Raw genomic sequence first — 72,089 nt, 5'->3', positions numbered from 1 at the left:
CTAATCCAATTTCAAATGAACATAAAGAGAGGAACAGCAAATAATCACATATACATTAAATATACGTAACCCTGATCTCATTCCAATTTTTTTGGTTATATTTGCTGCCGAGTGTGGACGAGAAACCATCAAAAAGCAAATGATCCCTTGACCGTCATCCAATGTCGGAAAAATTGGTCATGTCTCGAGACTTTTTTTCATGAACGGAAAAAGGAAATTTGTCCATTTTAAAAAAAGTTAATTTGGTTTTCCGCTGTCCATAATTTCGTTTTAATTTTTTACCCTTGAATTTTTTTTTGGACTTCTTCTTTTTTGGCAATTCAACTCTTGAGTTATCAAATAAAATTGTCAAAGATAAAGGCACTCTCTTACTGCTTAATTTTCCTTTTCCTTCTCAATTTTTTATTTGATCTCAAAAGTGCCTTTTTCTCGTTTAGCCTCCTATGATCAGTTTCGTTATGATTCTATGATGCGTGTATTATAGATTGATGATGTTAATAATGTACAATATAAATTTATATATTTTTTCTGTAGAAGTTTCCTTTGATTTGTTGGAGATGTTGGGTGGGCGTTTTGGTGGTGGACGAAGTGCACCTGTGATAATTTTGAGCAGGTTTAAGTCGGAAGGCACACGGAGTAGAAAATGCTGAAATATTTTATTTCAGAACAGCTTGACTCTGGTTCGATAGAATCTATCGCCTCGCTTGTGGTTTCCGGAAAAATGTTATTAATGATTGAGAATCGAACCCACTGATAATAGCTGATATGACTGCAGATTTTAAATTAATATTCAGTAAAATGTTCGTTTTGTTTGATGACAAATTAGACTTCCTATGTACATGGATGCATACATTCATGGGTGGAGCCTGGACTCCAAAAATCCTCCATTATGGAGTAGCCTCTAAAAAAAATCAAGTCGCCTCTAATCGAATCCGGAATCCAATGTGAGGGAGTTTGGAGGTCAATCCCTTAACCACCTTTCACACCTTTTTGGACAAAATTCTAGGATGAAATCTACACAAAACCCAAACCATCGTCTCTACCCCATAAAAATGTCTAGTTCCGATTTCTCCGGTGGTTGAACGAGATTGCTTAGAACAAGTACACTACTGGTATGGCATAATGGTCCACCAGTAAGGTATTTGTTCACATGTACAATACGAATGGTTCACCAATACCGTACTATTGCATTATTGTAACGTACCACCGGTTTACCATTGGCTTGCCAGACCTGATGTACCATTGTATCGTACCAGTTGTGTTATATCGTACCGTATCGTTCCCTCACGTAATTGACTCCTTGCTAGAGGGAGAGTGGAGTAGAGCTCTTAAACAATTTCTGATGATTTCAACTAAGTACCTAGACATCAAATTATTCAAATTCTGTATCTATCCATTCAGCACATAAAGATTAAATTTACAAATATCACCTTTTAATAAGCTTTAAAAATGCGTCCCTGGTCAATTTTTCGAGCATTATTTTCACGCATTTCATTTTTTATTTTTCATCCCATCTACTGACTTTTATACTTACATTGAAATTGTACAAGATTCACTGATGTATTAAATGGCATCAAATCAAAATGCCTTGTCAAGTGGAAATTCTTCATTGAACGGCGAACGATGGAACAGAAAGAAAGAAAAATTTCGGATGGATGGATGAATAGATGAAAGATATTTCTATACATTTATATCATTTTTTTTTGCTTCTTTTGGTACTCATTGCGTCAATGGAGAGTTTGTTGTGAAATAGGAATTGAAAATTAATTAATTGATTCAAGGAGAAATAAAAAATTCAATGAGTATCAATGAGCTTTTTGCCTTGAATTTGATTACAATTTCTATTTTTTTTACGTCGCGAACCTCCACCGATTCAGTTCAATTGTCATAAATGTTTCTTACGATGGTTAAATTTTTGATAAAATTATAATGAATTCAATGAGAGTAAAATGAAATTGTTACTGAATATTTTTCCACACAAGTGACAAATACTTGACAGAGTGAAGTTGACTATAATGGTATCGAAGTGATTTTTGGGGTGGTAGAATGAAAATACCGGTGGATGTTGTGTAACGATAGAAGGTAGAGGTAGACTTGGGTATTTACTTATTGCAATCATGTTCCTATGTCAGTAGTGGCCAACTTCTATTTTGTGTGGCATACCTTGGTATTTGACACACGGTTCATGGCATTTCCAAACAAACATTTTTGTATGCACTAATGATTAACGAGGCGCGGCACGATGGTTACCCACCACTGTCTTATGTACATAGAGCTTAGGTAACAAAAACCGACTTTCCATCTGACCCTGTTGCCACTTCAATCAACTAGATTGTACAAATTATCTGTCAGCACATTAACATTCTAACTAAGAGTGAACTAACATATCTCAAAATATGAGCCAAGTTGCTTTCAGAGCTTCTGGTTACCGTTTTCCTTGTGAATTCCAGCCAAGGGCTGTGTAGCAAACTTGTGTTTCTGTCCCAGCTTGGTCCCATCAATGATATTTTCTCTGGCATATTTCTTCCAAAGTTTATGTACTGGGGATCAATCACTTATTATGTAACGAGAAAAATTGACTTTTTGACCCCGATCACCTCTCTGTAACAAAATGTCCATCGAAAATCCATCTTCATACTCTATGAATTGTTTAAAGTCTAACTTAAACTCGAACATCCCTAAGAGCATTGCAAAGAAAGACAACAATCCCCTTTCCAGTCGTATTTCCTTATCTGTATACTCTTATTGATGTCTTGCTGACCAGTAGCTTCTCATTTGAATACCAATCATCTGGATTCCCATTTAACCAAAACTTAAGAAATTCGAACCATTTCTAGAGCAGCAGAAAATCAAAAATTCAATGTAACATTTTGTCTACAAAATACCTCTGTGACTGAAATCATCAGAACAAGAATCCTTCAAGCATATACTCTCAATATTTCAATGCAACTTTCAAATTGTCCTTGAATTTTCTTCTTATCACACTCTCGTTAGTATTATACAAAATACCATCAATCCTTAGTAATTCAATTCAATATCTTAAACAGCATAAACAACTTCTTGCTTCACAGTCTACAATTCAAGGTCGGGGTTCGTTGCACTTTTGCTATTTGAAAATACGATGAACTTTGCAACAACCACAACATGAAGTTTTTTTAGCAACAGAAACTCATTATAGTCTTCTATTTCTACATCTACTTCTATTTTTTATACACACATATTATTCTTTACTCTCTCATGACTGTGAGCTTCATAACAACATTTCATTCTTATTTAATGATCTCTTCTCGGTTCTTTTTTTTTTGTTATTTTTTACATTACATTAATTTTCTAGTCGTATTTGTGCTTCGTTTTGCAATTTATTAAATTTAGAAATGAATAGATAGAGAATTGAGTATACACTTAGCGGATTTATTCAAATTTAGGATGCATCTATGTGAACAGTTTGGGTATCTTGGTTATGTATTGACAAAAGTGGAGTTTTGGGATCTTTTAAATGTGAGTCAAGGTTGCCTGGTGGCAGAATGGTTTTGGATATTAAGACCTAATTATTGTGATGCCGGCCAAGCGGCGATGAGTTCGAAACTCAGCAGGGAAAACTTTCTCATCTGTCCTTTTTTGAATGACATGCAATAGAAACGTGGCTCACAGTCTCCCTTTGTAGGTTGAAGTCAATAAGCTGACAATTGCGTCTTTAAAGTTGGTGGTTATGATTCCATTATATACTGTAAGTCTACTATGTGCAGTGGTCTGACGCGCGCTCATGATTCTTGCCTTTAACTTTGCAAGCGTATCGTCAATTCGATTTTTGGGCCAATATTAAAATAGTAGGATTAGTCTAATGTTCCATCCACGACTGCAGCTCTTAGATCAAAAAACCAAGATATGAAGCATCTAAATTGCATGGAATGCAGGCCTTCGGTTCCTATCCAAACCCTAAATTTGCCTAAACTATTAACTTAGGTCTGAATCATTTTTACAGCTAGATTCTGATTAATCCATAAAAAATGCGCTTCATCCTACCAATGTTAACCTTCAAACTATACTAGTTCATTCCTCTTCTTCTTTTTCTAATTCAAAAGAGAATGAACAGATTGCAGCAAGAAGATATCGTTCTTCTCTACTGAGTTGATGATGAAGGTATAGAGGAGATTCTTATTATTTCTCTAAAGCAAAAAAAAAAAACAATTTTCATTACAATAGACACACAAGAATGAAAAATTGTGAATTCGCATTTAAGAGCATTAAAGCCGTGGACTTAAAATTTAATGGCAAGTAATAAATCTTTGTGGTGAAATTTATCACCTTATGCTGATGCTTTTTAAAAAAATGCTATTGATATGGTGGATGAAAATTGGAGATACTTAAGAAGCAAATTCCAATCAATGCGAGAATTTAAATGATTTTGCAATCAGCATCAGAATAAAAATTTTGCAAATAATTTTTAAGAATTTCAAATCAATCAAATTGAATCAGAGAAATTTGCAGATTTTTTTCATTTCTCACGTTTTTTGAATCAAGTTAGATATTTGATTGCTTTTACACAAATTTATTTTAAATGCTTGCAGATTTTTGAGCAATCTTTGGAACAGTAGGACATTAAATAGTGAAGATTGTAGAAATGAATTCTAGAAAAATGCTTCAATTTCAATAATGGAACGATTTTAAATGGCATTTATGGCTAGAAGGGGGTGCATTTGAAGTAATGGAGTTCATGTTTTAGATGATGACTTTCTTCATATGTTCAATGAATTATTTAGTTACATATTTTGATCCCATGAGCATTCAATCATCTCATGCACTCACTGTAATATAATAAGTCAAGCAATCGATCCAAAATCCGGAATGAGACCGTCGTGACTTTGATTTGGTGATTTGGTTTAAATCCGGCCCCATACTAGTCACATCGACATGGATCGGAATTATGGATCGATTAACCGAATTGTGATTTTCAAGTCAGCTTATAAATCAAGCATATTGACTAGATTGGTCAACAACAACAACTGATGATGATGATGATGATGATATGTTCTCATAGATCTAGTGTGAGCAGAAAGGATTGAATAAAATGATTAAATAGGTTTCTGTTCCTTGCTAAAATAACTAATTCTGTTATTTTCTTACATAAATTTTACAATTTCTACAGTTTTCTGATGAGTACCTGAGCTTAGCTGTCATATTACAATTTTTCAGAACAGAATATGTCGATCGGAACAGAAAGGAGATTTTGGGGTCGATTTGGAGATGAAGGGACCATCGAAAAGACAAAAGCTTCAATTTTCTTGGATTTTTTTAAAATTCGAAAAATAGTTTTATTTCATGAACATACCCGAAAAGTACAAATCAGTCAATCGATTAAAAATCCTAGTATGAGCAAACTTGACTCTTACACTCATAGAAAAAAGTTAATAACTTTTACTAAAAATGGATGAAAATTTTTAATAAAAGTTAATAAATATACATCTTACTAACTTTTATTAAAATTTAATAAAAATTATAAAAAATTTTTGTCATAAAATTTTAATAACTTTTTTACTAAATTTTAATAATAAGTTAGTAAGATGTATTTTTATTATTTTTTATTAAATGTGTTCGAAAGTTTTAGTAAGAAATTAGTAAAATTTTGTAAGAAAGTTTTTCAAAAAAAAAAATGCTTTTTACTGTGGTTTGCAAACAGCAGTGAGCTTTTGGGGTCATAACTGAGATCATTTCTCAAGGTTCATGAAAGAAGGGAACATTTGACACCATTTGTGTCGCATAAGGGAATTAACATTTTATATGACTTTATATGGGAATTATCATCATACTTGTAACAGTCATTTCTGCATAAGTTTATGAAGTATATAAAGGTATTGAAACCTTATGAATTTTGTATTTTTTGATAAGAAACCTATAACAGCACAAAATGCTGAAAAACTTTAGTAACTTTTATTAAATTTTAATAAATGGTTTTTAAAATTTAATAAATTTCTTTAAAATTTAATAATTTTTTTTAAAATTTTAATAAAAATTTTCAAAATTTAGTATTTTTTTACTAAAACTTTTATCAATAACGTTTTAATAACAAATTATTAAAATTTTTTCTAAGAGTGTACTTAGCCAAATTTAAGTCGTATCCGACACCAAGTCAGAATCACGTTAGCCTAATGGCTTACTTTGGATCGATTAATCGATTGGTACTATTTAGGGATCCCACATTGGGATAGCAACACAAGATGAAGCATCTAAATTTTCTCAAATAAATCAAATCCTCTAATAATTCGCTGTATTTACTACAATATTCAACAAACACAAAAAAATGCAATTATTAAGCCAAAAACTGTTCTAATTCCTTGAAGATAAATCAACAAATTACATATATGTCCATAATCCCCCAGCATCATAATCCTCAACAACAATAATTTCTCAAAAGAAAAGCAAACATATGAGAAATAAAAATATATATGCGAAGGTAAGTCCTATCCAACAAATCTCCCCAGCTTTATGCAATTGAGCTCATATTTTTATTTACAAATAAACAGCACAAAAAAGAAGAAAATCTTTTATTGTATACAATATCTCTAAAATATGTTTATATCTACACAATTTTTCGTACAATGAAAATGGAAGAATCCTGTAGACCGTCAATGAATATGAAAAGGTGAAGGTCAAGATTCTCATCATTTCAGCAACAAAAAAAAAAAGAAGGAAATAAAAAGAAAACAAGGAAGTTTTTTGGGTTTCTCTTAACATGGATATTAATTTCATTTCCTCATCATAAACAAGAACAAGAATAAGGAAGAAGGGAAATAGAAACTAGGGGAACTTCTTCATTGTATTTCACAAAGTGATTAGAACATTTTTTTGCTGCTGCCACCACACGATGTTCTGTTTTGGTTGAGTCAATATGCAATAGCTTCATATTTCACATTTTCCCATGGGTTTGATGGCTGCTTTTCGGAACATTATCCTCAACAAAGTTTTCATTTATTGAGGTCGAGAATGATGATAAGTTTTCCATTTCCTTATCGAAAGCTTTATTCATACATGAATGCATTTTTATGTTCGTGTACGGATGGAAGTGAGAAAGGAGCATGATATGAATAAGTTTTTGGGAGGCTAAAAGTATTGACTTTTTGGGTGTTAGATTCAGTGTACTATATTATAAATTTAAATCTTCTATCCCATTCTGAGCGACACATTGGTATTAATAAACAGAGCCTTCTTCACCTGTGTCGCTCGGGCATGCTGCATAATATGGCAACAGTAGTGATAGATCAGTGAAGTGTCAGAGCGGACTGGGATATGGAATATTTAGTCATGTATAGACTAATCAGGCAGTATGAGTCTGGCTACGACACCATATTAACATTAAGAAGCGTAGCTGGTATGACGAAATTGTGACGACTGATTTCTACCCATTTTTAATTAAAAATTTGGATCGCTATATTATACCACTCGAGATAATAAACGTACTCATCTGATAACGTGATTCGACCATTGAGGGTTCTCGAGATCGAGACCCAAAATTCTCAATCGAGATTTGTCGAGACCAAACTTAAAGAAATCCTAGTGATCATATGATCGCATATAACAGTGGTGAGAAACATTTTAATTTTCGCGGCAAATTTTAATAGTAAGCCTCGATCGGAACACTAGTATGAAGCGGCACATATGTTGCCCATCTATGCCATTGAGTATATTCGTTGTCTGTTAGAGAGTATCATATAGTTGCAACATAAATGACGTGTCTCTTGACAAATTGAATCAGTCACTTAAGAGAAAACAAAGTCAGATTTTATAATATACTGCACTATTTTTAACAGCTTAAGTGCTTCAAAATGCCCCATACATAATTCTCAGTTGCAAAGTCATCAAACACAAACTTTAAGTCTACATGGGTCTACCTCATAAAACACACAACTGTACATCTCCAAAAAAAAAGCAATTCATCATAGTTCATACCAAAATAAAAGTGAAAATAAACGATCGGTCGGATATGATGCACATTTTGGATGAATGGATCACCATTGACTAAAACACACGTGCACATAATCATAACAATCATCATATGTATTGCGCATTTAACGCTAATAATTATGACAAATATGAGCACATATGTCGTTGTTCTGCTGACACAATTTCAACATAATGAAGTCATCGAGTTTGGAGTTTCAATTTATATATTTTTTACTGTACATGCATACTTAATGGCCAAGCAACAAAACGATGTTTGAATATGCAATGAGCATAATGTAAATATTTATGCTTTAACGCCACAAAATTATCTTCCTCTTCATTTTTTTCTTATGATGAATATTTGGCTGTTAAGTGATTGTTTTACACTTTCGTATGTACATGCTGAGCATGCACTTCGATTTCATCATCGTTCAATCATTATCGTTTATTTTACTACTCAACAGCATATAATACGCAACTTCCTGATTTCACTCTCGATTTTTTGTCATGACTCGATTGGCAGACATTGAAATGTTATTATGTAGACGACGAGGTGGCATCATACTTAGAACCAAGTGGCAGTCACTTACCAAAAATAACCAAATTTGTCATTTGACAGTCATTTGGATTTATGTTGGAGCCTCTACGATGTGATGACTAACTGTTAGCACCTCCAAAATGTTTGACGATGTTCCTCCTCCGCTATTTAAAATGATACTGAAGAAAAATTGTTGCTTTGATTTTTTCAATGGTTGCTTTGATCAAAATTTTCCAAATTTTTAAAATTCAATGAAATTTAGTAGAAAATCTTTTTGATTCTCAATTTTGATAGCGTAGATGATTTCACATGATATTATATCAGCAAGAGTTGCAAAACAAGTGCAGGTGACAGGCGAAAACCGTAAAAATTCCTGATAATTTGTATGGTTTTGTAAGAAAAACTATATAAATTACCATGAATTTGTACGGTTTTTGTCTGTCACAGGCACCTGTTTTGCAACTCTGATTTCAGCTGTCTGTAGCTTGATGATTTTACTAAAATTTGATCATTGTTGTCAATTTTTATTTTTCTGTACAGTTTTCTGATCTAAATATGGTGTGAATATTCTCATAAAGCGTGATCCGCTTTGTTTCTAGTTTCTAATTTTAATTGCACAGAAGTGATGAAAAATTTCTCTCATCTAGCTGCAGATTCATGTTATTCCTGTCAAACTAGTTTTCAAATTGTGTATGCGTTAAGATGCTTATTTTCCTCGCAAATGCTTCTATTGCAAAAGAATCAGGTCTTTAATATGCTAATCATCAAATAAATTAAATCGACAAAAATATGCGTCTTGTTAGGAATATTGGAGAGGAAAATGAATGGATAGGAAATTATGCATTAATCTTATAAGAATATGAGGACAATAGTATTTAAAATGTTTTGTTGTGCATGATACCCTTTTAAAAATATGTTTTATTTTTCTAAATAAATAAAGTCATTTTTTTGAGAATTTTTGAGGAGTTTTAAAAAGTTACAATTCAAGATATTCACAATTTAACCCTTCTTTTTAGTTTTAAAATATTGAATTGAATTTGATCATGCTGAAACATGTCTAAGAAATTAGAGAGAAATTGTTGAATTTCTGAAATAACTGTATACTAAAGTGTTACGCATTCGGCTTAGAAAGACAATACAGTCAGAAATATCTTTATTAATTTTATACGAAACAACTTTTTCATAATAAATCTTATTAAAAATGTCAAATAACAAGCATTTAAAGATTGTTAAGCAGGACTTTTCACGGAAAACTGAAAAAAATTGAAAATTACAACAACAACAATGTTCGATTTAGCCGAGCCTCAAATTTTGTTAAATTTTGATGAAATTGCATAATTTAACTAACGTTTTATATTCTTAAACACTAACTATGAATACAACAATGCTTAATCATACTTAATACTATAGCAAAACTACATAGTTATGTTAAAAATTTAAATTTCAAAATAGCGGCAAGAACCTCATGATTTTTCAAGATTTTGGCACGATAACTATATATTTTCTTGAGTTTCTTCAATAAATCTTACTGCATTTTCATTAATCTTTCAGGTCATATATAACTTGTTACTATTTATGTAGATTAAAGGCGAAAATTTAGCAAAAACTTTTAGTTACTTGAAGTTTTTGTTCCAAAATTTTACTTTATCTTAAATTTTTTGTTATTTATCAGCATTATGCAATTAAAACTAGCTTTTTCATATAGTATTTTAACTAATAAATCAACTCCAATAAGTTAATCAATGATGTAATGAGGGATTTTTCAAAAAAAAAGTAAAATTCCATCATGGAAGAAAAAATGAATTTTTATATGAAATTTAATGAGTTTCCTATGAAAAACTTTTTTTTTCTTCCATGATACTAGAATTTTATCTTTTTTTGAAAAATCCCTCAAGATCATTGATTAACTTATTGGAGTTGAATTCATTAGTTAAAATACTATATGAAAAAGCTAGTTTTAATTGCATAATGCTGATAAATAACAAAAAATTTAAGATAAAGTAAAAATTTTGGAACAAAAACTTCATTAACTAAAAGTTTTTGCTAAATTTTCGCCTTTAATCTACATAAATAGTAACAAGTTATATATTATCTGAAAGATTAATGAAAATGCAGTAAGATTTATTGAAGAAACTCAAGAAAATATATAGTTATCGTGCCAAAATCTTGAAAAATCATGAGTTCTTGCCGCCATTTTGAAATTTAAATTTTTAACATAACTATGTAGTTATAGAAAGTATTTCCTTAAGAATTGTTGTATTCATAGTTAGTGTTTAAGATCTATAAAACGTTAGTTAGATTATAATTTTCAAAATTTAACAAAATTTGAGGCTCGGCTAAACGAATGGTTGTTGTTGTAATTTTCAATTTTTTTCAGTTTTCCGTGAAAATCCTAACTTAACAATATAACTTATGCATTATTTGAATTTTTAAAAGATTTAATATAGTAAAAAAGTTGTTTCTTAAAATTAATAGAAAAGAAGAAATTCTAAAAAAACTTGTCTCGGCTAAACGAATGCGTAACACTTTATATATTTCTACACCATATCTAAAAGTGTTACGTAATAAGTAAACGACCCCATACAAGTCCAATAAAATGCAAGTACCACAATGAATTCAACCCTGAACGTCTGGATGTGTATCCACCAATAACTTCCATCAAATCACTTTTTTGCCATTTTAAGAACTAAATTCATCAAAACATATTTCAAGATCAGCCATAAAATTCATTAGAAAGAGCTAAGGTTATTCATGCATTCAAAAAGTCTTTGAATTGTGAGAAATTCTCAAATGTCTCTTTTCTTTTCTGGTTGCTTTGTCTCCACATTTAATGAAATTTCCTTGAAGATTTTCATCATTATATCTTAAAGAATATTATATTTTATAACAAAAGATGGAAAATTTCCAAGAAATATACGCATTATTTAATATGAACAAACGATACAGATTCCTTAAGGAGATGATGACAGGAAGTCGGAGATTAATTTTAATAAGTTAGGAATGGGGAGTTGTTTTGACAGGTTAAAATGTTTATTTAAATGGACTTTGGTCAGCAATTTAATTTTTTCATTGGAGATTTTCAAGCTTTTAAAGGTAAATGAAGTTGAAAAAAGTTTGGAAATTACATTTATTCTTGACATTTATTCTTGAAGTGGCTTAAGAACAGAATTTGTAACCTGATCAATTCAGGGGCTTATTAGAGCTCTGCCAACTCTGTTCAAGAGTGTGATTTGGATGTCGAATTTCATCTTTTTGGAAAAAATTCTTCAATTTGCTAGGGTTTTTCGTGGAAAACATTAAAAAATTTCCTTATAAAAATTGTCGATCCATAAAAAGAACGTGCTACAGTAAGATACACATAACTACAAATTCAAAGGTTGTCTCTAGTTGTGATCCTGATCATCTTCTTCTCCCTTCTCTTGTTGTGCTGTTGATTCCATTTATTATCTCAGCTTTGACTCTAACTGCACCGATTGTATCAAGTAAGCGTTCTTGCAGAAAGACGTTTCGGCTCCATCTCGAGATGGAGACTAAGATTTCGATAAATTTCGTTATAGTTTTGGTCCCGGTCCCGGACTTGAAACCGAAATTGGTCTCGACTCAGGTCTCAGTATCGATCTCATTCTCTGTCTCGTTCTAGATTTAGGTCTCAGTCTCTGTCAAAGTTTAATGTTTGGTCTCAATCTCGGTCTAGATCTCAGTCTCAAAAATTCGTCAAAACCGAGAATTCTTAAACTCAAATATTCAGTACTATCCACAATCAATTTTTCTTCTCACAAAGAAAGCAAAATGAAATAAAATAAAAAAAAATTAAAGGTATTAAAGAAGAAAGAAATATAGAAAAACATAAAATAAAGGAAGTATTTGTGGTAACTTGAGAGAACTTTTTGTCTCATTAAATAACCGCAAAATGCTTCCCTTTTTACAGTTTAAATTTAACTTTCAATGCCTTCATCTTCATTTTTTAAGAATAGAATTCAAAAATAAATTCCATAAACGCAATGCCACATGCTCATTAAAAGATGTAGAGAAAGGGTTAAAAAACATAAATTTCTATACTTTTTTGTCATGTCCATCACTGGACCCATTTATGCATTATAAACCCTTACTGAATTGAGTCCATTGTTCTTATGAATGCGAAAATATGTAAATGAGCCAATTCATTTCAATTGTATTGTGCACACGTGGAGAATTGATTTCTTTTTGAACATTATACAGCATTTTTGGACGCAATTCTTATCCATCTTACCTGTTCTGAATGAAATCATTCACAAATGAGACGTAATTTTATATTAATTTGGTTCTTGTACATAGATATAAAAAGAAAGAAGAAAAACAAGTTCTCGTGTGGTAATTATTAATGCATTATAAATTTTTATGGTTTTGATCTTATCGGTCTCCTTGTTTAGACATTGTATGAGCTAGATTTAAGCATAAATTAATAGAGTTAATTTTAATTTTATTGCAAAAAATTCTTTTTATGATGAATTTTTAATTTTTATTGAAGTGCTTTCTCATTTCTATGTTCATAGGACAGGGGTGTTAGACGGATTTTATTGCAGATAATTATTTAGGCACGTAACCCCCTTCCGATTTAATTTTGATAAAAATCCATATATTTTTTAACGCATTTTTAAATTTCAAACGTTTTGTTTGGTTTTTAAACAAAAATTTAAAATAAAAACTGGTCAGGCTCCTTTAGGTTGAGGTGTTGTTTTAAATACCTCATTAAAAATCTGCTGAACATGTTTGTGACGGAATGTGGAGCTTTTAAAACTATTCCTAACAAATTGAGGAATTAATTTTGATAAAAATGGCCATAAAATTCTTAATATCTTCATACTCACACCAAATTGTTTTAAGTTTTTATGGTTTTTGTAAATATTGTAGTTGTTGATTCATGCTTACAAATTAGGTTGAGGTGTTGCTTTAAAATACCTCGTTAAAAAATATTTTTCTGCTTTAAATGTTCGTTGTGGAATTTAGAGCTATTAAAATTAATCCTAGCAAATTGAGGTATTTTTCCAAAAAGGGGGAGGGTTTGACCGTCAAAACGTCTTTAGAATAAGTCTACACATCAGAGTTGCAAATTAGGCACCTGTGACAGGCAAAAACCGTACAAATTTTTGATGATTCTTGATGTCTAGTGGACTCCGACACTCTTGATGTCCGACGCTCTAAAAACTTGAACTTTGCCGCTTTTTCGCTGTCAAAACTCTAAACCAGCATTTTTGAACTGTTGCCCACATGGGGTTTGCACTAGCATCTCTTATTTCAGGTCGACAGTTTTTGAGCAAATTCCAGAAATCAGAGCAAAACATCCAAATTTTATAAAAATCTGTTAAATAACTCTGATCATAAAATTCACCAAAATTGTCTCAATTGAAAGCTTTCTTTACTTTCATCAAGCATGCATAAAATGTTGAAAAACACACAAACACAGATGAACAGCATAAACAGTAAGCAAAAATAGTCTGAGTATCATGACAATAGATAAATTCAATCATATTTTCACAATTTATATATTTCTGTGTATATCATTACACTAAAAGTTTCCCCAAAACTCTAGGGGTGGGAGAGAGAGTCAGAGATATATGCTGCAAAGTATGGGACTGGATGATAATAACACCCACCTTAGTGCCATTCAATATCTTCATGCCTTGTTACATACTTACATATTACACATTTTAGACACATTTCATGGTGTCGACAACAACAGAAAAAAGATACGACGATGATGTGAGGTTTCTTATGATGGAGGGTATGAGGTATGGTATGGTTTGGTATGAGATTTGAATAAAAGTCAGTAAGTGAGTTGAAGAATATAAACATGAATCGTACAATATTCGTAAGTCGGAGACAAACACATTCTCTCATTCATTGTGAATTTATGCAAAAAAAGCTAGGAAGAATCGACAACAAAACAGCAAACAGCAACAACAATGAGATACATCATCAAATGTGTTTTGTGGGAAAAAAATGAAGTGTGAAAATATTTTAAAGATGATATTGATGATGATTTGGGTTTGGGAACATGGTTACATACTTTATACGTATATATCTTGTTGTTGAATATAGTTTCGGTATTTTTGTATTCATTTGAGTGATGAAATCGGATGGTTATGATAAATTTTGGAATGTTTTTGAAGAGATTTTCTTCCATAAAAAGGGTGGTTAATGTGAGTTGAGTTTGGCATAATGTTGTGGAACTTTGTTGACTGGTTGAAGTTATATTTGATGGACTAAATGATATAAGTGGGTGGACACTTTGTGTGGAACTTATGGGATTTATTATAAATTACGCAGAGTTGGATGGATTTCATTGTAGAGGTAAGTTTTCTCAAGTTAGGGCTCCAGTCCGGACTCTGGTTGAGACTGGAGTTTGTGCTTTTATGGTCTGTACTCAAAAAGACATGTAAACTCTGATAATAATAATCCTATATTTAATTCATGATATAAATCGGAACAAGAATGAGTCGAGCTTGATATTATAACCTCGTAGGTTTTAAATCGTCAACTCTGAAATGGCGTTCATTTTAAGTGTAATTTGGTCATTTCAATGAAATAATAAAATTGAGCAAACTGCATTTTGATATTTCATGAGCATTAAGTCAATTCTTATCATATCAACGACACTCTGTCTAGTGATAACTAGTTCGGTATCTGACTGGGAGTCAAGCTCACGTCTTTGCAAGAGAGGATGTTACTCAAACTAATAATTACATTGTCTAATCACTTTACTCTAAATGTTAGGAAACCTAACACTATTTCTAAGGTTCCAGGGAGCAAAGTACGCTTCTCTAGAATAACCACGATTGGGACTCAAACCCACTTCCTCTAAATTACATATCAAGTGTTCTTACCTGTTGAGCTACCGGGATTGCTAGAGAATGTGGCAAAATGCTCATTTAATCATTATTTCTCAATGCAGATCTCATTGCACAGCTATTTTCCGTGTATTGGACAAATTCGAGTTGATGTAGTCAAATGCTTCAGATTCTACACTCTGCTTCAACATCATACATTCTCGTACAAACAGATAATTTTGGTATAAAAAATTACCGAAAATTTTACAGCCAAAATTCTACCTTAAATCACTCAAACACCTCAAAATTCACAAAATTTCTTTGTTGACTCCATAAATTTCCACTGAAATGCCTTCAAGAAAAATAAAAATTCATCTCAAAAAGAATAAGAACAAAAAAAAAATTTTATGCGAAATGCGAAAGAACGGAAAAATAATAAGATGAATAAATGCGAAATGCGAATGATGACAGCATAGCACCCCATAAGAACATCATACTACAATAAAAAAACGAGAAGATGAAAATGAAAATCAAAATAAAAAAAGAGAAAAAAACAAAAGAAAAAAAAATTGTTTGGCAGTTTCTCGGCGATGCCATAAAAGTCATAAACTTGATTGTTATTGGGGATTTTTTTTTATTATCTTATTTATATCGTTTTATATGCCTGAGAGATGCTATTGGGTTAAATAAAATAAAAATCAACCCTCAAGTTATACTTATTTGTGATGTGTGTTGTTTGATATGATGTGTGGCATTGGTATAGGGAAATATTGGTGAATATTAGGTGGAATCAATGGAGCGCATTTTTAAAATAAAGCTCAAAGGACATTTTGGATATGGCGTCCAATGGTTGGCATTGACATGAAGGAGGCTGAACTTCTTAGGGCTCAAGACACGTTATCTGGTGCCAGTATACTTTCTGATGGAAAATGATGTATGACGAATGGTACACGACATCAAATAGGCCAAAAATGTGACATGGAGTCAGAGTCAGACCGTTTTGGTTCTAGTTAAGCTTTCTTGAAGTCTTGGTCTCGACATATTCTCGAGACCGAGCGCGAGACTTCCCGGTGAGTCTCAGCATCGGCATCGGGAACCCATAGATCCAGTTCCTCTGCAAATCTGGTCTTCTGTCGACCTGATGCTAGATTATGTTCACAATAACAGGCAAAGAGCATGCTCTCGAGAGCTAACTTTAAATATACTGGATAAGCATGCTCGTGAGCGTTGCTATTAGCTTGCAATAATCTTAAGAGTATACACTTTGTCTCCTGGACCTAGTTGTGCTCTCCTAGATACCAAGACCCGGAGTCGACTTGGATTTTGTGTGAAAAAGTCAATATACTCGACACTATATAAAATCAAGTCGACCTTGAGCTCTACGAGATACTGAACAAGAATCAAACTCAAAGAAACCTTCCCAGTACCCTAAATTGACCAAAACCCTCAAATTCCTCTTCCCTGCCACCAAAACTGCCATAGCACCCAACAACATCCTTCCCAAAATTCAGAGAATATAAAATGTGTAATATTATATGGTGTATGGATGGCATAAATGTGTGTGGTGGCAAAGGAGCAACAACAAAAATGAAATAAAAATCATGAAAAGAAGTTCGATGATCGTAAAAATGCTGGCGTAAAGTGGATATGACTATAGGATTATTATCAATTAATGCAAGATGCTGTTGATTATCGATCTCTTCTTGTTATATCCCATCATGTTTGACTGTTGCATGTATGTATGCGTATTTATATCTCTGCTGTCAATTGAGTAAGATTTGTGCTATATTTCATTTAACTTTCCTGCAATTTTTGGCGTGTGACGCAGTAAAAAAGCTCAACTCACACTTTATATCCTGTGTTGAGCCACACTCAACCCCCCACTCGCATACGCATTCACAATAAATGACAAAATATATATTTTATATAGAGACACAAAAAAAAATTGAAATCAAAATCCTTGAAGCGTTTTACGGTTTGAAAAACAAGATACAGCGTCGGTGTGTGCATTTGAAAAGCTCAAAAGTATTCGCATTTCAAAACATAACGACACTGAATTTGGCGCGTCATATCCAAAGAGATGGAAGAGATGAAAAATATGAAATAAAACAACAAAAAATTGAAAATAAAAAAGTGCGAGTTGAAAAGTCATGACTGGAGGTTGCATAAAGCGCATTTTCCAGGAAACTCATCCCTGACAGGCAATGAGCATGTTCATATGGTATCGACATGCAATCACGTTACTATAAAAGCATGCTATTTGTATGTTAGCATAGCTTAGCTTCATTCCACATTTAGAAAGTCAGCATCAATGATGACAGCCCTTCAATCCAGCACCATCAACCCCTGTTCTCACCCCTGAAATATCCAACAAATCAAGACACACAAAAAGTTGTTTTTCTCGCAATTTTATTTTGTTCAAGATATGAACTAAGTGGAAATTTATATACACCATGACGTATACTATGATCACTGACAACAAAATTGGAACAAACGAATAAAGAATGAAAAAAAAAAATTGTAAGCTTGATATTTATATGGCAAAAGTTTCGTTCTTCATGATTTCCTTTTCTCGTTCTTCTAGTTTGACGGTTTTCTTATTGTATATTTGCGTAGAACGAAAGAAAAAAAACTTCAAAGAGGAAGGAATGAATGATGTTGTGAACATAAATGATGATATTTTCAATTTGAGACTTTTGTGAGTGAGCTTTTTTTGTGATATGAGAATGTGGGGGTTGAGACTGTGGTGTTTGCTAGGGGTAACTGGAGATTGCAACAATGTTTAATTCAGTTTTAATACTTTACTTCTTCCCTAGATCTTGTAGATGCTATTTAACCATCTACTGGTATTTTGAACAGTCAAGCAAGGCGGAGACAGCAAGCGATTTTGGGAATCAAAGCATTTCCTCACCCTCCTTTTTGGACAAAATTCTCTTCAATTTATTACGAGTTTTCAAGACAAAAATCCCAAAACCTCCTTAAATTTCTGCGTTTTATACAAAAAATCTCAAACTATACCCAAGGTAAAGTACAGTAGTGTACATTGGAATGTCTGATCCTTGACTTTACCTCCTTTCACACCCCCTCTTATAAAATGTGTGGCTATAGCTGGATGCCAGCTAAGAAGAGCAGGATTTCGGATACGTTTAGTTTCATAAAGCACCATAAAAATTCTTGAACCCTTGAAAATTTTAAGAACCTTGTTCAAATGGAAAGTTGACCACAACTAGATGCTCCAGTGTCGGATAAAAAATTAGAAATTTTATTCTATATTCCGTAATTTTACGTGAAAATTTCCTTTAAATTTTTAATTTTCTAGGCTTCGCTCAGATGCCCAGGCCTGCAATTTTTTGCATCTATGCATCTATGCGCATCTAATTTTGGCAAACCCCAATAATTTTCCATTAATTTTCCTCCAAAACTACAGGCCTACAGACAAAAATACAGGTCTGCAGCCTTAAACGAACCATAAGGTAAACTGAACTGAAATCTGAAGACTTGCACATCAAAAATACATGAGGTTCTTGGCCAAATCGAACTTATTTTCATGTTTTCAACTGTAAATTGACTGTCATTCTTAGTAGGTGTTATTTAATTGCGGATAAAAAAGTGAATTCAATTTAATTTCAAATGACGCACTTACTTTCATAACAATTTTGTTATTAAGCATATAATTTATTGTTTACAAATTTGTAGGATTGAATTTCAAATTTATTCACATTTCTTGACATTATTTGTCATAAAAGCCAACAAATCTGTGACCAATAAGTTCTTTTGTCATAAATCCTCAAGATTGCTCATAAGCTTCACACTATTATTCATTCAAAATTTATTAACATCTCATCTATGACAAAATATCATCTTAATATTCACAGTGGGAATCTAAAGAAGATGAATAACAAAAAAAGTCACAGAGATCAATAGAAATATTCAGCACAAGCCTCATATCAACCCCAACAGAAGAAAAGGAACTTGCAAAAACTTCCAAGAACTATAATAATATACATACATCTACAGTTCCTTAAACAAATAATAAAAGGAAAATGAAGCAGAAAAAGTAAGAAGTATAAAAAACTATATAATATGAAAATTGAGAGCAAAAGCATAAATTTCATCCGTAGATATGGCAAAATATACAGAGAGAATTCAACAAACCATACACAAGCCGTTACGCATTTCCATGCCATCAGGCATCAAACGAAATTTTCAACATTAGACGAAATATTTTTTTTTTTTCCGGGCTCAAGAAATATGAAGCATAAAGAAGCAAAGTTTTTGCTCGATGTTCTAGTTTACATAGAGGCAAAGGCAGTTCGTTTGCCGAATAAAACTCTTCTTCTATCAACTTTTATTTATCTAAGTTTTTCACTTCGTACATCTACTGCTACTGCTGATGCTTCTTTTATGTGTGCTCTGAAAAGTGGTGGTAAATGAGGAGCTTTTTTGCTTCTTCTTTTTCTAGCATTATGCTGTATTTTGAAAAATGAAAAGTGAAAGTGAAATGTGTTAGGGATAGAAACTTTTTGGTAGAATTGCTAGAATTTTGGTATTTTTCAAATCATTGAGAGCCAGACCCTAACAGGCAATGAATATTCATTTGAGAGCTTAATCACTTTAAATAAACTAGATGAACATGGGGTGAGTGTTGCTCTTAGTTGCTTTACTCTGCAGTTCCTTCGAGCACGCTCTTTGGCTACTAGGGAGAGCTAAATTAGAGCTTTTCGCGACCAATGACTGTTTAACGAGTAAACGTGAGCACCAGATCAGCACACTTAGTAGCCCTACAGTTTAAAGTGGACTCAGAACCATTTCTTTAATGACAATGCTGCCTGTAGCAGAGCTCGAAATCAAGTCGACTTCGAGCTCTGGCCTGTAGCCTACGAAGGATGGGTATGTGCCGCGTTTCCACTGCATATGATTCGATGAAAATGAAAATTTCTGCTGCCGAGTGTAAAACCCATGGTCACAGAACCCATGGTCCAGTTTGGAACAGTTGTTGCCATGATTAGGTACCCAAGTGTTTAATCCTACTAAACCATTTCGTCACCGAGCTAAATTCCCTGGTCCTGTCACATAACCTGCACTACTTAAGAGAAATCGGGACATTTTCAGGCTCTGTCGAGTCTCAGCAACAAGGTATTAAAGTACAGCAGTTTCCCGGCAAAAATACAGCAGATGGCCGCCCTAGCTCTACTAAAAGAGTTGTTTCTTATTCCAGTCTTGTTCTTCCTTTCTTCCTTGATATGCAATTGCAAATATTCCTTGACGCTTAAGATCACTGTCGCGTAGAAAATTTCTGCAGTCGACTCCATCATTGGAAAACTTCTATAAGGTGAAGTTTCCACTTTAAAGCTAATGATAGGGCACTAATTAGCTCATGTCCTTATTCTAAAGCCCCTTTAATGCAGCTTCCAAACATCTCACTTTCACTCAACAAAAAACTCAATGTAAAGCAATAAACAACATTTACATCACAAACAATTGCTATCAACTAGTAAGTTCCCATCACTAGGAATTAAAAATTGGGGTTTTTGTGTTAGTGTGGGCTTCACTTCATCATACTCCAATTTTGAGTGAAATACTTCCACCCCAACAAAAAAAAAACTTTCACTGAGCAGCTTTTCTTTCCTCATTTACCATCATCATCATCGTCGTCGATTCTCGTGCAGTATCTTTAACAAAAATATTTCCCTCATGGACCTCCACTGGAGTGGTAAGAGTATTGAGGAGCTTCTTCCCTCATCCGTTCATTTTTTTGTAAAAAATTGTATAAAGAAAAACAAAAACTGCTTGCTATTGCTACTAATGCTGATTCAAATAGAATAAGAAAAATCTACAGATATTTGGAATGAGTTTCAACTCCCAACAGAGCAAAACAACAGAATTTTAGCTCTCATTCTCATTGCCTTTTTTCAGTGGTTGCGTTTTTGCTGAAGCATAAGATGAAAATAAGGAAAAGAAAATACGAAAAAAAATAGCATCGATGGTATGGTTGTAAGCTTTCCAAAAAATACATTCTATATTCCAACTCCCATTCTCACCAGTCGGGGAGAGTAGGATGAGATGCTCATCTTATATACAATTGGCAAAATGGCACACGCACCACAAAAACGTGGTGGCACCCCCTCATACCCACAATGAACGCAGCATACTCGAAATTCTCCTAAACGTTCAACAACAACAGCAGAAAATGCTTTTTTTTTTGCCTCGCTTTTTGTACTGTATATTATTATGTATAGAAAGTCTATACGCACATTTTTCGATATATATTTTCATTGTTCTTCCATCTCTTTTTAGTCAACTGCAACTGTCGTGAGAAGCAAGGGAGAAAGTTCCTTTTCCTTCCGTATGTACATGCTTATATCAATGTGTGTGTATTGAGATTATGAAAGTGCGTGAAATGTGAATTCGAATGGCACAGAGAGAAAGGAATGGTATGAGTGAGGTTAGAAACATTCAGCACCTCATCCCACTTTGTCGTATTTCGCATCAGCTTCATTCACTTTTCCCTCATTCGAGCCGAACAATTTTGTGTGCGTTCCTTATCAACAAAAAATTATTGCACGACTACAACTGAATACGTTCGTGTTACGCACATTGAGGACGACAGAAAAACTAGTGGATGAATAGATTTGGGAAAAATAATTTTTACTTTAGTTGTGTTTTTTATCAATTTTATGTCTGTGTATGTATGTGGTGCGTTTTTTTTTTCGTGACCTAAATAATAACGCCTAGCTACGACAACACTTTCACATATACATGTATAAAGGAACAAACATTATACGATGCTGCTACTGCTGCTGTTGTTATGTTATTGTACATCCACCATACACGTTTTAAATGAGAGTAGAGAAAGTACGGCACCAGTAAAAAATTATAAAAGGAACTTGGAAGATAAAATAAAGGATGCACATACATGAACAGCATATATATATATATAGATATGTACATAGACATGTATTGAATTCCTTACATATACGCATTTGTACGCGCATTTTCCAATAAATATAATTTCTTTTTTTTATATACCGAACATATATCGCATGCTGGAGATGTGGAGATGATGGTGGTGCAGTAAATGGTGCTTCAACAATTTTATATGGGAAAAAATAAAGTTTGGAGCTTCGTATCATCATTTGTCGTCATCGTGTATGCGATAGAGTGAGAAAGGAAGAAATAACGACAAATTGTAAAATTTATTCTTCGGATTCTGGTGCTGCTTTATCTGAAAAACTTGAAAAAGATATAGCAAAAATTAATGTCATTGTGCGTGAGCATAAAAACTATATATATCTACACGTACAAGCACATCTACAAATGCACGATGATTAACAGATTAAAATTGATAATATGATGAGGAATTAAGGATGGATTAAAAAATTATTGTATGACACATTCTCTTACAAGTATTTTTATCACATAGATGAGTTTTTGCCATAATTAATCAAATTAAGATTCTGAATTGAGGATGTATAATTTGATGTTTTGTTGCTTTAATGAAGACTTTTTTGGGGATTTTTATCATTTTTTTGATTGCTTTGAATAATTTTGTTGGAACTAAAAGGAATTTCGATTTATTAATCAAGCATAATTGTTGATTTTGTTTCCAGAAAAGCACAAGTCGGTCAATCAATTTAAAATGCCCGGCATCAGGCCGGCGTGACTCTGACTTGGTGCTTCATTTGAATCGAGTCTGCTAACGAATCTACAATTCTAAGAAGTAACGTTATTTAGGAAAATGCATTACAAACCCAAAAAATTTTTATGACCCTAAACATCCTTCAATAGCTACGCTTCTGGGTCTAGCTCGACTCGATTCAAAAACCCAGCCTCCTCTAAGATCACATTTGACCATTATTTGTTATCTGTCATCTGAAGACACCAAAGAATCAGGATTGAAAAAGCTAAAAGCAGGTGAAGCTCTTAAATGGAAAGAAGTTAAGAAATGGTTGACACATGGATGGATAGGTATCAGTAAGGGCAACATTTCTTCCACAGACAACAAAATACCAAAATCCTTCTGTGATGCGCTAGAGCGTTACAATTCTAACTAATTCTAGCCAACTTATCTGATGTGAGCACCTTTAAGATTCATTAGCGTAGGCAAAGAAACGTCAACCAGGGTCAAGGCCACGGTCTTATGTATAAACACAAAAATGTATATATGAAATGGTATCAAATTTCATAAATTAAATATAAAATTATTACTGTGGATACCATGAAAATCAAAACTTTTGCTACGCGACTAATCATTAATGTGAGTGGTTGCACAAATCAAGTAGTGTCCAAAAACAAAAGATGAGGAATACATAAGATTCACAGTAGCAAACATTTGGAATGATAAGCGTGGGGACATGATGCTTCCCTCGAACAGACAAGGACTTACTGGAACCATGCTATGACTTGGAGTCTAGGTTATTTCAAAAGGCCTTCCATCTGTAGGCACACTATTACTGGCCATATCACAAAGCTTGTACAAATTTGCAAAGTTACAAAATGTAAGCAAATACCTAAAGTTCATCTGAATAAATTACATAATTCAAAATTCTTTGTAATATTATTTCATATATCAACATGAGAATCAACAGTTAAGTATTCTGATAAAATCAATCGATTGTATTAAGGCAGTGTTGTCCAAACTGTGTACCGCGGCACATTTTTAGGAAATGTCATGAATCGTATGTCACATGTGGTTTTGACCGAGACTTATTATTAAATTGTCCCATCTTGCAAAAAAGGTTGGACATCACTGTATTAAGGCATAAGAAATAAATTAATAGTACGCAAATTTCTGTTATTTTTCCGTAAAATTATCAAGGTTCAAGCATAGATTTGCATACATAACAAATCCTATTAATTGAATACAAATTATTTTCTGCTTAATATTTTGAGTTTGAAGGTCACTGCTGTTGGTGGGAGAAGATATATCAAGAAATGATACTAAGCACACATAGTAAATAATACCAATTAGAAAGGACTGTCCAAAAAATAATTTTCATGATAAGGAATATTTTCCCAATTCACCTCCAACCCTTATTCCTCATCTATATCTTACCCATTAACATTTTCACATTTTACGTGATTTTTTGAAAAATAATTTTTTATGCGCACCAAATGTTCAGTTTCCTATCAAAAATCTATAGTTAAGCCTATTTTTGCCTCATCCCACCCCATCACTTACCATCATCATCAACATCAACCATTGCTACCAACTACAGTTGAGTTTGAAACTCAAAAATTACCTCTATATAGAGCTTTATTTTTTTGTGTTACAACCAAAAAACGAGGCACAAAAATTAATGCCATGAGAAAGAGAAAAAAATATTTAGAAAATTCTTGCTATTCGTTGATGAAGCTGTATTAGTTTTTTAGAAAAAAAAAGAATTTTTAGGCGCACCAAAAAATAATGTACGGAAAATTTTCCGAAAATTTTTCTTCTTACATCACTTTTTAATATGTGCATTAGTGTGCGTTTTTCGGAAAAATACTAAAAAGAGAAGTGGTAAATAGAATATAAAATATTTTTAATTACTTTCCCTTGTAATTTTTGCCATCTATTCTGCAGGGTATTGAATTTCATCCGCTTGTAGTGAAAATAGAAAAGGCACGAAAATTAAGCCAACGTTCGCATTTATTGAATTCAACATTTAAATTTTCAAATAATGGAAATTAGCATCATTTTCTTAGAAAGAAGTAACAAAATTGTCGCCCCTACATTAAAATTGTTCAGCCTCAATTTATCATGCACCGTCAATTTTGTTCCCATTACTTTTAATTGCTACACAATCTGTTCATCAAACTGCTCATCTCTCCCCTAACACTGACAAAAAATTTAACTTTTACTTTTTCTTAACTGCACATCTTCTTGAATGTCATTAAAAATTTTCCGGTACTGTCATCGTTTTGAAAAACCCCGGGGAAACTTTATATACCCTGGAAGTGATGACATTTGCATAGCATTTTGTTAGCTGACCTGGAATTTACGTGCTAATTGCATTTTGTAATTTCGAATTTTTCAAAAGCTATTAGCTCAGCTACTCATGATGTTATATATTCAGAACAGCAGTGGTGGGCAACCTGTGTGCCGTCAATATTTTTTTATAAATGCTTGAACCGTATGCAGTTTGCGGTTTCAATCGAAGCTTACCATCAAGATGTACCGCGATAAATAAAAGGTTGCCCATCACTGCCCTACAGAATATGAAGATTCGAGTAAACAACTTCTCCAACATGCATCCAATGTGCTCAACGAGATGAAGCATTCAATGGCTAATAAAACAGTCTAGCATCATCAACGAAAAGAGTTATTGAAAAACTTTTTTTCATCGTTTTACCATTTTATCCACTTTACAACGTTTCAAAACATTTTGAACTGCATAATCATGATATATAAATGATTTGTGGAAAATCTTGGGAAAATTCAACTTCAGACAATTTGCATCTTCCAACAAAACCGACGAAATCCTTAGAAAGGTTTTAGAAAAGTCGGTATTCATTTGTTGCGATGATAACATCCCGGAAAGACACTTGGAAAGAGGCTGTTGATAAAGAATGTGTATCATTTGGTAAGTGGTAAAGAGCAGTGTAGTAGCCATAACTTCAGATGCGAGCTAAGAGAGACCATGGGTCACAGGCTGAGAAACCCGGTTATTCCGCCATATCCATATAAATGTCGCTAAATATTGCGGTATTTCATACAACTACCACCAAATACTGCAGATTCCGCCAAAATTCTCACCTGGCATGGATCACAGTTGATCTGTCTGGCCAGCGAAGTAAGTAAATGAGTATCCCAAAAAGCACAGAAATGGCAGAAAATCCGTCTCAGGAATCTGGTTGTAGATTCGATCATATCTTGCCTAAAATCAGAATCAAGTCGGTCTAGTGCCGGATGTTCGACTATTCCTACTCCTTACGTTCTTCCAAGTAATTGGAACGGTCCTTACAAAACTGTTTTCTTGTTAAATTGCATTCATATTCAGTTAAATCCCGTGCATTTACAACTTCCGGAATGTCACACTGAAATGTTTGTCTAATTCCATTCAACCAATTAATACTCAGTTGATATTTAGTTTTAATCTATTATATCCATCAACCCGAACAGCACAGCATGTTCACTCGAACACCGGTATGTCGTCGTATAAACGGCGAGATTCAAGGTTGCCTGATGGTATCGTAATAAATGATTTCAAACCATATATACTGACAAAAAATCCGGTTCACCCAAATGTACTGCTCGGGTAGGGTTCTATTCATATCCTGCCAAAAAATTAGAATTCATCAAAAATCTTTAATCTACAATAAATTATATTGCAGATAAGATATTGCACTCAAATTCCATTCTTATTTCATCAGTAACAAGATAGGCAATTCAAAAAGACAAAAGAAGAAATTCTCTTAATGAACTACACAAGTACATGTACATAAGAATCTAGAAATTGAAAGCATCAGAGAATAAATTCACAAAAAACTCAATTTTCATGTACACATCCTTCTCCTATCTATCCATCTATTCAATTCAATTCCATTCTCCCCGCATTCAGCCATACATTCATGTCATATGGTAGAGGAATAAAGAGAAGAGAACTCGAAGTGATGTTGCTTCGTTTAGATATGCTTTAGCAATGTACTCGAGAAAGAAGGAAAAAAAAATCCTCATTCTGTGCTATACAGCTATTATAGCTTTCTAATTCAAATTGAATGACATCCGGCAAAGTGATTGCGAGATGGGTTGAGGAGATGAACGAATATATACCGTACGTTACGTATGGAGACGGAGAACATTTTTTTTTGTGTGTAGAATATGAAATTAATGAAGAATTTATGAAGTGAATAAAGCGCATTCATTGCTGCGATTTTTGGTGATTTTTGGAGAATCTGGAACTTAAATCTAAGTAAACATAAAATTACATCTACTTTGATGTCTATAGACCAGTGGTGGGCAACCTTTTATTTTTAGTGACACACCTTCATGGTAAGCCTCGATCGAAATCGAAAACGACGACTGATTCATGACATACCAGTGTACCGCGGCACACAGGTTACCCACCACTGTATTAGATATAATTACCAGCTTTCTAATGCATTATTGCTCCCTAAAGTTGCCCCCAAGTTTAAATGTGTTGTGATTATTGTTCAAAATGCATGCGGTAGTCAGCTATAGAGCCATCTTCAGATGCCAACTGAGGGAGGCCGTGGATCACACTTGAACTGTACGGCCAGCGAAGTAAGTAAGTAAGTATTATTTAAAACAGATAGAACCGGCGATATAACCAGCTCCAGACGTCATCTATGGTAGGTTATCGATCACAATTGATCTGTATGGCAACATAGCATCAGTAAACATCCCAAAATGCACAGCATGATCACTAGGGCACCGCAACATCATCCTAACAATTAGTATTAACAGAAAGATGCGAAGTTAAGACCCTGAATGCACCGAGCTTCCTGATTTCGACCCAGTTATATGCCGACAAATGCGGTTCATCACATTGCACTGCTCAGACCTTTCTATAAAATACTTGAAACCTCATAACATTAAAATTCTTGCTACAACTAAACCATCAATAATCATACAATCCGTATACAATCCGCCCCAACCATCCAAAAAAGAAAAATCCCCAGTCGAATAATCCAAAATGAATCGATAATTGCACATTTTCCATAACAAAATACACCAAAGAGATTGTTCTGTATAGGATATTGTTGATGATGCCTTTGAGTTCAAATTTAGCAGGCCATCACAAGAGGATATGCGTATACAAGATTTCATGTGATGTATGTAAGGCATGTGTACATAAAAAAAAACAGCATATAGGCAATAGCATACATAAAAGAAAATGCGAAAAATGACATTGAATGAGGTATGGTATGGTTTATGGTGGTTCCAGAGTCGTAGGATGTGTTTGAGTACCGAGAATCATCTCTTATGTAATAATTCAACATTAAGGATGAAAGTTTTTTGATAGTAAATACACGAAGAAGTAAGTTTCATGCATAAGCGTCATATTATAAACACAAATACAGTCACAGGACAGTGCGAGAGAAAAACGAACAACTTTCCGAAGATGTAGAATGAACTTTTTTTTTTCTCAAAAAAAGTAGAGGAACCACCTCGTTCCACCTCGTTTGCAACCCCCATCCTCACACACAAACAGAGAAACCCATTCCATGCACATTCTACATTCACTTTCACTCTCTCTCACGAGTATTCTCCCTTTTTCAAGTTTCTTTGCTGTTGACTGACTGGAGAGTGAGTTCAAGGCGAAGGGAAATACTTTTTTTTTCGAAAAAAAGGAAGAAACTTTCCATTTTATACAAGACGTTTTGAAGGAAAAAGGAGGTTGAAAAACTTTCGCTTTTCAATCCTCATACCGCTGTATATCGTGCCAGCATGTCTTCTTTTCTATTCATTCGTGAGCTTCCTTGAACAATTTCGCTCTCTTGCTTTTGTTTTTCTTCTTTATTTTGAAATTTTCAAATGAAGAACGGATTTTTTGATGGATTCTTACCTACTTTTTTATGTCATTTCATTTACTTCCTTTATCCTTTTTCTACTCTATAATTGAGATTAGTTTGATTGATTCTTTTTAGAATCTTTGAATTGATTTGGAATTGAGTCAAAATTGACGATTTTTCTCCGAGTTGTTTGTTCATTGACATGAAAAATTTATAGAGAATTGGAATAATGTGGTTTTTCAATAATTAGCTTAGATTTTAGATGATTGTTGAATAGTTTTTCATTTTGACCATGTGCTTTTTATGAAATTTGATATAACTTTTAAAATTTCATCGGTTTTGACTGGTTTTGATTGCATTGATGCATTTATTGAATCTTGCCATAATTTTAATATGCCTTTTGCACGTTTTATAGTTTAACAATGCATTAAAAGGAAATAATTTAGAAAAAACTTTTTGAAGTGAGACTATTTTTCAAAAATTCAAAATCCCAAGGGAACAACTGTTAAAACTAGTTGATAATGCCCAGTTGATGACTTGTTCTAGAGTTCTTTTGTCCACTCGTGATTAGATTAGAATATGAAATATTTTTAGAGAATAGAAGCAAAAATAAGTTAAATAATCAAATTGTGAATTTGATCCAATTTCATAAATTCAAAATTACCTTCCCGAATACCATTAGAAATTGATCCAATATCCAGCACCAGACCGGTATGACGATTTGTGGTATTCGGGCTTGACTTGTATTGTAATATTATATTTACCAAGAAAACTATAAATTTGTGGAACATTTCTAATATTTCTTCAAAATGACCAGTCTGCAACACGTGCTTCCGAATATTCTCTTGTACCGGCTGTCAAAATTTTCGAAGGTACCAACTTTAGATGAGATTCTAGCGCGACACAAGACTATATTTGTCATCCCGAATATTACAACGTGTTCGTTAGGAAACGGCTATATCATTATATACAGAGAAAGTGTCGAGATGTCGATGTGACGGCTGTTAGGCCGCATTGTGCAACTCTTGAATATTTAACTTTGAAGTCTATTTTTAATCCGTATGGACCCTACCTCTGCTTTGTGTAACTCATAATCTTGAACCATATTATCAGCAATAGAGTAAAAAGTCCTCAACAATGCTTTAGATCACACAAATATTTTGGTCCCTAATGACATTTGACTCTCAAATCCATCAATTAGTAAAAATGAATAACTGACTTTTCTACGTGTTATTTCAACTGCCGTCCTAAAAAATCAGTCACACTCATTAATTATATTTCTACTTTGTTTTTCATTCACATTGCCCTTAAGTGAAATTATTTAGCATTTAACGCACTGATTTGATATGAAGATATAAGAATAAAAGTGGAAAGGACATTTGGGTGAATAAATGAGTGAGTGAGAAAGAGAGAAACTGAAAAAACGAATACAAATGACTTTTTACGTGCGTTTCTATTCACATTACATGTGCGTTAATACACAAAAAGGAAAAGCAAGGCATTTTTATGGGACATACAACATTTTTGTGTAGAAAATTTCTGCATTTTTGCGCATCTGGAATCGATATTTGAGGCAGTCGGAAAAACTACTACAATGGCATTTTTCCTTTTTTTGCGCCATAGAATGAATGTGAAAGTAAACCTCCTGGCTCCTGCTATGTTTTGAATGTAGAAACATTTTAGCTGGGGATTTCATTTGTTCATCCTAGAAGAAAAAGGAAAAATGTGCAGGGGAGAAAAATAAAAATTTTCACAATTTTCTTATCGTCAAATGTTAAAAATTAAAATTGAGAAAGCGTAAAATGTAATCAAAATGACAATAGATTGAAAATTAGGGATGAAATTTCAATCAAATATTAGATGCGTTTTTGGTCTGATTTTGTAATGTCACATTAGTCGATAATTTAAATTAAATTCCTTTTTAAAGAACATGAAAATTTGAATTTTAATTTTGTCAACTTTTTTTGTTTGCATCATATTTTGTTTTAGCATCAATAGATGCAAAATCCAGTAAGATCCATTTTTAGAACCAAAAAACAACGCCCAATAAGGCCAAATCACATATATGAACTAAAAACAAGATCCAGTAGGATCTTTGTCACCTTCCTCCCAAAAAAATGATTCAGTAGAGTTTTAGTTACTTCCTTGACTTTAAAAACAAGATCCAGTTAGGTTCAAGTCAAATCCTCGGCCTTAAATCAAGATCCAGTAACATCCAAATCACTTCAAGGCCAAATAACAATACCCAGTAAGGTCCAAGTCACATCACCGGCTTAAAAACAAGGTCCAGCCGGGTTCAAACACAATAAATTTATAAATTTTTTAATTGAACGATCTTTTATAATTTAAACCTTTCACCGGTTCCGACAAATTCAAATTTTTTTTAGGAAACATTGCAAAAACATTGAACAACATTAAAAAACATTGTAAAACACTGAAAAAAATCTGTTGTTTTTGTTTACCAATATGAAAAATTGTTAATAATAGTATTTATGCGTTGATTGGAAACTTTTAAACATCCGTGGCGGTAATAACTCGATGGAACTGGGCTAATGCAAAAAACCGGAACTCTCAACGATGTCTAGTTAAAAAGTTTTTAATGTCATTTGATGTTTTTCTTCAATTCTTTAAATCTTGCTTCTTTTGAATGAATGATGCAAAATGCAGATTTGTTTTGCATCATTCATCAAAAGATGCAAGACTTCAAAATCATTACGTTATATGATTTCAAAACATTTTGCATAATTTGCCACGTTTCCATCTCATAAATCAAACATTTGATTACATTTGCATGCAATTAGAGTTGTCAATAGTTAACCATAGCAGCATAAATAAATATTCCCTAATAATTATCCCTCACATCCCTAACTCATTCCATAACATCACTAAAAATTACGTGTTTGTCCCACATTTTCATTCATCCTCATTGAATAAAAGGAGAGAGAGACAGAAAATTATCTACCCTTGTGCATTGCACAGCATATACTTTACATCTTCAGTATTCAATCAAATTATAAATGCTAAAAGAAGCACAAAACTAGGTGAAATTTACAGATGGGGATGAAAAACTGCTTTTTTTTGTTTTTCTTACAAAATTCACCCTTAGTTTTGACTGTGCATACATATCTACATTATGACTTACTGTTACAATACAATCTGACGTCATAAAGCTTCGTCTCCTTTAAAAAACACAAGAAATCTGTGTGCAATAGAAAAGAAAAGAGGCATTATGGAAATTTTTCATTTATCTGAATATCAAGGGAGGATTTTCATCTTTTTTCCGCTTTTTATGTAATAAACTTTCTTAATAGAATATTGTGCATTCTTTTACATTATCCATTCTATTTATTTATGCTGTATAAGTTGTCTTAATGCTCTTCAACTTCATTTTAAATTCTCGAGGAGGGAAATATGGAGATTAGTTTGAGAAAAAGTTTTCTAAATTAATGAACATTTTAATGAGGTCTGCTTTTTTATGGCCAAATCAATTTGATTTTGAGCGATTAACAAAAGTTTATAATCGATGTCCCATTGACCGTTATATGAAATATTTGAATTGCCAAAGTTTGCTAACGGCATTTTAAAATTTGAATTTGTCATGTCTGTGCGAAAATTCAATGATTTATGATGAAATTTTGATTTTCTCAAAAATAACAACATAACAGCTGTTAATACTTAATATTTCCGATAACTTATTGCTTATTTTAATTTATAGACTCCTCAATTATCAACACCTGATGCACAAATCGTAGAAATCACAGAAAATATTCAACTCAGACAATTCATCATCGACAAAAGATTAATCAAATAAACGAAAGGGGAAAAACAACTTGTAGGAAACATTCAAAACTTTTTTTAACGAAACTTTTCAAAATCTCAAAATACACTTTCTAGCAAAGCCAAATTCTTCATCAATTTATCACAAACTTCCTTTAAGTCAAGATCTCCAAAACTGCAAGTCAAGCTGCAAATCAAGTTCAAAATTCATCATTTCTAAAAAACTGTTTTTCTCAAATTTTTCACTTTTACTCGAGTTGATCTCCCCTGTCAAATTCATAATTTTTTCCGACTTAGAATAATTTTAATTAACTATAGTGGTGAGCTCAGCTTGTGCATCATGATTAATATCGCATCAAAGGCTGGAAATTATCTTAGAGCAACAAACCAAGTTGTTGCTAATGGCCTTAAACCACTAGCTGTTGCTGCACTGTCCGAAAAGAAAATTTCTGGTGACCAAAAGGATCATTTGACAGTATATTCACTCAGCAATCAGCTTCCAGGATGTAATATCAACGTTAAAACAGGAGTTGCTAGTAAGTACAGTGATTTATAAATGAATTAGTGAGATCCAGTTAAGATTTCAATGATTTAATGTAGACATTTAAGAAAATTATATAACCAATCAGAAATTGATTACAACAACGTCAATACTGTGAAAATTCATTATATCCTTTATTTGTAGCATCAACTCAAGTGCGATTCGCTCACACTGATGTCTCAGTCCCAGACTTTAGTGATTACAGACGTGATTCGACAAAGCGTGCTGCTGGAAAGGCTAAATCAGCTGAAGAACGAAAGGCCTTCTCCTATGCCCTTGTTGGAGGTAAGCTTGACCAGCTAGTTAATCCAGAAAAATGATAAAAATCAACAATCATTGATCCAGTAACAATTTGGATTAATGATTGTCAGGTGGCTCCTCTGGATTATTTATAAACAATATTCTAACGGTCAATTTGATTTTTAGCTACCACTGTTACTGCAGCTTACTCTGCAAAGGTCTTAGTCACAGAGTTCATTTCATCAATGAGCGCAACAGCTGATGTCCTCGCTTTAGCCAAGATCGAAATTAAGCTTAGTGATATCCCAGAAGGCAAAAATGTCACATTCAAATGGCGCGGTAAGCCATTGTTCATTCGTCATCGTACAGAAGAGGAAATTTCAACCGAAACATCAGTCAATTTGTCTGAGCTCCGAGATCCACAACACGACAGCGAACGTGCAACAAATCCCAAATGGCTTGTCATCATCGGTGTTTGTACTCATTTAGGATGCGTACCAATTGCTAATGCTGGTGAATATGGCGGTTATTATTGTCCATGTCACGGTTCTCACTACGACTCATCGGGACGTATTAGAAAAGGTCCAGCACCATTGAATTTGGAAGTTCCACCATACTCATTCCCAGATGAGGGACTTTTAGTTGTTGGTTAAATAAATTAAATAAAAAAAATTAAACTTTTTGTTCAAAATAACAATATCCAAGAATAAAATCAGAGGCATCGTGTATGATTAGCAAGCAAATTTCTCACGATGAGGAACATAAATTAATTAACTGTAAACGAAAAATAAACAAGATAAAACTATAAACAAATCGGCAATTATCCTTTAAGAACAATAATTTTTAATTTTTATTTCAAAATATCCTCTTTTTATCATAATTCATTATTTTATGTGACAGTCGATTAGTGAAGTTACTTCCTTGCTTGGCGTGGAAGTTGTAGAACAATAAATGATTAATTATGACTGCATATTTCGTCATAATCTCCATACAACTAATTAGAAGTAAATTTTTTGGTAAGTTTGTTACACAGGGGGGGCCAATATATGAAATTTTTTTGCTAAATTTTATTGAAATTAACGTTTTGTAATTAAAAAATCCAAATTTTGTTTGAAATTTGGCAAAAAAAAAGTTTTTAAAGCTTGAAACCCCTGTTGGAATGAAATACTGTAATTAAAAATTTAGTCAATCTTCAAAAAATCGAATTTTTTTGCCAAATTTCACTCAAAATCACGAAATTTGGATTTTTAATTAAAAATTATTAATTTCTTAGCAAAAAATTAGATTTTAAAAAAATTTCATATATTGGCCCCCCGTATGACAGACTTCAGCCAATTTAATAACTTTATTCTGATGCTACAACAGTAACAGCTTCATTATCCTCTCGGGCATGTTTAGGAGCAACTTCTTCGTCATTGTCTCTATCATCGTTCTTACGTTTACGGTCATTAAATTTATTGAATCGTCCGCGTCCCTTGTTCTTTTGATTAATTCGTTGTCGTGCCTTCTTCATGTCTTCGAGAGCTGTTGCCAGGAACTTTTCTTCCTCTTCACCTTCCAATAAGCTCAAACTGAGTTCAAGATCGTTCAATTTCATCTGAGAATGGAAGGAATATTGATTAAAAATTTAAATCTAGACTTAATCTCAAATTTTAATCTAATCCCAACTTTAATCCAAGGATTAATTTAATCCCAACTTTAATAAGACCCAAAAGATGTCAAGCATCAACTCACCTTAGCACCTTCAAGCTTCTCAATAAACTCCTTTCCATCATTTTCCTTTGAGAATCTCAATTCGCCCTTCTTGTCACCACGTTCAAAATGAATAAATGCAATAGTCAATGCTGGATTAATTTCAAGAACTCGTTTACGGATGTCTTCTCGTGAAATACTTCCTTCAATTCCAGTGAAATGTACGACGGCATTTTTAGGTAAAACAATGTCATCGTTCTTTTCAGCTTGTTGTTCTGCTTTCTTTGCCTTTTTCTTTTCATCCTTTTTGGACTTTTCCTTCTTTTTGACTTCAAAATATTCTTCCTGCATGTATCGAAGGAGTTCCTTTTCGCCATATTTCAAGCCTTCCTTTTTAACAAATTCTTCAGCTTGTTCACGCTTCTCGAAAAGAATAAAGACAGATCCTTTAAACTTGTATACTTTTGTTTTTGAGTCGTAATATTTTCGCATAACGACATTCTCAACTTTTTGGAAATTGCTGTTGAAATACCCGACAAGTGTGTCCATTTTTGAGTCCAATGGGAATCCTTTAGCATATGCTGTACGACGTGATAATTCTTTGCGACGAGTTTCATTAAATTCAGGTAATGGATTATCAGGATGCCGACGAAGCTTTTCCTTATCCTCACTAATTTGTACTAAGCCGCTTGTTGACTTTTCGAGAGCTTCAGCAATAAGTTTTGCATCTTCTGTTATTGCCTTTAATCGATTGAATGTGAGTAAAACACTAATTGGTACCCAGCCATCTTTATCATCGTTAATTTTACCACGTAGGAACTTATCACGATTTAAGTTGCATTCACCAAAATAATATTCAATCTGTCGAATAATATCACCTTCCAATTTTGTAGCATTTTTGGGTGTTTCTTGTGATGATCCATTTTCTGTATTTACTTCCTTAACCTCAACCTCTTTGTCTTCAACTGTGACTTCAGGTGCAACATTTTCTGTATCTGCCATTGTTGTATCTGGAAAAATTTTCAATCTTTTGTTTAATGCTTTTTAAAAACACGTTTTTGTGCCGGGAAATTAATAATTTAGTAAATTTGCTTAGAAATCAAAAAGAATTCGACTATTCTTCACGTTATTCTGATGATTAATGAGCTAATTTATAGTTTGAAATAGTTTTTTCAATTAATTACCTGTATTTTTACTGTAAAATCTAAATTTTATTATATTTCATGAAATTAGTAACTTTTCTCTTAAAAAGATGTAGCTTCTTCCCTTGCTTCAAACATTGATTTTCGAATTTTTAAAAACCAGTATGTCGCTATGATTTTTTGGATGTTTTCGTGTTATTTTTTATGAAATTAACTATGAAATTTGTTAAATCACCACTGTTAACTTAGAAAAGTAGAAATTCATGGAAAAATTCAGTATAATTCTCTCCTTTTGCTCGTTTCTAATAACGACAAAATAAAATTCAAATCAATTGACTTTCGAAATTCGAACAATTTTTTCGAATGTTTTCATTTGATTAATTTGACTTTACAGTAATCTTATACCTCAGTTTATCTTGATTTAATTAAATTTTCTAAATGTCGATCAACAAGTTAAAGAATCAGAGTTTTTTATTAAGTACAAACAAGTTATTTACACGATATTTCACAACAAATCTTCCAAATGATATCAAAGTAATCCAAGATTTAGTTAGAAAATTCACAATTGAAGAACTGAAACCAGAAATTGTGGCGAAAAATGACCGAGAATCAACATTTCCAGCTGAACAAATCTCAAAGCTTGGAGATATGGGATTCATGGGAGTCGGTGCAGCGGCTGAATTTGGTGGATCTAATATGAATACATTGAGTTTATCCGTAATTGTGGAAGAATTATCTCGGGGATGTGCAAGTGTCGGTGCTATAGTCTCAATTCACAACTGCCTTTATGCTAATCTACTAACTCGAATTGCCAGTCATGAACAGAAAGAGAAATGGTTGAGGGAATACACGACTGGAAAAAAGATTGGTGCTTTTGCACTAAGTGAAATGGGTAAGCAGCATTAAGCACACCCAAAATCTTATCACATACATGTTAATTTCTAATCTAATGTCTATTTACAATAGAGGCGGGTAGTGATGTATCTGCAATTTCAACGACAGCACGTAAAGATGGAGATTATTATGTGCTAAATGGAAGTAAAGCATGGGTAACTTCAGGCACTGAAGCTGGTGCATCAATAGTCTTCGCAACAATCGACAAATGTCAAAAGCATAAAGGAATTGGAGCTTTTCTAGTCAATATGAATCAAGAAGGTGTTCAGCGTGGCAGAAATGAGAGAAAAATAGGAATTAAAGCCACATCGACCATATCAATGAATTTGACTGATGTTCGTGTTCATTCCAGCGATGTTTTATGTCTTCCAGGAAAGGGATTTAAAGTAGCGATGGAACAATTAGATGTAGCAAGAATTGGAATTGCTAGTCAGGCACTTGGTATCGCTCAGGCATCATTGGATGCAGCAGTACAGTATGCATCACAGCGGATTGCTTTTGACAGTCCAATTTTGAAAATGTCATCTGTAAAAAGAAGACTGGCAGAAATGGCACTAGAAATTGAGTCATCAAGATTATTAGTACGTCAAGCAGCACAAAAGAAAGATCAAAATTTACGGTCCACAAAGTACACTTCAATGGCTAAGTGGAAGGCCAGCTCAGCAGCGACATTTTGTGCACACAATTGTATACAAATTATGGGTGGTATGGGAGTCGTTGAGGATCTACCAGCTGAAAGATATTACCGCGATGCAAGAATCACTGAAATTTATGGCGGTGTCACGGACGTACAAATTATGATCATAGCTGAACAATTGGCTAAAGAATACGGACTATAATAGAAATGCAGACATCATGCATTATTCATATTTTAATCTCTGACTTTTTAATATATTTTATTTTTTATAATGGTATTATAACTAAAAAGGTTCTGGCAGTGCTGGTGATATTGACATACACAAAAGTAAATATTTTTTATCTCAGACTCATTATAACAAGGTACAACATAATAAATTAACTATATCTCATCTAATCATGTTTATCAGTTTTGAGTAAATTTACAGGAACTAGCAGCAAATGTCATGTCTGGTATGACTAAAAAGAACTTGATAGTTTGACTTTTATAAAATGCAAATTTATGCAATATTAAAGAAGATTCTCCACGCGTGAGTTTTTATAAGCAAAATCTCGATCATATTCGGTATTGGCTAAATAATAAATCATACTTGAAGACTGCTATATCCAGTCATATCCATAAATTAAACTTTTTTTCATAAATCTGGTGAATTTTCAATCAATCTGGTTAATTTGAATTATTTTCAGCTGTTATACTTATACACAATCAAAAACTGAATTTTAAGTATCCACCACTACTCATGACAGTTCCTACAACTCACACTTGCCAGCAATCATTGAGAATTAAAGTACATCTAAAAGTCCGTTAAATTATTTTTCAAACACAATTTCGAAAGGGGGACTTCAATTTTCGAAAATAGACAGTCAGACAAAATATTACAAATTACTCAATTTCTAAAAGTGCTAATGCCATGTGTTTTTGTTTTGAATACTGATACAAGCAATTTTTCCGGAAAAATTAAATAATCTATATAATAGCACATAAAAATAAGAAGTACATATGATGGATATATTTAAAAGCCTTACACTCGGAGTTAAATTTACTAAAAACAAAATCAAACGTCAATTGCCGGTTGAAATTGTTAAGGAAGAGGAAAATGATGTGGAAATCCAGGAAATTAATCCAAAAGTTAAAAGGAAGAAGTTATCTACGGAATTCATGAAACAGAAGGAAAATGAGAGAGTCAATAAGATTAGAAAGGAAAATCGCATCAATGTCAAAGGTGACACTGAGAAGGAAACTCCAATTGAGTCATTTGATGAATTATTCACAAGATTTACGATAGATGAGACATTAAAACGCAACTTGTTAAGCTTGAATTACAAGAAACCATCAGTTGTACAAATGCAAGTTGTTCCATTGATGCTGAAAAATAAGCAGGTCAAAGTATGTGCGCAAACTGGAAGTGGTAAGTAACTACATATTTATTAAGGAACTAAGCTCTGACTTATTTATATTTAATATCCAGGCAAAACCCTTGCATTCATTCTTCCATTAATTCAAAATCTAATTGAGATGAGGAACAAAAATCCAAAATCAGATGATATCCTAGCAGTAATTCTATTGCCAACAAGGGAACTTGCTCAACAGATTTTATCAGTAGCAACACGATTATGTCATGAAACGAATGTCAGAACTAACATCATAACAAGTACTAACGAGTCACATATGAGCAATTTCCATAAGAAGAAGACAAACATTTTGATATCGACGCCACTAAAAATGGTCCATTTCATTAAGAACTCAAAGATGTCACTTAAAAGTGTGGAATGGATTGTAATTGATGAAGTCGATAAGTTCTTTGAGGAAAGCAATCAAACGTTTCAGCAGGATCTTGACGTAATTCTCACAGAATGCAGCAATCCAAAACGGAAGTTTGCATTATTTAGTGCAACAACAACAAAGACAATGACTGCATGGGTACATGAGAAATTGTCAAGTGGATTTGTGACTGTAAATATATCCCCAAACATGCCAGTGTCATCAGTTGAACAAGAATTAAGATATGTTGGAACTGAATCATCAAAATTAATGGAATTGCGTGAAATTATTAGACAAGGCATTCAACCACCAATTTTAATATTTGTTCAGTCAAAGGATCGTGCAAAGCAGTTGTTTTCAGAATTGATGTATGATGGACTGAACATTGACATCATTCACTCTGATCGAACTGGAAAGGAACGTAACGAAATCTACAAAAAGTTCCGAGAAGGAAAAATTTGGATTTTAATTTGCACAGAATTGATGTCGCGAGGCATTGACTTTCAAAATGTCTCATTAGTTGTGAATTTTGATCTTCCTACATCCTTAATATCATATGTACACAAAATCGGCAGAGCAGGAAGAGCCAACAAGAAAGGTAAAGCTATTACATTCTACACAAATGATGACAATAAGATTGGACTGCTTAGGGATGTTGCAAAATTAATCAAGTCATCAGGATCAAAGGTTGAGCCTTTCTTGTTACAATTAAAGAAAAGTTCGAAGAAGGAACGAGATGCTTTGCTGAAAAAAGCACCAAAAAGGAAGAACATCAGCACACAAATAGTTTCGAAGAGTAAGAAATCTAAATTTGGCAAAAAGAAGAAGAAAGTGCCGAAAGTTGTTGATGCTGACGATGAAGACTAATAAATGAATTTTATTTGAAGTAAATATGTAGTTTGATTAATAATCTTTTACAGCATTTACAGCAATAAGTCAAAAAAATTTATCAGTTTTATAACGGCTTTTGTAATTTCAAATTTGAAATTTTATCTGATTCATAATTTCACACCCTTCGTAACGATTTTTTCAAAAACCACATTTTTAAATTGATTTGATCAAGTTAAGACGTATAACCTAAGTAAGTCTTAAATTTTATTAATTAAACTATCTCTTAAGAAATATTTTGACTCATTATACTTTCAGAAGAACCTCTTTGTCAATAAACGACTGTTATCTAATATTAATTTTACTAAATTGAAAATTTGATAAAAAGCATGGCTGAAATAACAAAAAAAGAATATCCTGAAAAACTGAGGGCTGAAAAAATCTTAAAAGCCAAGGAAGTGTATGGACGTGGATGTCGAAATTATTACGTAAAGGATTATGGTGCAGCTGCTGACGATTTTAGCGATGCCACCAAAATGTATGAAAGAATTTACGGAACTAATGGCGACGAAATTGGCGAGGTTTATTTAATGTATGCAAAAGCATTGATTGCTCTTGAACAAAATGAAAATAAGTTATTGGAAATCCGAGAAGAGTTAACCGACAGTGATCATGAAGTTTCTGACAGTGAGAAGAAAGGTCCAGAAGAAAAGTTGAAAGACTTGGAAGAACTTGTAGAAAAATTGAGTGAACCAAGAGATACTAAAGTCGATTCGAAGGACGATGAAGCTGAATTGAAAAATTCAGAAAAAGAAAATGGTAAGTTTAACATTTAATTAATTAAATATGATTATTAATTAATTTTTCAAAAGTTAATAATGATACAGATGAAGAAGAAGATGCTGATGAAGAAGAAGAATCAGAAGGAGGTGAAGGACCAGATCCAGAAGATGAAAATGAAACATCAGATTCAGAAGATCCATATGAATGTTTTGCAAAAGAATATCCAATAGAAGAAATTGGTAATTTGCAAATTGCATGGGATGCCTTACAAAATGCAACATTTATTTTCGAACAACGAAACGAGCAAGGCTTGTCACTGTTAGTTGATGTCTACGATCAAATGGCTGCAATTTCAATTGAAAATGAAAATTTTTCAGTTGCTTTAGAAGATTATGCTCGTGCATTAGCTGCATTTGATCGAATTGTAGAGTCGGAAAGAAATTATCGAATTGCAGCTGAAATTCATTACAAAATTGGCTTGTGTCAAACATTTGAGAAAAGCTTTGATGAATCTGTCAAGTCATACCAAAGAGCTCACGATTTATTGTCAGAAGTAGTTGAAAAGGAAAAGTTAAAGGAACAAACTGATGAAGTCGTTGCCAACATTAAGGACATGGAAGAAACATTGCAAGAGATTTTGAATAAAATTAATGAAACTGATGACATTAAGGCTGAGGAAATTGAAAAGGTCAAAAAAGAATTGGTAAAATTCTATAGCAAGATGAATGCACCTGCTGATAATAACGAAGATCAACCATTTAATGCAGCAAACGACATTTCACATTTAGTAAAGCGCAAAAAGCCTGATGTCAGTGATTCCAACATTGAATGCTCACCTGCAAAGAAGCAAGTTGTTGAAAATGAAGACGAAATTCAGGCAGTTTCAGCTGATGATGAAAAGAAGATGATTGCACGAGAAGAATCTCTTCAGCCTGCCATTGAAGATTAGTTTAAGTAAGCATTAATTATTAATTTCATTTATTCCTTAAAGTTGTGATATTATATTAAAGTTGGTTTAGGTTATAATGCTGTAAAAATAATATAATTAAAGTAAAGTAAAGCCTAAGAGACAAAAGAAGCTTAGTTTTTAAATAATTTGTCAAATAGCTTCAAATATTGATATTAAACATTTCAATTCAAAACAAAATTAACGGTCAAAAATTTTTCAAATGATTTGAATTTTTCAAAACCGTTAGTTTTATTTGATGTCAAATAATTCTCACCAAAATAATTATGCAATACAACTAAAAGTTCGTTACACAAATCAAAATAAATCAATTTTCACTGCTGGCCACAAATAATTTCATATCAATTCCGACAAACAACATTTCATAAACAAGTCGTAAGATCATTTGAGTAAATTCGCGGTAGTGTCTAATGAAAGTGTATAAATGTGAATAGCGAATGAAGAAAAAAAGAGAGAAAATTTATATTTTTTTTGTATGTAATATAACAAAACTGGTTTCTGCATGCGATCGCAGTTGATTATTTTTATTTTGTTTTACAAGCACTTGAACTTAGTTTCAAATTTGCCGTCGAATAGAGAATGCAGTTATATTTACGCACTCGTGATCGCGATCAAGGATGTCGAATCATATTTGTTGAATTAAAATTAGATTTTTTGTGATTTGGTTTGGTGACATTTAGAATGAACTTGATTAACATTGTGATAGAATTGAGGTTTTTTTAGTTTTTTGTGTGTAGAATCGTATGTGAAAGAGAAACAAGATCTGTGAGATTTAAGACAGACAGACGCCTAATTATAAATAATATTAAATATTGTGAAATCATAATTTTTAGAATGTTTTAGGACATTTTATTGAAACATTCATATAGTTTTGTGTCATTCACATAGTTTTGTGCTAAAAGTAATGATTTAAAGTGATTTTTAAACAACAAAACATGAACTTGAACTTGAAAATGATGATTTAAAGAGTGTTCTAGGTCTGTAAGACTTTAAAAAAGTTTAAATTTTTGAGAAATTTGTGATTTTAATTTAAGTTGATATTTTGGCGCGAGAATTTGGAATTTACCTTAAAATCTGCTCTGCTCATAGATTCTTGGTTCCAAAATGTATCGATCTATGATCTTAATCACTTTCTGAGCTATTAAGCAGGTCTAATTTGTCCATTTTTGACATAAAAATCATCATCATTCCCTACAAAATCATCCCAAAGGAACCAACTCACCATCAGCAACATAAAATTACCCATCAATTTATCATGTATAAAAAAATGTACCGTAAAAAGTAGTCTCGTGACTTAAAACTCGTCCAGTATCACATGCTAATTTTCCTGTATGTAGAATATGTTCTCTCCTGTGTCTCAAACTCAATAATTTATATTTTTCCTCTCATCACGTGTTCGAGACAATTTCTTCTACTGTCTCACAAGTGCAATTTTACGTACAGAATGAGACGCAAATATGCAAAGAGTGTAATGGCATTTTGATAATATGCATACGTTATGTTGAGTGTTTCTGTTTGTGCTGTATAAATTCATTTGTGATGTGTACTTACTGTGTTATGAAATTTTGGATGTATAATTAAATGTTATGTCTCTTAATATTTGGATGTGATTCATACTCGTCTCGATTGTAAAGTTGAGTGAAAGGGAGAGACTTGAAAGGTCATTTGACGTACATGACTCATGACGATTTTTTTGTGAAGTTTGAATATTAAGCTTTAGATTACCTAAGTGATTAATAGTTTAATATGCTTGATTAACTGTCTAAATATGCATATCTAGAGCAGCCAGTCGTGAAATTGGAAAATAAAATTTTATCCAGTATTTTAATCATTTTATTCAAGTTTGTTCCTACACCTCACAGTCACATGTTTGCATCCAAAATTATCAATATAAAATTTTTACGATTCTTATCTGATTAAACACCGTCAAATCAGACTCTTAAAAGGCAATTAAAATAATTCACGGCACGACTCTGTCTTTCACCACACGCTTCGTTGTCAACGTTTGATGGCCATGAGAAAGATTTGATATTTAAGTCGGCGTTTTTGGTAAAAATAATTCTAAAATTAGCGTATTTAAGTGGTTACGTCATGGATTTAAATTTCAAAAAAATTGATGTTTGAGTAAAGATTCTTATTTTTTGGTAGAATTTTAGTTGATGTTTAATGAGATAAAATAATGCTTTTGTCCTGAAAATTAAACAAGAAGTAGTCAAATGAGTTGGACTGATTCTTTTCTTTTGAGCTATGATAATCTAAATCTAAGTTTAGTTTCTAAGTTTGAGCTAAGTTCAATTTGATCAAAATGTTAAAGTGTAGATTAAGCGGAAGATTAAGATCATATTGATAAAATTTTCAAAACGGACCTAAAAGAATCACATCTTACTTACTTACTTCTTACTTCCTTGGCTGGGGCGCACGGGGCCCATTGCCGCGTTTAAAGAACTTCTGTAGACAGTTCTATCTTTCGATAACTTGTTTCAATTTGGGATATTGAGAACTCAAGCGTCCTTATCAATACAACCAATCCAGGACATTTTCGGTCTTCCTCTTGAATCGCATCACGCCCATAAAATTTTGAAACAAGATCCTCGGCATATTCGCGACCTAGATGAGAATTCTGAATGATAAAAACTTGATGCTTATTACACTTGATTCTACATAAAAACTAATTCATGAATTATGATGTAGTCAATAAATAGCTTTAAACAGTTAAATAAAGTTTCCAATCAATATGATTACTCTGTTGGACGTTATGGTTGAATGATTCCTAGACGTCAACCTTTCATTAAATATTGCACAGTGTTATGACAGGTTGAACTTTTTGTTTAAGTCTTTATATTATTGTCATGCAAATTATGCAATAAAAATGAAATGATTATCTTTTTATGGATGATCATATGGTTGAATCTTTGAACAGCTGTCTAAATATCCAGATGCATTGTAACGTAAAACATACTGAGCAGTATTCTTTATTAAAGCGTGTCAATTCTGAAATTTGAAACTTCTGTACGGCTTTTCCATTAAAATAATAAAATCTTTAAATTAAAGCAATAAATTTATTAATTTTATTAATATTGTCTGATCAACTTCAATTATGCATCTCATTGCACAAGTCAAGTCTCCAAAGCACATCATAATTTAAGAATAATTAACAATAGATTCACTTTCTTCAACCTGATTTTCAATTAAAATATTTCTTGCATCTCATCGATGAGAAGAGATTTGAAAAGAATTCACATAAATATTTATATAGTTTAATGTATTGCTCATGCAATCTAATGAATTTTTATCAAATTATAATTTCACATTTTGATGCTAATTAGATTCACACAATTATCATATTAATATATTCGTAAAATTAGAATTTTCGGTTGATGTTTTTGCTGCATGAATATAATTCTCTCTTACTCGTTCAATTGTGTATTGACGTAAGCACTTTTTAGTTTTTTCTCATTTTTTCTTATCAGAGTTAGAATTTTAAAAACTGAATTAAATTTTTGTTAATAAACAATAATAACTTGCGTCATATGAGTTATTTTAAAATTAAGCAAAAATTTGTGAGATGTTTGTGTCGTGACATGTCAATTGGGAAAAAGGATGGGAGGGAGGATCTGATTTAATCAGTTGTAAAATGACGTAGTTTAAAATTTGAGGTAGATTTAGTAGAGATTTGTGGATTTTTCTGGCAGATTTTGCTGTGATACTTTCTGATCTGTTCTTACAATATTCTATTCGTAAGGTAATCTGGCAGTTCTGATCTGATTGTACTTACTTACTTACTTACTTTGCTGGCCGTACAGAGCATGTGTGATCCATGGGCTCCCTCAGTCGGCTCTTGCGTTGGCTACCGCTTGCCAATTACTAATTCCATGTGTGACTTGATGATCCTTTCCTTAATCTGAAGTTACCCAGAGCTCCAATTTGGTTTTGAACTCGTTCATTAAACAGTTGAAATATCCAAACTTCTGAAAAAGCTCAAAATCGAAAATGACTGAATTCGAACCGACAACTTTCTAGTTACCAGACAAAGTTGAGCCAAGCGCATTGTCGACTACTCCACAAAAGCACTTAACTCCTGGATATTAGCCTAATTTGCCCTTCTTCTGACTTTCTGATACATTTGAAACAATTGACAATAACTCAAATCTTAACAAATGCTACCGATTATCCAGAAATTCATCCTATACCCCAGTCAATAAGTCAAAATAAAAGCTGCATCACTTCCAACTCTCATTTGACAAAAATGACATCCCCGAAAAAAAATTAATTAAAATTATCAATTTAATTATAAAATCTACAAAAACATTTTCATCACAGTATCCTGCATGCAATTGTAAACCCCCTTTTCCTGAATTAATTCGTATGGCACATACCAGCAGAGTGCTGTTAATCAAATTCTTTTTTTTTTGTAGTGAGAATTATTGATATGCAATTTTCTGTATAAAGCAAGAGCATTCACCTGTGAAATTGAATAAGCACAAATAAACATAAACACATTTCACACATGAAACCTATGCATGCTATTTTATTGGCCCCATTGCGCCTCCCTCACATCATTCTCACCTGCCTCATGCCATATCGTGACGAGTGTAAAATATTTAATTAAGCGTTATATATGAAATTTAATATATTCAAATGCAACCGAAGTGTAAATATATTAATGTGATGCTTTTTATGCTGTAGATATTGTATTTCATGCGGCGTTCCGTTGTGCGAATTACTGGGTTTAAATGTTATTGATTTGGCTTTAATATTTTTGGGTTTGTTGAGGGGTATGCACTTCTTTAGAGGGAAAATCAGGGGTACTAGAAGTCTTGATCTTGACAAATCTTAAGACCAAGACCGGGTTTTGAATTAGGTATCCAGAGGCCTTAGTGGAAATATGTGAATATTCAGCATTTAAGGCTGATTTGTTAAATGGTTGCTCGAAAAACATAATCGATGATTCACGATTATTGCAATTAAAAATTGGAAAATACAGGCGCAAAGCACTATGATTAAGTTAACTCATACTTAGGTTATCTTGGATTGCTCATCGCATCGGCATCAAAAATTATAGTTCGTCGTAAAAAGCCTAGTGGCCTAGTCTCTTAAAATTGAAATTGTTATTCATGAAATACATAAAATAAAAAAATAACGTTTACTTAGGTTAGTTGCTCGACATATTCTAGGGTAAACATTTATTCTAGTGTATATCATAGGAGTTTTGAGACTAATCCGCTCCAAAAAACTAGAACTTTATTAAAAATCAATCCAAAAATTCTGCCAAAATTCACCTTAATGGGTTCCCTTAATGTCATTGCACCGTGCACTCAGTAGCACACAGGCCAAATAAATTACAGTTCAAAAACAAGAGCAGAATCCCCTTTAACATTTCCCACTCAATCAAGTAATACCGCACTATATATGTCGATCCAAAAAGCCATCGCATCTTATAAGTACTGCGCGCCAAAATGCTTAATCACCATGACTAAATAATGGTGTAAAGGAGAGAGAAAATGTTCAATAACATTATTATTACTTTATTTATTTTCTACACACTTATTGGTAGGAGTCCAATGCCATTTTAATGACATGACATGAATACAATGTTAATACAATATTAAAAGTGAAATATTTCCGGTTTCAATTAGTGAAATATGATTATGAATGTTTACAGTAGTTTTTTTTTGCGGGGTTTTTGGAATCGAAAAGAAAATGAAAATATGAATTTATTGAATATGCAGATATGAATGGAGTTAAAAAAGCACTTTTGGTTTACCGATGAATAAAAAACTTTTTTTTTGCGGGAAAATAATAATTAATGGTTTTTGGATGTACTGATTTTAATGGAAGTGCCATTCAGGTTAACTGGATTAAAAATTCATTTGCATTATGAATGTTTTGATGTGATTAAATTGTGATTTGGTGCAGATTTATGTTGAGGAGTTCAAGGGTACTTTGTTGTGGATTTTACAACATTATAATTTCAAGTACATTCGGATGGATTTTTTTTTGTGTTGTTTTGCATGTGTTTCGTGTGGATTTATATAGGTTGGTGTGGAATATGTATTAATATGAAAGGAGCTTTGCCTTGGGGAATGTGATCAGATTTTTGCAAATGAATGATTAGTTGTTCTTCAGAAAGTATTAAAGTTTTACCAAAAAACTCAATTGAAGCTTCAAAAACTTAAAATCTTAGGCTAGTGTTTTGATACTTCTAGTGTTTTGGATTTTAATTTACCTCAACACAATTTTGCGCTCATTTGTCTTATTGATGTGCCGTGTTCCGCGAACTTCGTCCAGTGCGTCCATAGCTCAAAAAAGTTTGAACAACCCTGCATCAAACCATGATATTTCATTATCAATTACTAGACTTCTACTCAATATAAACCACAAACCGGCAATCAAAAAGTACAACCATGACAATCAAATTATTCAAGGTCATCCTACAAAAATATCAGAAAAAGTTAAAAGCTACAGATTGTTATAACATTTTTGAAGAGTTCAACTTCTATGTAAACAATTTTTTCACTGTAATTTTCAAGTGAATCAGTGACGCACGAAATGGCAATTTATTCTAACGCTGATTTCTGCTATTTATGACTCAGTTGTTTTCTCTGTTCTGGTGAATTCTCGTCTGTTAATATTCGTCACATGATGCTTTATTTTAAATGCAAATTAAATATTCACTATATTTATTGTCATATGATTGGAATCAGTGTCAAATCTGAGTAACACTGGAATTAAATGTGAAAATTTATGGTTTGTGAATTTGGTTTTAGATTGTCTCATTTTTGCAGGGCTTGAAAGCTTTATAACAAAAGATTCTAAATTTTTAAGAATAAACAGACTTCACATAACCTCTAATAACTACATTACACCAAATAAACTGCATATTCATCACAAAAGATGACTTTCAGTTAGTATTTGTGATTAAAAACCACTAATCTGCAAGCATTTTGACTTCCTAGAATGAAGTTCTCCGCATGTAGAATAATGAAGTCATTTGTTGTCTAGACACTAGTCATTAATCATTTAACCGTTGATAATTCGATTATAATTGTTCATTGCATGTCATTTTATTATCGGCTTTTAGTTTACTCCGGCTTTGTATTGTTATTTTATGTGATGGTGATTTTGTCAGATTATTTCAACCTTTTTTATGGTTCACAACATATTTGATGCTATGATTCTAAATGTAGAATTGGATATTGTCTAGAATCTGGCTGGAATTTGGGTTCTTTGTGCCACAGTCTTCGATTTGATGCCGAATTTCAGTAAATGACTCATTTGCAACCTCTTACTTACTTCGTTGGCCATATATATTAATTGTGATCCATGGCCTCACTCAGATGACTAAGGCTGACTTTCGTCTGCCGATTAACATTATCAAATACAACTCATTCCCACCCTCTTAGTGTCCATTAAAAATTGAATAATTAGATCTTTCACTAAAGATTCTGACAAACTTAAACTAATTGTATTTACCTTATTTCCAATTATCATAACCAAAACACATACGAAAATACTGCAAATGTTAATATGCAAAAATAACTGTTCAATTATTTCTCACATCCACACACGACCAAATATTCAGCATATTATGCAATTTTAAATGACCTAACATAACTCTTATTTATCTCACCACATAATAATGCAACAAAAGCATCACAAAAGATCCAGTAGAACCTTTTGGCATTTTTTAAAGTAGCACACACAATGCCGCACGTATTTATCGTATATTTGTCCCAATTGAATAGCAAAATACAATGGAAAGTCTACTTTTTAGTCATTTCAATTGCTTTGCTATCATTTTAATCTAAAAAAATTATTATTTTGAAGAAACACAACTGATGTGCCTTTTTATTCAATGCTGTTCCGTGCACACACAAACAATGCACACACGGCAATTATCTTATCAGTAAATTATACTCACATATGTTCATTTATTTATATACGCGTACTTAAATGTAATGAGAAAATGATGCCGTTTCTGCATCAAACACAGTCTTGACAATGCGGAAAGACCATGCTTCATTCAATCATAAATCTATTTGACTTTATGCAAACATTCACGTTTTTATGTATATTATTACATGTAAATTATCGTGATTGTTTTATGATGAAGACTCTTTTTTTATTTATTGACTCTCGTACCAGGATGGTACGGAGAAATTGCTTAATGATTCAAAATGACTTGTTAAATATGGAACGGATTACTTCGGTCTGTTGGTGTACGCAATATTCACCTGCAATCGAATGAGAACGAATCTGTTTAATTAAATATTAATTAATGAATGTCGTTGGTAATGACACTTTTTGTGGTCTTTAAACTTGAACAATTTATGTGTGGAATTCCAAATCAAATGTTACGTAGACTTGATATGGATTTGAAGAAAAATGTGTGCAGTTTTATGACTAATGGCTTAGTTCGGGGAATTCAATGTTGTATTATTAAAACGTTTAAAGTGCATTTATTGGGGAAATTCTCAAGTGGATTTTTATGGAGTTAAGTTTAGTTTGATATTCGCGATTCGATCAATATTATCATATGATGTAATTATTCGTTCTAGATTGATGCAGGACTATTTAATTATATGTTCATTTAATGCAGTTTATCTAACTTACTTCCATTTGATTCTGTTGCTAGCTCTTTACAATTTCTCTGTCCGGATGTTAAACTGACATTCTTTTCTCACTGTTCTGTAACAAACGTGTGTTTTGTTGCAGGATACATTGACATTTTCACACGGCATACCTTTTACGAAGTTTATGACCAATCCAACCGTACTTCCTCTTCAGGATCTCATTATTGATGTCTTATTGACCTGCTAATTGCAGAAGCTTCACGCTTGAAGACCAATCATCCAGATTCAATCTCTAAGTTCACATCTAATTACTATACAAAACATAGTTCACTAACCTTCCAAGCCACTTTACCTAATTATTCATAAAAATTACTGTTCAGTCAATTAAAAAAGGCATAACCAATTACCGGCAACGCAATTAAGGCATAAAAAATAATTTTTGGTGCAAAAAATAATATTGTAAAGCTATCAATGTGAAGTAAACAAACAGAGATAAAGGAAATAAATAGCTCAATTTTGTGCAATATGGAATTAATTTTAATGATTTGATGATTTTTGGCGGTTGCGACTTATTTTTTTTGTCTTATCGATTTTCAATCTAAATTGAAGCGTTGTTGACTTTAATGGTTCATTTTTTTGAGTGTTGTTGAATTTTTTAATGTAAAAAAATCAGATGGAAGCGAAAATCGTGCGATGATTCCGTAATGATATCATTTACATTTTTATGATGATCTAAATTTCTTATAGATGCAAATATTTTGATAATGGAATTCATATAAAATTAAGGTTTGATATGAATGAGAATTTCTTTGAGAAATATGATTGTGAGAGGATTATTTGATTGATTCAGGGTTGTCATGTTATGAAGGTGATCGTTGATCCGCCCACGAGATGAATTTTAGAAAGAATGGTGCATGTAGAGTAAAATAGGTTGAATATAGAAGTCATGAAAAAGCCAAAAAGTATCTGTGAATTGAGATCTTTAGGTTGATTTGACATCATTTGGTTACTTTGATGTCAAAAGACCCTCCACCCTCTTTTCTATGCCAACTAAATAAGGCACTAATCTGAGCATGAGCTTCCATTCCAGTTTTAGAGCTATGCAAGCTTTATTGATACCAGAACTTGAAGTCGATTTGGAATTTTTATAGAAAAGTAGACTCGAATCTTCCCGACTACACACAAATTTCAAGTCGACTTCAAGCTATATTGATACTTTTATCTAATCTCCAACTCACGTGACTTTACTCGGTTCCAGTTAAAAGTTCTAAACATTCCCAGTATTATTCCAGCACCTTCGAAAATTATTCCTGTAACCTTCGTGTCAATTCCAAATATTTCACTGTCATATCTCTTTATTGGACTGAAATCTAATACAATAATAATATCTTTACTATTGCTATATAATTATCTATGTACACGACAATTTATTGTTATTTTTTTTCCACTCTCCATCTACAAAGTGAGTTGAGACGTAAAAATGTGCAAAATGTTATCAGTTCGTGCATTTTTTTTTGTGTAAATTATAGGTATTTAACAAATTGAATGAATTGCTGTTTTGTTATATTGTGAAAAAATTTAATAAGTTTTGCATGTTTTTGTCAAGTTTTTGTTTATTTTGTTGATGAAACGTCAGTTTCTTTGGAATAGTTTTGTGGGAATTTTGAATTAATTTATATATTTAAAAAGTTTAAAAAATTGGTTTCAATCTTGAAATCCATTTTTTTATTTTAAATTTTGAAATATCTTTAAAAAATTGAAGATTTAAAAAAAATTTAAATTTTAAAATTTAAATTTTAAAAAAATTAAAGTTTAAAAATTTGAAAATTTAAAACAAAAAATAAAATTTGAAAATTTTAAAAAAATTTAAATTTGAGAATTTAAAAACAAAATTACTTAAAATTTAAAAAAAAAAAATTATAAAATTTGAAAAAAACTTAAAATTAAAATTTTTTTTTAAAATTTAGTGAAAGAATCCCATTAACCTTCAAATTAAATTGTCATTCCTCTAATAATTCCAAAGAATTTCTCAAAACAGAATTCACCATCAAAGATGTTTCTGTTGATAGTCTGTGAATTGAAAATGTAAATAGCTTAATTACTATACTCACAAAAAAAAACTAGTGAGAGAACTGAAAAAAAGTAATACTGAGCAGTAAATTTTGTGTAAAAATAAAATACAAGTGTAAAAACAACGATAAACAATTTTTTTTTTCATTTCTACACAGCAATTCTCATCAATCCGTTGACAGTTTTCGTGGAGTTAACAAGTACTAGACATTAAAAAAATATAGAACCTGTGTGATATCAAATGTGATAAAATTATTATATATTGGTGCTTATAATTAACATAATTTAATTGGATACCGGAACAGTTCAGTGTCAAAATAAATTGTTAAATAAAATATAAAAAAAAGAAAAAAAAATCCACAAAAGAATGAAAATTTATCCTCACAATGAGCGAATCACATGACGCCGTATTCTTTACGCGCAATTGAATCACATTCAACTGAAAAACAGTGATTAAGTGAATGAAAATAAATTCAAATTAAATCGATTCCAGTAGTGTTACGACGAGAGAGATTATAAGACATTCAATAGAGCAAATTATATCCCAAGAAAGAAGTGAAAAAGAACTGCAAAAATGTGCAAATGCTGTCAATTGTAAGTGAGAAATATTTTTATCGTCATTTAAATCCCATTTCACTATAAAAATGAAATCAATGCTGAAATTTATGTCGATTTATGTGATTTAGGATTCGAGGGTTCGTGACATTTGCACACTAAAAAAATTTGTTCATTGATTTTTATTCTGCAAATTTTATTTTTGTTCGATATTTTTGTGACAAGTTTGGAGCGAGATTTTGGGTTATCGGAGCTTTTGTCTAATCTGAATTATCGGTGTTATCGCTAGCAAAATTTAATAGTACACTCGCGTGTACTTAAGATTGAAATTGAGATTATAAGAGCGAAAAGAATAATGTCTGTTAATTTAATTTGATGTCTGAAATTTAAGGGTCAAGTCTATTAATTGACTTTGTGGCCTTCAATGCTTAGGCTGCCATGAAATATTGATAACTTAGACTTGAAAAGAGACGAAGTAAGTTTGATAATTGAATTTGTTGATGAGAATATTTCTAGAGACGCTAAGTTCGGGAGGTAGTAAGGGAATGTCGTATTTACCAGGGTGTAACCAGAGGATCGGGAGGAGTGTGAGGGATGGGACTTTTGGGAGCTCGAGCCATTACTTTTTATTCTTTAAAATCCTAAATTTCTTTTTAAACTCCGGGTAGGGTTTCCAGGATACCCGTTCCCGTGAAATTTCGGGAATTCCCGTTCAGTTTAAATATTGAAGAAGTATATACCTAGACCTTGACCTAGACTTCTATCCTGAGGATCAATTATCATAACTGCCGAGTAACCTGCATAATTTACTATTAGGTACTTTAATTAAACTTTCAATTTAAATTATCAATATTCATTTACCCTATTCTAGCACAAATAAATATGCTTAGATTTTGTTTCTAAATAACTTAATCCAAAATTTGCTTCTTATTTGGGGCCGAAAAGTGACTCTTAAATTAGTACGAAAGTCATTTAGAAAACCAAACATGTGCATAGAAATAAATTCAATTCATTTAAGCTTAAATTTGAGATAAAAATTTCTAAGAAGATCAAAATTACCGAAAATTGAATTTTATTTCTAAAAAGCTGAGTTTTTTAAAGCTTTAAAAATTCTTATTCTTCTGTTTATCTAAAGCAGTGTTGTCCAAAACTTTGGCTGTCGTAAACTTTTCGCGTCACATAATTTATTGGCAAAAAAATTTTATGGTTCATCAATAAAGTTTTTATGCTCAAAATTATGTTGGAAGAATATTTGAGACTTTTATTGAGCTTTAGTGAACTTTTAAAATTTTAACTATTTGAGAATTTTTGCTTTTTTTATTACATTCTTCTATTTGACTTGCCCAGACAGATCATGTTCAAAATTTGTGCTCTGTTCCAATCATGCTGATTTTTTTTGTACATTAGTTTTTTTTGTGGAACAACTGATTCTGCTCAGCGACGATTTGAACAACACTGACTCTAAAATCTCAATTATATACTACAAAGTATTGACTTCTTTACAGAAAACTTTTATGTTAAAAATAGAATTAAATGCTGAAAAGCATTAATTAGATGAAAATAAAATTCTTGGAAATAAAACCATCTGTGTTGGATGTCAAAAAACTCAAGAAAATTGTGATGAACTATTTAAAAGCAAGAAAAGAAGATAAAATTGTGAAACTGAGGCTTAAAGTGGATATTTTCAAAATATCAAAAGAAAATTCGCTTCCAATTCCGAAATTTCATTTCAAAACAAACGAAAAAAATCGATAAAAATTGGGCAAATAATCACTGTGCAATCAATTCTAACCCCCTCAAAATCTTCATCATCCTGGATTATATATTACTTCTATTTCTCTCATTTCATTTTGTAGATGCTTAGAGGATCTCTACTGGCAGTGCTGTGAGGAAAAATATTGCTATGACGAAAGCATTGGTATGTTATTGAAAAATTTTCACTACTCAATCTATCCATCTCCCCTTCTCTCACTCTATCTCTCGCATGTCATAAAAATTATTGATAAGAGTAGCATTTATCTTATCGTCTTTGAGTCAATACACGAAAAAAAAAATTGTATATATATGTACACAACAACATACAGTACATATCTCTTGATATATATTCCATCTCACTCACAACATGGGATAAATTGAAGTTCATAACCGAGAGTGGTTTAGTGTTATCGACACGTGAAATTTATATCTTTTAGTCGATAGACAAGAAGGTGCTTCAATATGCTATACGCTACTACAACAAGACCAAGATAGAACATTATTCATGATAAATTAATTCAATCTGTCAAAAAGGTTTCTGTGATGTGATGAAATATTTTATAGGCAATCGGGGAAAGGTCTTTAAATGTTGAATATAGAAAAGAGTGGATTATGGATTATAGGAAGAGTTTTTTGACTAATTTTTCTTAAATTGTAAGGTAGAACAGGAATTTTGGATAGAAAGTTTATGCCGAGATATTGAAATTGTGGTTTAGAATGTTTTGCATCGCTCGGCATTGTTTTAGTTCTTAAAATCTCGTGGATAGGCTGAAGATTGCATATATAGGCCGATTCATGCATGAGTACAGTTTGCGTCCCCTTGCAGCTTTTCATATCCGAATTTTAAAGTACTTTTTAGGCAAATAAATCAAAGTTTACCCTTGAATTCATAAAAATCACGAGAATCTTGCAGAAATTGTTCCGAATTGCTCATTTTTATGATTATTTAGTCTGCTATTAAACTCCAAAGAATAAACATTGTAAACAAAATGAATTTATAAGAAAGTTCTTTAATTATAATTTTTTATAAAAATAAGTATTGCTTTATTGTCTTTTTAACAAGTAAGGACTAAACTAACTGAAGCCTTACTTTCAGAATAATTCAAAAATCCCTCCAACCACAAAAACTACTCATTCATTTCATTATTAACGTATCAATTAAGTTAAACTATGTTTCAACAATCTAAATTTATTCATCAATTAATCATCAATTGAAAATGCAATATTAATTGCTATTTGTTAAGATGCGCTTCAGACACACCCCATAGAAATAAAATGTTCGATTCTATCAAATCCAGCAAGTCAACAGCAGATTAATTCTAGTCTTAACGCTAGAAATAAGAATGAATAAATTATATATGAATAGATTTTAATTTAAAGAATTGAGTTAAATTAAGTTTGAAATTTTATCGAATGTTAATTCCCGTCTATTTTGAAATAAATTGTTTTCTAATCCGTCAAATGGAATTGATTTTTTTGTTCTAACGCAACTCGTTCTAATTTGTATCGACAAATATTTCGTCAGATAAAAAAAATTCTCATTTTGTAATCGTTGAATTTAATCAGCAAAAGTTTTACGTCATGAGAATGAATTTTAATTTGTAGATTTGATAAATTAATATAGAAAGTGAAAATGTTTGGAATTTAGCGAAAATATTAATGAGTTAAATTGAATTATTAGATAACTTGTGCATAATTGATTATTTGTTTTGTTTCTATGCAGTTGTTAATTTTACTTTCACATAAGGTGCGCGAAGTTCGTTTAGTGTCACATGAACTTTTTCAATTTTTTCTCATACGAAGGCTTATAGTGAAGCAACTATTTTATGTATTTGAATTTAGTTTCAATAAGGTTTAAAATTAACTAAAAGTAACCAGTTAACTGTTCTGCTTATATGAATTAATTAATTTTTCTAAGTGATTACAACAACAAATTGCGAAATTCGTTTAGTGTCATTGTAGAAAATTTAAGATTTCAAGCTTCATACCTTATTTATTAAGCTTATTCTTTTATAATATTGTTAAATTAACAAAAATAAGTAAATATGGAAACTTTTTTCAATTTTCCACTGGGTTTTTCCTAATATTTTCCTACTTTAAATTCTTTATACTTAGAATATTTTCAAAATGAGATTTTACTGTTATTTTGCACCAAATCATTAATAATTTGATTGATTTACATTCATTATTATCATTATTTTTAAAATAATACCATAAACCTGGGATAAAAATTGAATTTAAGGCAAAAATTTGAGAAAAATGTTTATTTGGTGAAAAATTTTCACCACTTTTTATCATTAGTCAGCATTTTTTGATGAAACTATAGATAACATAATAAATTCGAACAGCATAACTTATTAACCACATAATGCTTAATATAATGCAAAAAACTGCATGGTTCTATGATTAGTGCAAAGATGCAAATTTTGGCAGAAAAGTTGAGTCGTGGTGAAAATTTTTTATAGTGGAAAACAGACCTACTTATTTACTGAAACCATGCTCCGAATTAGAGTCTAGATTATCAATAAAGGCTTTTTTTGTGACTTTATTGCTTGAAAGTAGTAGAAGGACTAGTAAAATAGTACTAAAACTCGTTTTTTTTATATTTGATTTTTACTATAAAAAATTTTCACCACGACTCAACTTTTCTGCCAAAATTTGCATCTTTGCACTAATCATAGAACCATGCAGTTTTTTGCATTATATTAAGCATTATGTGGTTAATAAGTTATGCTGTTCGAATTTATTATGTTATCTATAGTTTCATCAAAAAATGCTGACTAATGATAAAAAGTGGTGAAAATTTTTCACCAAATAAACATTTTTCTCAAATTTTTGCCTTAAATTCAATTTTTATCCCAGGTTTATGGTATTATTTTAAAAATAATGATAATAATGAATGTAAATCAATCAAATTATTAATGATTTGGTGCAAAATAACAGTAAAATCTCATTTTGAAAATATTCTAAGTATAAAGAATTTAAAGTAGGAAAATATTAGGAAAAACCCAGTGGAAAATTGAAAAAAGTTTCCATATTTACTTATTTTTGTTAATTTAACAATATTATAAAAGAATAAGCTTAATAAATAAGGTATGAAGCTTGAAATCTTAAATTTTCTACAATGACACTAAACGAATTTCGCAATTTGTTGTTGTAATCACTTAGAAAAATTAATTAATTCATATAAGCAGAACAGTTAACTGGTTACTTTTAGTTAATTTTAAACCTTATTGAAACTAAATTCAAATACATAAAATAGTTGCTTCACTATAAGCCTTCGTATGAGAAAAAATTGAAAAAGTTCATGTGACACTAAACGAACTTCGCGCACCTTATTATAGTGTACATGTGCTCGAAATGTAGTTGTTTATATTGAACAATTGTTAAATATATTGATTTATTTAAAATTCATTAGAATGGATTAAGCATTCTTTTATTTTAGCGACTTGGACATCCAATGAAAATGTTATATATAAGATACTATGTCTGTCTTTCTTGTCGTCTATGTTGGGTCTTCGCTGGTCCATCCCTAGCCTAATTGTATAGCTACCAACCTTCAGATGAGATGTTTTGAGGAGGTCTTTATTCTTTCCTTTAATCTCCTTTTCCAGGCACAAAGTTCAGTCGGCTAGCAGAGTATATAGCAACTGATAGGCAAAGAAGATTCTTTCAAAAGCTTGCTCTACTTAAATATTCTAGCTGAGCATGCATACGACTCAGCTGACTCTGCTATTGAGATCATGCTCTTTGCCTCAAGATAGCGGTATAGCACGAGAAGGTATATACTTGACATTTGGCCAGCTTCATAGTCAGACGCTGGCTTTCCCAATTCCCATTTGGTTTCTCATAAAATCCGGCAAAATAATGAATTAAATAAAGTCGTAAATCATTATAAAATTGACAAACAAGTAAATTTTAGATCTAGTCACGAATTGAAAGCATTTTAAAGTCTGTATTAATATAACTTCATAAGCCATAATGCGGAAAAATACTTCTCAGCTGACTTTACATTTACACAATCTAAATGCCGGTATAAACAAAATATTGTGACATTTTACAGTGAATTGCTTTGTATTAAACCTTGATGATTCATAAATCTACTAGTTTTTTTACATTCTCAGTTTCTCTTTTGCTACCAATTCTTAATATTTTAAATCACAAGATATCTGAACTTCGAAACATCTGCACCAAAATTAACACCATCTTAATTATCCAATGTTACTGCCATATTTATTGACATTCAAGTGCTATTTATAGAAGACTTAATGAACTGCAAACAACAAATGTAATATTAAGCATACATTTCAATATTTGTATGAATGCAATTCTTGCCCTAAAGGGGTTCTTTCAGTTCACAGAACTTGTACATGCTTATTTAATTATTGTGTGAAATGTAGGGCAGCAGATCTTGCAGGTAGATATGAAGGGGGTTTGTACGATAATGAGGTGTGTTGTTGGGAAATTTATTGGTTCTTTGAAATGTGCATCCAGCAAAAGTTTGTAAAGAATTTGAATAATTTAGGAAATTTTTTAAATTGCGCATAAAGCGCGCAATAATATTTTCTCGCATAAAATACGCATCAAACAATCATCATTTTCCCTTACAAAATGCGCAATAAATATTTATTTTGTCGTAAAATGTTTTACAACTGTCGATCAATAAAGCCTTAAATTGCTCGTAAATAGCATGTGACAGTTGCCAATATCGTGATAATTGATTTACATCTCGTGATGATTCTATCAAATAATTAGCACAATTTTCATAAAACTATTTTTTTTTATTAAATTATCAGCTCGAAAACTAGTTTATGTGACAAAATTTGCTCATATTCTCATCCAACCTAAAACTGCCATTTATTAATGCAAACATTACATCTTGAAAATTGCCAAGTTTCTTTTGGGACAAGATTTATCAACTGTACATGCTCCATTCACCCAAATGCATCTCTAACATGCTTTTTCTTAATTAATTATTAAATCTGGATAGAAATAATTTAAATGCAGAACATTAAAGTAGCATCAACTATCTTTGCTAATTACTCGTAATTAAAATTTCAGTCAGACAGGTATTCATGACCCCTTCGATGCTTGTTTTCAGTATTTTGTTACGTCAATTTTTAATGAGTTTAAGATCGATTGGAGAAAATTAGTATGAATTTTTGTTTCTGCTGAATTTTCGGATAGGGGCTGTTCACTTATTACGTTACGCAAAAAACGAATTTCTAGACCCCCCTCCCCCCTCGTTACAAAATGTCGTTACAAAAAATTTTTTTTGGTTGAGGCTGTTACAAAATCCTAGACCCCCCCTCCCCCCTAAAAAGCGAACGTAATAAGTGAACGGCCCCATAGTAATTTAAAATCTTTTGAGAATGTACAAAATATCACATAGTACGCTAGTAATACTAATTTCACCCGTATAACACGCAATATTGTTATATTAAAAATTTATAACTCATATCGCAGTTTGTTCGTAAAATCAAGTTAAAAAATGCCACCACATAACGCGCCCCAAAAAGAGTTTCTCTTCAAAGCACGCAGATAAATCGAACTTTCTTCACAAAATACGCACTTCAAATCTTTTGCAAACTATTCAATTTGCATTAATCAAAAATTCAATAATTTTCACGGCATTTAAATACTTAGCATACGAAATTTAATTTAAAGTTTTGCCAACATCGCTATAATTAATAAACAAACATCAATTTTATTAAAAATATACACCAGAATATCGACAATAATAACAAAAATGACTAGACACAATTTACATCTTTTACCTCTACACAAGCATTTCATATGTGCCATGAATTCATATGCTAAATTGTTGAATAAACAATGAACACATTAGCAGTGGCTTCTGTCTAACTAAAGTTGATGCTCGCATTTTATTCGTGTGAAGAAATGAAAATTTTTGATATTTGCACGTAGAAGATTCTCTTGATTGTAGACAACTAATGCACTATGGGATCGAGTGCATAATGTGGAATTTTCAGCTGATTGGGATATGTATGTGGAAGAGAAGCTTTAAAGTTGGTGGCTTGGTTGATGGTTTTTCGATCAATTTTGCTTAATTTATCAATATTGCTGATTCTAAAGCATTAAAAGCTACTGAAATCCAGTGTCATTGACCTAACAATATGCAACATTAATCTACTGGATATTGACTGGATTTATTATTATAGAATTTCACATAATTTGTTGCAAGAAATCTTTCTCATGAAACTTTTTCACTTAGACTTATTACTTTACGCAACTGTCTGCAAACTTTCTTGTTTTTCTTTACTTATTCTTCAAAATTCTTGTTGATTTTCATTTTTATTCTGTCATAAATAAGGATTTGTTTATGAATAATCTATGGAATAAAAGTTATTCTTCTACCCCATTCCCATATTATTTATTATGTAGTCATAATATTCAAAATTTATTAAATTATCTTCAAAATATCTTTAAAAATTATGTTTATTTTGTCAATGATCCCAAAAGCTTTTGAAATATCCTCATAATTATCTAATATTTTCTCTTTTTTTTTTTTTTTAGCAAATTACGATCCCGCTGAAGATGATCACTATCGTCGCTCCAATGGACATGTTGCTAATGGAGGCGAATACTTAAATAATAACAATGAACCCATCACAGTGCAACCAGCGCGATTACAGAGAAATGTTTCTATTAATAGGTATGAATATTACAGTTTTAAAAAGTTGTAACTAAACCCGTGTTTTCCCGAATTGCACATGTCAGTCGCAATTCGATACACAATTTGGCACTAATCCGGCGTGACTCTGACATGGTTCTGGAATTGATTAAAATTCGAAACCATGCCAGAGTCAAGGTGACTTGGTTTAACTGACATGTCACCAAGTCGGCGTGACTCTGACATTATGTCGGATTCGAAATGAATTCGGCACCATGCCAGAGCCACACCAGCTTGGTGATGGATTTCGCGTCGATTGATGACTCTGACATGGTACCAGATTAGTATCGAATCCGTGCCAGAATCAGAAATCACACCGACTTGGTGCTGAATTTTGAATCGATTAATCACTTTGTGCTATTCAGTTTGTAATCTTCAATAGCTTAACTCTAAACTTCATCTTTTCTCATTTTCAGTGCTAAAATTCACGAAGACGACGTTCGTCGTGAAATTCAAACAGCAAATGTTAATCTACCACCCGAGATAGTTCAAGTTTTTGCCAATTCACAAATCTTTCATGACCATAAACCATTAAAGTCAAAGTCGTCGCAACAGCAACCAGCCACGTTTTCAATTGGTGTTGTTAAAATTGAAAAATCCAAATTAGAGCAAATCAATGAGGAAGGTAGCAACAAACTCCTGCTGAGATTGGAGCAAGGTAATGGCGGTGATGATTTTACGTGAATGGAAAAATCTTTTTCTTTTTTTATTTTTCTCTCTTTTTTCGCAGTGGGAAATTTACTTAATGAAGGAAATAGAAGCAGTTTTCTGTATTTTATGGTGCATTTTTAGAAGGAGTAGAGATGGGGGATTTGAGGTTAATGTGTCTGATTGGGGGGAGAGTTAGGAGGGGATTGGACAGATTTTTGGTACATTTTACTGACTGGATTAGATGACTAACGATTTTGAGAAATTTTAAACTTAAAAGATTTTGAAAATTTGAACTTAAAACTCAAATTTTCTCAAATTTTCAAATTTCTAACCTCAAAATACCTAAAATTCTTCAAAAAATGCACCATAATTTACACCAGCTTCTGATTCCTTCTCGACTTATTTTCTTTTTTTTTTGGTACTGCTGTAAATACTCTAAGCTCGAAATTTATTTATTTTTTATTTTTTGATTTATACAAAAAACTTTTTTTCATGAAATCGTGTTCTTTTATTGTTGTTCTGGTACCTTTTGTATGAAATATCTGGAAATAAGAGAGAAATCACTTTAATGATGTGACTTACAATGAATAATTTTTATTTTTTTTTATCGGAAGCTCAGTTTGATTAGTTGAAAAGTTTTTTGTTCATGAGATTTTAGATGATAAATTGCAGTTGGACGTGGAGATGATTCTGGGAAGTTGGGGATGGAAATTAAATTGATGGGGAAATGTGGGTGATAAAATGGGGTTTTAGAGACTTTTAAGCAAAATTTTTTTTAAAGGAATTTTCAAAAAAATTGAAAAAATTTTTAAATTTTGAAAATTTAAAAATCTAAAAAATTTGAAAATTAATTTCTAAAATCTTATTTAAAACTTGTTTAAAATCTGAGAAATTTTAAAAAATTTCAAAACATTTTTAAAAATTTAAAACTTTTTAAAATAATCATAAATTCTTAAAGAATTTAATATCTCTTATCCATAAATTTATTAACATAAACTCCCATAATATTCTACAAATTTATATATTCCATAAATTTTGTTACATCCCACTTGTAAATATGTATTACACTTATCATTTTCCTTTTTATTATTTAATTTTTTCTTTATGCCATAAAATATCAAGTGTACTTGATAGAAATTCATATAATAAAAAAGTTTATTTCATCTGAAAATGTAATAAATCGTAAAATACAGAAAAATGCTCGTGAATTTGTGTCATGATGTATTATTTTATGTCAATCCGCAAGTCAATTTTTCGTGACCTAAAGTCTTATCTGTGAATTGAGAGTTATGTTGTTTAAGAATCTGATTGAAGGACATAATTCAAGATTGTTTTCTTAAAAATATGTTTACTTTATGGTTATGAAGGTCAACGAAGGGTATTTGATGTTTTTAAAGATTGTTTGCATTTTTGAAGAAGAAGATTGGATTTGGTTGGAAGTAAAATCTCTTTGAGCTTATCCGAATAGCACAAATCAGTCTAATTGATCCAAAACCCGAAAAAAGGCTGACGTTACCTCTGGCATGGTGATGGATTTAAACCGAATCAGGCACCAAAAGTCAGTCAATTTGTGCATTTCAGGTTAGTTTCTTGTGCAATTCTGTTGAAACTCCATTTTGATGCTTAATAACGTTATTCTTTGAATATGTATCTAATAAAAGAACAATTTGCAAACAATTTGTTCTGAATGAGAATCTAACCCTTGTTCTACGACTTCCGATCGTATGTTCTTATCACTAAGCCATCGAGCTTGCTTTAGGGACTTGCTAAAATACCAATTTAAACTGTTGTTTTGCTCTGATGGTTTTTAGACAGTGCTTAAATCTATACAGTTAATGTGGCTTTGGTTGATGCGTCCAACATATCGAGAGCAGACCTAGTAGACAATCAGCATACTCGTCCAACTGTTTGTGCTCATTAGTGAACTGAATCAAAATAATTGAGCATGTTGAATTTTGTGAGCATACTTCCTTGTCTGTTGAGGTCTAACTACGTTTAACTATACTCATAACCCCATCACCCAATCGGATTAGGCGGCCAGAGGATTTTCGCAAAATATCGAGACACTTTTGGAGAAAATCGGGACATTTCTTTTGAAAACGAAAATGTTCAAAATTTGTCTAAAATTCCTATATTTGTATGGAGTTTTTGACTTGTTGAAAAATCGGAAAATTTTGATGCTTTGTCGGGACACAGCAGCACGGTAGAAAAGTACAGCAGCGTCCCGGCAAAAATACAGCAGATGGCCGCACTACCCAATCCTCAAATTCCTTAAAAAATCCAACTTTCAATCCTCTTATTCTCTAAAAGTTCATACACGAAAAAAAAACCAAACCAAAAAGCAATCAGAACCCAAAACAAACTATCTTCACGTGAGAAAATCAGCATGTGATTCACATAAAAAAATAAAGTTTTATGTACATTTCCTGCAAAGATACACTCAAGTACTTACATGCAAACTTTCCACATAATAAAGATAAAGTAATTAAATCAAATATTAAACTACTCGACTTTATTCAAGAGTCTGGCTGGCTTGCGTTTTTTTCGTTCAGCTGCAATTACTTAAAGCACTTTTTTTATCATCATAAAAATGAAAATAAGTCAAAAAACTTTTTTTTTTGAAAAATTGGAATATCAAATTGAGCTTTCGTTGACTGAGAAAAGTAATTTATTTTCCAACAGAGCGAAATCAGTGTTGACAAAAAAGGGAATTATAGGGCAAAGAAAAAAAAGAGCGATAAAGAAAAACTTTTTATTGTCATTCAGTCTTCTTTGTGCTGCTTTAAAAAATAATATGAGAAAGAGAAATGAATGGAAATTGTGTTATGAGTTGGGATGTCTGACTGTGTAGACTTTTCAATGAACTGAAAATTTTTGAATTTTTTAGAGTCTTTTTTCATAGAGTTTGGCAAAATTTTGATCCAATTTTGGTAACATTTTCTTGTTAGATTTAAGAATTTTATTAAAATTGTTCACTAAATTTTGCTGAAAAACAAACTGTTAGGCTATTTACGATTGTTTGAGCTCGGCAAACATCCGCATGACAATATTGTCTGTAGCCTAGAAATGTAGCTATCCACTTCATATGCTTCGAAAAAAGCAGAGGTTGAAGTCAAATGAGTTGACTCAAGTCGACTTTTTCCACACAAAATCCGAGTCGGCTTCGAACTCTAGTAAGAAAGATGAGTGTACAAGAATCGATGTTGCAATAATTAAGCACCGAAGTCTTAAACCACCGACTCAGATTCTGCTTCATGCGTGCATAAATTTCCGATTAATTTACTTGCAAATTTCGGGTGAAATTATGCTGATTTAGAAAAAATCTAATCAAATTCTGTAAAATTCACCGCGAATTTTATCAAATTCAGCACATTATGACAATTCCACTTTTGATGACGATTTTTAATGACAAATTTTTAATTGAGAGTTTAAGTCAAAAAACTGACTTTCAAAATTTGACACTTGGCCAGTGTGATTGTGGCAATTATACCGAATCTGGTACCAAGCCAGATTCACTTCGTCCTAAAACCGGATTTTTGACAGATTAACCGATTTCAGAACTCTTTTGAAAATCGACATAAATCATTATTTAAAGCACAATTTTAATCAAGAATGACAATATTAATTCTCGAGTCTAACTTTCCAAGAGTGTCTACACCTTACTTCCTACCGCATTAAGGCTACTAAGAGTAGACTAAAAGTCTTCGACTCTTGAATGCTCAAGAACATCAATATGCCCATTTACACAGAAACAATACTCTACATGCCCCATTAAATCACAGAAAATAAAATAAAGGAATAACAGTCGACATCTCTGATGGAAACAAATCAATTATTTTTCTCAGTGCCAAACATATAAATAAACAATAAAAAAAATCTAGTTCAATAATATGGACATGACTATACAATATCCGCACGGTAGCATAAATTTAATAAATATTGAATTGGCAATTGTGCAAAAACTGAACATAAAAGGAACTAATTGGATGATATTTTTCCAGAGTAAATTGACAAAAACAAAATTAAATAAAAATATTTAAAAGAATTTGGCTGAATTAGTTACCGTAAATACTTCATCATGCATATGTGAATAAACTAAAAATCATCAAATTTCAAATTGAATCCAAAAAAGTCTTTCATCATCATCATCACCATTCGGGCTGGGGGCAGACTCACACACAAACACACACTCAAAAAAACTATAAAAGCATTTTCAAATTGATTGGAAAAAATATAAAAGAAGGTGCGATAAGTGGATGAGGAAGAGATTTTTTTGAGAGACTGAATAACTTTTTTCTGTACTTTTTTTTTGTTATCAATCATTCATAATAATTTATTTTTCGCTCAATAATCAAATCACTCACGTCTTATTGAACATTAATCAAATATTCATCTGCTAAGTCTGTGGCTGTACAAAAGTTTGTTTTGTGATTTGTTTGTCACTTAGTCATTTTTTTTGTGTGTTTGTTTCTGTTTTGGTGTTTATTCTTGAAGATAATTTTTTAAGGATGGACCTTGGATTTATTTTTTGAGATGTGCTACTTAATTTTGATGTATTTGGCTGTGAAAGCTTCTTGGTGGGGGCTAAGAGAGCTCGACAGTTGGTTAATCAATAAAAAATCCAAAATTGTTTATTTTTTCTAATATAACTAAATAGCACAAATTATTTAAATCTGGCTCCAATTTGTAAATCAAATTTAAATTAATTACGAAAAATTACTTTGTGTGCATTATTAAACAAGTTCATTGGGCTTATTTTGTGTGTAGCCCATGCAATTTCAAACGATTAAACCACTTTAAGTCTCGAATAGACTAAATATTCAGCAAAGTTTAGTTTGAGCAAGGATATATCGACTATTCATGGGATCGACTGATTTTTACGATCAAATTCTATCAAAAATTATCCAAATTTTGGCCATTCATTAATTTATAATAAAAATAATCAGTTTTTTAAAATACTCTAAACATAATTTTAAACGCTTGAAGTCTACTTGAATTTCGAGGGTTCATTCCAGAGTATAGATTTCGGAATAGCACAAGACCATCGGGATTCCCAGTATTTTTCCTTCGAAACCTTTATACCAATTGATGAAAATTTAAAGAATTCTAGCCAAGTTTTTGAAAATTCGTTCAAAAATTTTTGGTTTTTTGCTGATAAATCAATCGATCCCAAAGTCACAACTCAATTATTGGTTAATAATATTAGACAATTTCAATAATTCCTTTATTAATCCCGAACTAGTCAATTTGAATTAAAATTCGAGGTTTTCTAAAGTTTTCTTAAAAATTTGAGTCAACTTTGGAGTCTGGATTAATCAGCAATTTTATGCAAAGGTTTCCTACAAAAAACTTTGAAATTCTAAATATCAGTTTTCAATTTCAATTTTCATCAATAATATTTCAATTTTCAAAAATAAAATGTCAATTGAAAAAAGAATTCAATCAATTATTAAAAATAAATATTCAATATCCTTGGGATTTATGTTTTAATCTTTACTAACTTTAACTGTGTCATAAAAATATTCATTATATAACGCTTTCGTCTTTACGTGTTGTGTGCTTAGCTTCTGTTGGCATTAACAAAATTTACTTTGAAAAGAAAATTTTTTTTTCTTCTACTTCTTAGATTGCTTGAAATTGCAAAAAGCAACTTTTTTTTTTGTTGGCTTTGCACAGATTTTTTAATAGAAATTTTTGGTGGAGAGAATTTTGTCAGAATTTGAAGTTTTTTTTTGAAAATTAATTTAAGATTTTTTTTTAAATTTTATTCTTACTTTTTGAAATTTTTATTCAAATTTTTTGAAATTTTAAAATTTTTAATTTTTTTTTTTTTGAATTTTAAAAAAAAATTTTTGAATTTTTAATTATTTTTTGAAATTTGTTTTCAAATTTAATTTCAAATTTTTAAAAATTTTTAAATTTTTTTCAATTTTTAAAACTTTTTAATTTAAATTTTTAAAACTTTTTAATTTTAATTTTTAAACTTTAAATTTCAATTTTTAAAAAAACTTTTAATATTTTTTCATTTATTTTTTCAAATTTTTTAATTTCAAAATCCTTAAATTAAGCTATAAATTTAAAAAAGTTAGTTTTGAATAATTTAATTAATTTCTTAATTTGCATAAAGTTTTTCCAAAAAATTCTGACAAAATTTTCCCCACCAAAATAAAAACTTTAATAAAGAAAAGTACTTTATTTCATTTCATTTCTGTCTTTATTTTTTCTCATTCACCCTAAAGCAGACGAAAACTCATCGAAATCCGACATTCAACGTACGAAACGTGCTACAGTGTCATCAACCCCGCCGAAAATAGTCGAAACACCTGCAATAAAAGAGGAAGAGAACGAAGATGAGGCAGATTCGGAAGTGATTTTGCGACCAAATCGTTTAAAATCCACAACAACATCACAAATATCAGCGGAGGAAGTATGGCCATCAAAGCCAGTAAATAAACGTCTACAACTAGATGCACCGTATTTCACACAACGTCCAGCATCTGAAAATGACATTTCAATAATATCACCACCGAAACAAGATAGAACGTCCACAATACCGACTGTATCATCCTCATCGGATTACGATTTCCGTTTCTCAATGACTCCCGAAGTGCCATCAATATCATTTGCACAATTGCCAAAGAACTATCTCGACACGCCATCAATTGAGAAATTTAAGAAGCATGAGCCGACACTACAGGAAATTCAGACGGCTGGCTTACAAAGTTCACAAATTGACTTCTCAATGCCACGATATTATGGTAAATCCGATATGATATTAAATCGTACAAGCTTTGATGTCATTGGCAGCGGATCAAACTCGTCAATTGCATCAGCTGTTTCCGTTTCGATGAACACGAAGAAGTTAGTTGATAAGAGTAAAAGACTTAAGCACATGAGGGCACATTTACCTCCTCTCATGATTCATAAAGATAAAAATGAAAAGGAAAAATGATGATAAATGTGATTTTTTTTTCGTTCCTTTTTTTCTTGTTGATTGAGCGATTTTTTTTTGACTTTATCTTGTTATTATGTGCTGATTTTGGGTTGAATGACGGATATTTAGGATTTAATGGAAGAATTATTCAATTTTCTTGATTTTTTGTCCTGTGTTAATATAAATTGTAAATTAATCTTTAAAAATTGTTAATAATTGCATGTAAAAATGACACAAGTGCCAAGTAAAAGTCAGAACATTGTCAGCCTCATCAGTACCCTTTACATACACTTGTATATAACTATTCATAAAGCATTCAACATAATGTGTCAATTTTTTAAGTGATAAGAAGATATTAAGTCAACATAAATGCGAAATAGATATACAATAAAGACTAGATTTGCATATTCAGTATTGTCAATAGTTCCTGAGTGAAAATCTATTCAACTAATCATTTAATCGTAATCTATTCTTTGTACTTGAAGTGCATGACCCTAGCAGGCAAAGAGCGTGGTTTTAAGAGCAGAGTAAGCTAAAACTAATGCTCATGAGCATGTTTATCTAGTTTATTTAAGGTGAGCAAGCTCTTGATAGCATGCTCTTTGCCTGATAGGGTGAGTCAGTTAATCGATCCATGATGCGACATCAGGCCGGCGTGACTAACACAGTGATGGGCAACCTAAAAATTTTTGGTAATTCCATGAACCGTATGCTGTTTGGTTTTGATCGAGGCTCACTACTAAGGTGTGCTGTGAAAATTAAAAGGTTGCCCAGCACTGCTCTAGCATGAGACCTGATTTAGATTCCAATTCCGGTACCATACTAGAGTCAAGTCGGACTGATGTCGAATTTTGGATCAATTAACCGATTTGTGCTATTAAGGGTAATTTCAATCACTCGGGATGCCTACAGTCAAGGCTATAAATTGTATAAAGGTGATGGTAAATATTTAAAATTTATTTTTAAACTTAATAATATTTAAAATATAAAAATATTAAAAAATTTAAATAATATTAAATTTAAAAATATTTAAAAATATTTAAAATTTAAAATAAAACAAAAAAATATTTAAAATTAAAAATAACTTTTAAAAATATTAAAAATATTTAAAAAATGTAAATTTAAATTGAAAATATTAATTAAGATTATATGAAGCTATTTGTGGATAATCAAAATAAAAGACAATCAAAATTAAATTAAACAATTAAAAATTAAAATAAGCAAAAATTTGAAAATTGTAAAACAATTCAAAAATGATCCAAATGACTTAAGCAATGAACTATTTCTGTAACTTAATATTTTAATTTCTTAAACTTAATTTATAAATTATTTGAAATAAATATGGAAATATTTCAAAAAATGTTAAATTTAATTTATACTGATTTTTTATTAAATTTCGGTGATTTATTTTGCAGCAGCAATTTATTCTAATTGATGTTTAGGATCGACACCAGACAAAAAGACACTGTGATCTATTGCAGCAAAAATCAAAATTTTGATTTGATTTATCGCACTTTTTAATTGATTGAAAATTTAATTAAAAATTAATTCAATTATTGAAAAAGAACATAAATTGTACAAAATATCATCATATATTGAGAACAAAACGCAATCACATATAACACATCAATTTATAGCAAGTAAAAAACACAAAAGCAACAAACAACTCGAACGCAACTGTTGCATAGTGAATAAAAGAGAATATGTGTCGCATGTGACATGAAAAAAGCTTTTGTAAGTTTAAAACTTTAATGTTCCTACATGAGCGAAACAAATTGTCTTACTCAAACTCATATGCAAATTAAAAAGAGAAAGTTTGTGAGTTGTTTGAGTTTTGATGATTGGAGCGCATAGTTTGAGGAATGCGAAATTGTAGTTGATTTTGATGGAAATTGTGAATATTAATTTTTTGAGGCCAATATTTCCCAGCTTATGAAGAACTGGCTTCAAAAATTCTTCTAAATCAAGACTTTGGTCAACTATAAAGTCGACGTAGTCCAAGATGTTCATCCCGTGCTATAGAAAGTCTTGCAGATAATTGCAGATGGGATGAGCTTAACTTTGCATCATTTTGAAGCTTTGAGCTTCGTTTAACTTACAATTTATGCATTCTCACAAGTAGGTCGAACTACTTAATTCTTAATTATAGATAAAATCCTTCGATATCGTTCAAATGACGTCATGCTTATCAGGAAACGTTTTGCATCACGAAACATCAAAATGGACTAGCAACGGAGCATGAATGACTTAAGAAGTAAAGAGTTGAAAATTGGTTCAAGTCTTAAAATTTTCCATTTTATTCCTACTGAGTATTGGCAATTGGCAGACGGAAGCTGCGATAGAACCAGCTTTAGGTGACATCTGAGGGAGGCCATGGATCACAGTTGATCTGTACGGCCAGCGAAGTAAGAAAGTAAGTTCCTGAATATTGATCCACTCAGCCATAATAAACTTCTAATCACATCCTACATCCTCACAATCTCTGCTCTATAAATATTTTAACAATGAATTTTCCTTTATTTTGCGTGCTATTTTACGTCACAAAAAGGAGACTCATCTTCATTTTCACAATTATTCACGCTGCTGTTGCCTAGTCAATAAAGACAACAATAAAGTCATTCATAAAATTTTCATAATACACACATTCGAAATTATGGAAATGTGTGAATACTTTCATCCCATTTCATCGCGTATTGTATTCTGAGAAAGGAAATAAGAACTGACAAAGTACAAAGCATACGAAAGAGAAGATTTAGCGCAAATAATGTTGTTGTAGGTCAGTTTTTTGCAGGCATACATTTTATTTTATTTTTTATTTTTTTTATTGTATTGTAAGCAAGCTTTCGTTGACTTTG

General features: G+C 31.7%; 6 protein-coding genes and 1 long non-coding RNA gene across 11 annotated transcripts; 5 read left to right on the top strand and 2 right to left on the bottom strand.

Annotated features, from left to right (window-relative positions):
• Positions 1-32,767: 32,767 nt before the first annotated feature.
• RFeSP (Rieske iron-sulfur protein) lies at positions 32,768-34,138 on the top strand. Its single transcript, XM_070648253.1, has 3 exons — positions 32,768-33,053; positions 33,203-33,343; positions 33,485-34,138. Exons 1-3 carry the CDS (start codon positions 32,858-32,860, stop codon positions 33,949-33,951), a joined length of 804 nt encoding a protein of 267 aa, XP_070504354.1. The 5' UTR covers positions 32,768-32,857; the 3' UTR covers positions 33,952-34,138.
• La (La autoantigen-like) lies at positions 34,119-36,310 on the bottom strand. 2 transcript variants are annotated; one of them, XM_070648252.1, is made up of 4 exons: positions 36,175-36,310; positions 35,033-36,000; positions 34,625-34,895; positions 34,119-34,292 (listed from the first exon to the last, which is right to left on the bottom strand). In XM_070648252.1, exons 2-3 carry the CDS (start codon positions 35,990-35,992, stop codon positions 34,644-34,646), a joined length of 1,212 nt encoding a protein of 403 aa, XP_070504353.1. In that variant the 5' UTR covers positions 35,993-36,000; positions 36,175-36,310; the 3' UTR covers positions 34,119-34,292; positions 34,625-34,643. The 2 variants fall into 2 exon arrangements, with proteins under 2 accessions (XP_070504353.1, XP_070504352.1); XM_070648251.1 differs by having other exon boundaries at positions 34,119-34,895.
• A 194-nt stretch (positions 36,311-36,504) lies between these two features.
• On the top strand, positions 36,505-38,059 carry LOC139096526 (short-chain specific acyl-CoA dehydrogenase, mitochondrial-like). Its single transcript, XM_070648265.1, has 2 exons — positions 36,505-37,024; positions 37,099-38,059. The coding sequence occupies exons 1-2, from the start codon at positions 36,571-36,573 to the stop codon at positions 37,863-37,865; spliced, it is 1,221 nt and encodes a 406-aa protein (XP_070504366.1). The 5' UTR covers positions 36,505-36,570; the 3' UTR covers positions 37,866-38,059.
• Positions 38,060-38,553: 494 nt separating this feature from the next.
• On the top strand, positions 38,554-40,306 carry ais (DExD-box helicase 52). The gene is made up of 2 exons (XM_070648264.1): positions 38,554-39,071; positions 39,132-40,306. The coding sequence occupies exons 1-2, from the start codon at positions 38,663-38,665 to the stop codon at positions 40,289-40,291; spliced, it is 1,569 nt and encodes a 522-aa protein (XP_070504365.1). The 5' UTR covers positions 38,554-38,662; the 3' UTR covers positions 40,292-40,306.
• A 151-nt stretch (positions 40,307-40,457) lies between these two features.
• On the top strand, positions 40,458-42,097 carry LOC139096523 (nuclear autoantigenic sperm protein homolog). Of its 3 annotated transcripts, none has more exons than XM_070648260.1 (3): positions 40,458-40,505; positions 40,571-41,071; positions 41,140-42,097. In XM_070648260.1, the coding sequence occupies exons 2-3, from the start codon at positions 40,642-40,644 to the stop codon at positions 41,982-41,984; spliced, it is 1,275 nt and encodes a 424-aa protein (XP_070504361.1). In that variant the 5' UTR covers positions 40,458-40,505; positions 40,571-40,641; the 3' UTR covers positions 41,985-42,097. The 3 variants fall into 3 exon arrangements, with proteins under 3 accessions (XP_070504361.1, XP_070504359.1, XP_070504360.1); XM_070648258.1 differs by having other exon boundaries at positions 41,125-42,097; XM_070648259.1 differs by having other exon boundaries at positions 40,482-40,505; positions 40,574-41,071; positions 41,125-42,097.
• A 790-nt stretch (positions 42,098-42,887) lies between these two features.
• On the top strand, positions 42,888-69,639 carry LOC139096534 (uncharacterized). Of its 2 annotated transcripts, none has more exons than XM_070648271.1 (6): positions 42,888-42,979; positions 52,804-53,239; positions 55,057-55,118; positions 61,493-61,631; positions 62,066-62,307; positions 68,543-69,639. In XM_070648271.1, exons 2-6 carry the CDS (start codon positions 53,220-53,222, stop codon positions 69,250-69,252), a joined length of 1,173 nt encoding a protein of 390 aa, XP_070504372.1. In that variant the 5' UTR covers positions 42,888-42,979; positions 52,804-53,219; the 3' UTR covers positions 69,253-69,639. The 2 variants fall into 2 exon arrangements, with proteins under 2 accessions (XP_070504372.1, XP_070504371.1); XM_070648270.1 differs by having other exon boundaries at positions 42,889-42,979; positions 68,540-69,639.
• LOC139096535 (uncharacterized) lies at positions 47,507-50,964 on the bottom strand. The gene is made up of 2 exons (XR_011544988.1): positions 50,616-50,964; positions 47,507-50,236 (listed from the first exon to the last, which is right to left on the bottom strand). It is a non-coding gene; the product is annotated as an uncharacterized lncRNA (long non-coding RNA).
• Positions 69,640-72,089: the final 2,450 nt, after the last annotated feature.

This window comes from Chironomus tepperi, unplaced genomic scaffold (genome assembly GCF_022539635.2).
Source record: "Chironomus tepperi strain 1889 unplaced genomic scaffold, CSIRO-AGI_Ctep_v1 contig_394, whole genome shotgun sequence".
Taxonomy (NCBI): domain Eukaryota; kingdom Metazoa; phylum Arthropoda; class Insecta; order Diptera; family Chironomidae; genus Chironomus; species Chironomus tepperi.
This window is presented reverse-complemented; position numbering and strand designations above follow the sequence as displayed.

Excerpts from the sequence above, each read along its gene's own strand:
- RFeSP (XM_070648253.1), top strand. The coding sequence starts at position 32,858 with ATGATTAATATCGCATCAAAGGCTGGAAATTATCTTAGAGCAACAAAC. Across the intron at positions 33,054-33,202 it reads CGTTAAAACAGGAGTTGCTA|CATCAACTCAAGTGCGATTC; the intron begins GTAAGTACAGTG and ends CTTTATTTGTAG. Across the intron at positions 33,344-33,484 it reads CTCCTATGCCCTTGTTGGAG|CTACCACTGTTACTGCAGCT; the intron begins GTAAGCTTGACC and ends TTTGATTTTTAG.
- La (XM_070648251.1), bottom strand. The coding sequence starts at position 35,992 with ATGGCAGATACAGAAAATGTTGCACCTGAAGTCACAGTTGAAGACAAA. Across the intron at positions 34,896-35,032 it reads AGAAGCTTGAAGGTGCTAAG|ATGAAATTGAACGATCTTGA; the intron begins GTGAGTTGATGC and ends TTCCATTCTCAG.
- LOC139096526 (XM_070648265.1), top strand. The coding sequence starts at position 36,571 with ATGTCGATCAACAAGTTAAAGAATCAGAGTTTTTTATTAAGTACAAAC. Across the intron at positions 37,025-37,098 it reads TTTTGCACTAAGTGAAATGG|AGGCGGGTAGTGATGTATCT; the intron begins GTAAGCAGCATT and ends TATTTACAATAG.
- ais (XM_070648264.1), top strand. The coding sequence starts at position 38,663 with ATGATGGATATATTTAAAAGCCTTACACTCGGAGTTAAATTTACTAAA. Across the intron at positions 39,072-39,131 it reads ATGTGCGCAAACTGGAAGTG|GCAAAACCCTTGCATTCATT; the intron begins GTAAGTAACTAC and ends TTTAATATCCAG.
- LOC139096523 (XM_070648258.1), top strand. The coding sequence starts at position 40,642 with ATGGCTGAAATAACAAAAAAAGAATATCCTGAAAAACTGAGGGCTGAA. Across the intron at positions 41,072-41,124 it reads AAATTCAGAAAAAGAAAATG|TTAATAATGATACAGATGAA; the intron begins GTAAGTTTAACA and ends ATTTTTCAAAAG.
- LOC139096534 (XM_070648270.1), top strand. The coding sequence starts at position 53,220 with ATGTGCAAATGCTGTCAATT. Across the intron at positions 61,632-62,065 it reads AGAAATGTTTCTATTAATAG|TGCTAAAATTCACGAAGACG; the intron begins GTATGAATATTA and ends TCTCATTTTCAG. Across the intron at positions 62,308-68,539 it reads CCTGCTGAGATTGGAGCAAG|CAGACGAAAACTCATCGAAA; the intron begins GTAATGGCGGTG and ends TTCACCCTAAAG.